General features: G+C 45.7%; 4 protein-coding genes across 7 annotated transcripts; all 4 read left to right on the top strand.

Annotated features, from left to right (window-relative positions):
- Nucleotides 1–3,774: 3,774 nt before the first annotated feature.
- Nucleotides 3,775–7,922, top strand: LOC307093719 (putative olfactory receptor 2W6; the record flags this gene model as incomplete). The annotated part of the gene is made up of 2 exons (XM_079762012.1): nucleotides 3,775–3,880; nucleotides 6,964–7,922. The coding sequence occupies exon 2, from the start codon at nucleotides 6,969–6,971 to the stop codon at nucleotides 7,920–7,922; it is 954 nt and encodes a 317-aa protein (XP_079618138.1). The 5' UTR covers nucleotides 3,775–3,880; nucleotides 6,964–6,968.
- A 9,028-nt stretch (nucleotides 7,923–16,950) lies between these two features.
- On the top strand, nucleotides 16,951–25,078 carry ZNF165 (zinc finger protein 165). The gene is made up of 4 exons (XM_079761891.1): nucleotides 16,951–19,123; nucleotides 19,738–20,217; nucleotides 20,474–20,612; nucleotides 21,189–25,078. Exons 2-4 carry the CDS (start codon nucleotides 19,810–19,812, stop codon nucleotides 22,094–22,096), a joined length of 1,455 nt encoding a protein of 484 aa, XP_079618017.1. The 5' UTR covers nucleotides 16,951–19,123; nucleotides 19,738–19,809; the 3' UTR covers nucleotides 22,097–25,078.
- Nucleotides 25,079–26,559: 1,481 nt separating this feature from the next.
- Nucleotides 26,560–39,483, top strand: ZSCAN16 (zinc finger and SCAN domain containing 16). 2 transcript variants are annotated; one of them, XM_079761568.1, is made up of 6 exons: nucleotides 26,560–26,682; nucleotides 27,889–28,096; nucleotides 29,176–30,068; nucleotides 32,168–33,241; nucleotides 34,079–34,202; nucleotides 38,821–39,483. In XM_079761568.1, the coding sequence occupies exons 4-6, from the start codon at nucleotides 32,831–32,833 to the stop codon at nucleotides 39,336–39,338; spliced, it is 1,053 nt and encodes a 350-aa protein (XP_079617694.1). In that variant the 5' UTR covers nucleotides 26,560–26,682; nucleotides 27,889–28,096; nucleotides 29,176–30,068; nucleotides 32,168–32,830; the 3' UTR covers nucleotides 39,339–39,483. The 2 variants fall into 2 exon arrangements, with proteins under 2 accessions (XP_079617694.1, XP_079617695.1); XM_079761569.1 differs by having other exon boundaries at nucleotides 26,592–26,682; nucleotides 27,872–28,096.
- A 4,801-nt stretch (nucleotides 39,484–44,284) lies between these two features.
- Nucleotides 44,285–58,763, top strand: ZKSCAN8 (zinc finger with KRAB and SCAN domains 8). 3 transcript variants are annotated; one of them, XM_079761376.1, is made up of 7 exons: nucleotides 44,285–44,454; nucleotides 48,433–48,942; nucleotides 49,531–49,672; nucleotides 51,176–51,264; nucleotides 51,545–51,668; nucleotides 52,311–52,354; nucleotides 53,874–58,763. In XM_079761376.1, exons 2-7 carry the CDS (start codon nucleotides 48,526–48,528, stop codon nucleotides 53,925–53,927), a joined length of 870 nt encoding a protein of 289 aa, XP_079617502.1. In that variant the 5' UTR covers nucleotides 44,285–44,454; nucleotides 48,433–48,525; the 3' UTR covers nucleotides 53,928–58,763. The 3 variants fall into 3 exon arrangements, with proteins under 3 accessions (XP_079617502.1, XP_079617501.1, XP_079617500.1); XM_079761375.1 differs by having other exon boundaries at nucleotides 48,436–48,942; nucleotides 52,311–58,763; XM_079761374.1 differs by having other exon boundaries at nucleotides 52,311–58,763.
- Nucleotides 58,764–62,610: the final 3,847 nt, after the last annotated feature.

Below are 62,610 nucleotides of genomic sequence, written 5' to 3'. Positions count from 1 at the left end.
TGCGGCCTAACTTCCACTTACCTGTCTCCCCTGAACTTTCTTAACCCGCCCTGGACCCCGGACCCTGGATGGCGTTTGGGCTGTTGAGCAATAACTTTCCAGCACTCCTGGCTTAGTCTCTGAACATAAAGCGACTCTAATTTCTCCACTGTAATTCTCAGTGTGCAGTGTTAGGCTCTGCCAGCGCCGGGTGGATGAACTCTTGGTTTGATAACATAATTCCCCCCCCCCGCCCCCCTTTATTTGATTTTTTAAATCTTTTTTGTTGAAAGTATTACATAGGTCCTCCTTTCCCTCATTAACCTCTTCCAGGCCATTCCCATCCTCCCCCACAGGCTCTCACCACCCCATTGTCCCCGGGTTATGCATATATGCACAAAAGTTCACTAGTGGGTCTCTTCGCATCCACCATCCCCTGCCTTCCCTCTGAGGTTTAACAGTCTGTTCCATGCTTCTATGGCTCTGGGTCTATTTTTGGTCATCAGCTTATTTGGTTCATTAGATTCCACATATGAGTGGGATCATGTGATACTTATCTTTCTCTGACTGGCTTATTTCGCTCAGCATAATACTCTCCAGGTCCCTCCAGGCTGTTGCAAATGGTAAGAGTTCTTTCTTTTTTATTGCTGGTAACATAATTCTTCATGTGGGCCTTACCACAACCTTGAAACACAAGTATTACCTCCATTTGTTTTTCAGATTTTAAAAAAAAGTCACTAATGTTAAGTAACTTGACTCGGATCATTGGGTTCTAAGTAGTGAGCCCTGGTGCTTCTCTTTGGAATAACTAACTTTGTTTCTCTTTTAGACTCTGGTTTCCCATTCAAACTATTCCTTTTTCCAGGGTTAACTTCTGGGTTTGTGTGTGTGTGTGTGTGTGTGTGTGTGTGTGTGTGGTTTTCCCCCCAGTGTTAACTTCTGTATGCCTTTCCCCCAAAGGTTTGGCTATAGCTACCTTGGTCACTGTTGCTTGATAATTATGCAAAACTATAATGAGAACTATTTGCAAACCCTACTTGGAAAATTTAAATAGTAGTCAAATAATACACACAGGTTTTCCACTTCAAATTCACCCTTTTGCAAAGCAAATTCACTTTGGGGTGAAAATAGAGTGAAGTAACACAATAGAGCCATTTTTATGTGATTGTATTCACAGTTAACGCATGCGTTCAGGCCAGTCGTATTGACTAGCAAGCATTCGCTAGGTGATCAATTGATACATAGGCATATAGTGATTTGATCTCACATTGTAAACAGTTTTCTTTCAATTGGCGAGCCCCCGTTACTTCAAATCCCAAAGTACTTACAAAAATTACACTTTCCTATACTGGTGCTGACGTTAAATGTTGATACGCACATGTAATAACTGATCCAGTCTAGAGAGTACGCATCTGGGAAAGAACGACCTGTTTAATTCTGTGTGGTTTGTTACATTGCTGCAGATAACCTGCCAAGCGGTGCCTTTACTGCAGACAGTGCCACGAGTCAGGGGAGTCAGTCTCCAAACCCTGAGTGATGAAGATGGAGGAAGCTTTCCCTTTATACCCTTTGGTTTCTTTGTTTCCCAAATGTGGCAGGCTTCCGGACCTTTCTCGGGCTTTGCAAAAAGCCCCATATATTGGGGTGGGGGACATGAGATTACACCCAAAGGCCTGGCCTGGCATCAGCACTGATAACCCCCTCTGGAGTTTGTGTATGGTTCATGGTGTATGGCCTCTGTAAAATGGGAGTGTTCTTGGAAACAGGTTCTGCAAGGCAGGACAGGCATCAATGGAGTTAATTATCGGCCGCAAGAGTGTGCGCTAGAAGGCAGGTTACTGGCACAGATTCAGATTGCTAGCTGCGCCCCCCCCCCCGCCCCCAAATGTCTTACATTCCCCTTCATTATACCATACACAAGGAAAAACATACATCACATCAACATGTTCTCTTTTTTCTCTGAACCTAACATTGTGATACTGTTAATAGGCTTTTTACATAGTTTGATTCCATGAAGGTATTTTTACATAAATCCTGAATATTTTTTCTCAGACCCCGAAAATGGATACATCAAACACTGAATCAAGCTCTGGAAGCTCATTGCCAACACGCGTACACTGAGGAATTCATTGGAAATTGAGGGATCCAGATCAAAAAGCCCTGTTGTCCGATGTAATAATCCACCGACATACGATCGTACCAGCCATAATTTAAAAAAAAATGGTTTTAATAAATTGATATGGTGATAGTAGAACGGTAAATGAATCAGCTGCAATCACCAGTATTAAAAACAATATGGCAAAGTCAATTATTTACCAGTATAAGAAGAATGGTTGCGTGTTGATAGAAAAAACAAAACAAAACATGGAGGTGAGAGTAGTAGCAAGTTAAACACCTTGATATTAAATGAAATCGAGCAAATAATTGAAGAAAATCCGTGCGTAACTTTAAGAGGAATTTGTGACAAGATTCTCGAATCTGAACATGCAAAACCATTATAAAGGAAATTATAAGTAAATACGTATTTCTGACGTTAAAAAAGTTTTTGTGTTTATTACTATATACATGCAATAAAATATTTAATTTTAACAACAACTTTGCATAAAATTTATTTTTGTTACAAAGCTTTTGAAATTATTTTAGTGGAAAATTTTGCTTTGCAAAGGGTGAATTTGCTTTGCAAAAGGTGAATTTGCTTTCCAAATACTGAATTGAATTTCATCTGCAAAAGGTAAATTTGCTTTGCAAAGGGTGAATTTGAAGTGGAAAACCTGTAGAAAACATACTTTTGAGATGCACCTCTTTCTACCTTGTTCACCCAGGACTGTAACAGACAGTAAAGTAATCTGAAGGAGCACAGGCATCCTATTTTTTTTTTTTTGTCTTTCTTAAAAATCAAAACCTGCTCATTTATTTTAGTGACAGCTAAAGTCATTTGTCAGTCAAATACATAGTAACTTTCTTAAGATAATCGTAATAATTTTACACCAAACTTGGCAAATTGAAATAAGGTTATTCTAATATGTTGGACTCTTTTGTTTTTGTACTAATTTTAAAAGTCAATCTCTCCATTTTATCCACCCTCCTCTTGACACATCTGTCTTAAATAGAAAATATCCAAGTTAAACTTTATTATTATGGGACTTAAAATTGCAGAGGAAACTCATCTGAGTAAATAAAATGGTGAAGGACTCTGACCAGCCCTTGTCTGCCCTGTTGGCCCCAAGCAGGGGGCAGAGGACACGGGTCACGGGAGACCACACAGCAGGTCCTCTTACATCTTTCATTGGTTCCGGGCTCTTCTGAAGGAAAAGAGTGAGACGGCCACTTTCTGAGCCTTAAGGTTCAGTACTGACTCCTTGTCTTAACGAGACCCAGTGAGAAGGGCTTCTCTCTCTCTCTCTCTCTCTCTCTCTCGTATACGCGTGCTTTGGGAAGAGTAATCTTTCCTCTGAGACCTCACACTCTCCCAACCCTTGTTAGAGATAATTAGTTCAGGGAATTTTTTAAAAAGAAAGTTTTACTCCACAGGGAGAGGCAGAAAAGGAAGTGTCCAATCCTATATCAACACTGAAACCCATAAGAAGTTCTTTCTTTTCCAGCTTGAACCCTGGGAACCGGCTGTGTTCCCTGGTGCTGAGGGAACCTCAGAGCCCATCTCCCTTCCGAGAGTGGAAGGGGAGGTGGGTGTTCAGGGCCCCCAGATGGTGTAACTGCTGTTTGCTCATCAACGTTCTCTCTCCATCCAGGTCCAGCGGCTCTTTATTTCCTTCCCATCCTCGCAGATTTCCTGAATGTCACCTTTGCTTTCTCCTTCTTTCCCCTCTGGTCATCCCAAGTGAAGTCCCAGGAAAGAGAAAGAACGGTGGACATGGCGTGTCTCAGGTTGTCCTCAAATTTGGTAAGTTAACGATCCCTTTGGAAGAAATGGGACTCAGGCCTCTCCCCAGTCATCCGCTTTTGGCTTTTTTTTTTTTTAAACCATAGACTAGAGCTGAATTGTGGGCCGTTAGACATATCATTCACTTTAACGTAGGCTTGATCTAGTAGTAAAGATGGTGATTAAATATCATCACTCATTCTATGAGAAAGCTGGAGAGAGATTTTGAACTCACTTAATAGAGTTTTTATCAAAAACATTAATTAAAAGAGGAATGGAATCTACTGAACTGGAAAAACCTTAAGAATAAAACACTGAGCCCTAACCAGTTTGGCTCAGTGCATAGAGCAGGGGTCCTCAGACTTTTTAAACAGGAGGCCAGTTCACTGTCCCTTAGACCATTGGAGGGCCGGAGTATAGTTAAAAAAAAAAAAAAACTATGAACAAATTCCTATGCACACTGCACATATCTTATTTTGAAGTATAAAAACAAAATGGCAAAAACACCTGCATGTGGCCCACGGGCCGTAGTTTGAGGACGCCTGGGATAGAGAGAGCATCAGCCTGCACACTCAAGGGTCCCAGGTTCGATTCCGGTCAAGGGCATGTACCTTGGTTGTAGGCACATACTCAGTAGGGAGTGTGCAGGAGGCAGCTGATCGATGTTTCTAGCTCTCTATCCCTCTCCCTTCCTTCCTGTAAAATATCAATAAAATATATTTTTAAAAATATACTGATTCTGGTCTGTGTCGCCAGAGAGGATGTTGAATAACGGGCTCTCAGTAACTGGGCTGTTCATGTTAACACTGGACTTTGAGCTCCAACAAGGAGGGTCTGGGTTACTCTGGCCTCAGTGGCTTATTGAGGGATGTTCCATAATGACCCTCTGACCCCCTGGGGCTGCTTTGAGCATGAAATGAGGTGAACTATGTCAAATGGTTAACATTCCTGCCTACTTCACGAGATCCATAAGCATTAGTTATGTTAATATTGAAATGATTTGTACTTTATATTGTTATTTTTTCTTTCCTATTTTGAGATATTTTAAACATATGCAAACTTACAAAGGCTAGTAGGAAATGTATACATATACTCCACTCTTCAGAATTAATAGTTATTCATTATGATCATACTTCCAGCTGTTTTTAAATAAATAAAATGTTGTAGATATAAAGTCTCCATCTCTGACTCAGTTTCCCACCCCAGAGACATTCACTGTCATTGGTGTGGTGTCTACCCTCCCAGGTTGCTTGTATATACATATTTGTTTTTTCTTAATCATTATATGTATAATTTCCACTTTGCAAGAGGTGGAGAGAAAGCCCGCAATGCTGGCGTGCTGGCTTCGCTGCGAGTGTTGGCCATCAGTTACCTAATCACTGGATGGTCCTTCCCCAAGATAATGTCATGTACGTCCATTGCACTGGGGGCGCTGCTGCAGCCTCTGGAGTGAGGACTTGGACAATCCTGTAATTTCCAACAAGTGTCTGTTCTGAGGTGCAAAGCCTTAGTTAGAACTCTTGTTGGGAACACATGTCACAACCTGACTTAATTACTGAAGCATTCCTAGAGCAGCGGAACCCTATTTGTGCCCCAATCACCTGAGAGATGGAATACATTCTCTTTTACTAAGCGTCACAACTCTATTACTTCTTAGTAACTGCTTAGGTAAATATGCAAAACGATCAGAATGATACTTTGCCCCTGGATAACTTACATTATACGATAAATTCCCCCAAGACATAAAAACACTGCCCAGTAATTAAAAGTGTAAAGTGTCACAAAGAGCCTTGCCAGAGTGTCTCAGTGGTTAGATTCCTCAGAGATCGAAGTTAGATTCCCAGTCAGGCCACATACCCAGGTTGCGGCTCAATCCCCAGTGTTGGGTATGCAATTCCCAGTAGAGGGGGTGCAATCCTCAGTTGGGGGTGTGCAGAAGGCAGCTGATCAATGAATGATTCTCTCTCATCACTGATGTTTCTCTCTTCTTCTCTGAAATCAATACATATATATGTATTTTTTAAATGAAGTGTCAAAGACCAAAAAAATCTTTCATTTCTGTGGGTTCATAAGAGATACATGCATAAAGAATCCATGTTGCTTTCCTGGAAGCCGACTTCTTTGTGAGGAAAAATGTAAACAAGAGGAGAGAGAGACTCTTAACACAACACTGATATTAGTTCCATTGAGATTGAGTTCTGGCAATAGCTTTACTTCTATCTTTTTTGTCTTTATAGGAAAGCATTCTCCACTTCAGAAAAGTCACCCAAGCCCAGGGTTAAAATACTCCATGAGGATTTAAAACATCATTTTATAGAGGTTTAGGATAGGGCTGGGCAGTGGACATGGTGGGGTCATGGTGGGAGGGGGGTGCTGAATAAAGAGAATGGATGGAATTGAATGCTGCTCTCACAGTAATGAGGTCATCGTCTAAGATTCCCTGGGTCACTTTTGCCCTGGAGTTGGATATGACTCTGGTTTCTCCAGTGTTGATGAGACGTTGTTTAGAATGAGATTTCAGCCAACAGCAAGCTGAGTTCTCTGGTGCAGAGACACAAGCCATCCGTCCTATCTGTGGGTTACATGTGACTAGAAGATTTGGTGCTTCCTCATTGAAAACCAAAAAGGAAAAGGTAGACAATTTGGAGTGTTCATTCCTGCCCATCTGAAAAGAATTATGCAGCCCTAGCTGGTTTGGATCAGTGGATAGAGAGAGCATCAGTCTGTAGACTGAAGAGTCCTGGGTTCAGTCCCAGTCACATGCACATGCCTGAGTTGTGTGCTTGATTGCATGAGGCAGCCAATTAATGATTCTCTCTCATCACTGATGTTTCTCTCTCTCTCTCTCTCTCTCTCTCTCTCTCCCCCCCCCTCTCTGAATTTTTTAAAAGAATGATGCAAAAGGTTGGTGAATAATCACAGCCAGGAGCCTGAAAATCTCCCAAATACTGGACTCCTCAGACCAAACAAAACAGTAGCGCTGCTGATTGAAACTCTGGGTGGGGCACCCAGCACTCCACCTTTCCATGGTTCTATTTCACCAACCATCCATGTGGAGGGAGCATAGCCACACTTGTCACCAGTGCTCATCTCTCTCCTAACAGGTAGTATGTGGTCCCAGGTGATGGAGAAGGACAACGCGAGTTCTCCTGAAGGCTTCGTCCTGCTGGGCTTCTCCGACCGTCCCCGCCTGGAGCTGGTCCTCTTTGTGGTCGTCCTCGCGTTTTACCTGCTGACGCTTCTCGGGAACGTGACCATCATTCTGCTGTCGGCGCTGGACTCCCGGCTGCACACACCCATGTATTTCTTCTTGGCCAACCTCTCCTTCCTGGACCTGTGCTTCACCACAGGCTCCATCCCTCAGATGCTCTACAACCTGCGGGGCCCGGACAAGACCATCAGCTACCTGGGCTGCGCCACGCAGCTCTTCTTCGTCCTGGCGCTGGGCGGGGTGGAGTGCGTCCTGCTGGCGGTCATGGCCTACGACCGCCGCGCTGCCGTCTGCCAGCCCCTGCGCTACGCCGTCCTCCTGCGCCCGCGCCGCTGCGGGCAGCTGGCGTCCCTGGCCTGGCTGAGCGGCTTTGGCAATTCTCTCATCATGACGCCCCAGACGTTGATGCTGCCCCGCTGCGGGCACCGGCGGGTGGACCACTTTCTCTGCGAGATGCCGGCCCTGATCGGCATGGCCTGCGTGGACACCATGGCCCTGGAGGCGCTGGCGTTCGCGTTGGCCGTCGTCATCATCCTGGCCCCGCTCACCCTCATCCTCATCTCCTACGGGCACATCGCGCGCGCTGTGCGCAGGATCAAGTCTGCGGCCGGGAGGCAGAAAGCCTTGCACACCTGCAGCGCCCACCTGACCGTGGTCTCGCTCTTCTACGGCACCATCATCTACATGTACCTCCAGCCGGCCAACCCGCAGTCCCAGGACCAGGGAAAGTTCCTGACTCTTCTGTACACCATCGTCACTCCCAGTGTGAACCCCCTCATATACACCCTGAGAAACAAAGACGTCAAGGAGGCCATGAAGAAGGTGCTAGGGAAGAGGGGTGCAGAGATGTAGTCGGAAGTGGTCCCAGGGTGGGATTCTCCTTTGACGAGTCTCCCGTGCCTGTTGTGGGACCGAGCACGTACAGGGGTGCTCTGACATCACGGGCTGAAGAGACACTTGATGAGACGTGGAAGGCCGTGGGTTCGCTGGGTTGAGACAATGCAATGTTCCTAAGTTGACAATCACTTGTATTCCTCTCAGGTCCCTAAGTCAAGCCTTCCTCACTGGGGACGCTCCAACCTGGGACCCGGCCATGAGCTCTGCTTGCAAAAATGTCTGGTGCCCTGAACGTAGAACCGGGCATTTTGTGCCTATGCCAGCTTCCATGACAACAATTTATACTGAGCAGTCCTCAAGGTATCTGAAAAGAACGCACTTAGAAATAGGGAAGTACTTATTCTCTCTAGAAAGTTCAATTGTACTTTTATAGTAAGTGCCAAATGCCTGAAGACGAAGCAAAACAAATTGTTCAATTATCCAGCGCTGGGTGCCTCCAGCACGGCAACCCAGGTCCCTAATGTGGGTCCTGCATACTTGGAATAATGTATGTAATTGAGTTTCATGATATTTATGTTTGACTTTCTGAGGCTATATATATATATATATATATATATATAGAGAGAGAGAGAGAGAGAGAGAGAGAGAGAGAATATGCAAATTAGGCCAGGACACCATAAGGGTCACGACCGGACAGGAGGAGGTTGCCCATGCAGGAGGTGAGGCCAGGAGCTGAGACAGAGACAGGGGGGCCTGCTCGAGCCGGCACGGGCTCAGGCGGCCACGGAGGGAACACAGGCAGGGCGGCCGGCCGTTGTGCGCGTCAGGCGCGGGTCCCGGCCCCCGCGGGGCGCCTCCTTGCACGGCGGGAGGCGGGGCACCTCCTCGTGCGATTTCAATAAAGTAGAGAATAAAGAAGAAAGGATGCAAAGAAAGACCATAAGGTATTTGCTTCCAATAAAAGGAAGAATTTCTTGCTTATAGTCAATATTTCATACTTCATTTATGACAGAAGAAAAGTAAGGGGTTGTCTTAAAGTTTTTGAAGATTGTTCATCTCTGCTGTCCCCATACACGATCAGGATGATCTTGGACAGAGGCTGAGGAGAAGATGGACTCTGGGGAGCTGTTGGCATCTTTATGATTGGGTGATGTTGGCTTCTTCATGTTCACATGAGTGACTGCGGCCCCTTACCAGTCGTAACAGAAATTTAGGAGTATTGCCACCGTTATCGTTAGGAACTGGATAAAAGATGAACTTAGCAATTTCTCAGTTAAACTCCCTCAAAAATTTTAAGACAGTTCCGGTCAATCTAGAGTCCTCAGGAAAAAAAAAAAAAGCAAATACCTAATAAATTGTTCTCCAAATATATCATTTTCAGATATCATGTACATATTTTCCTATTCTGAGCAGTAATTGTTACACTTTGTTCAGATAGAATAGACTGTATTGTAGATTAGTTAGGGCTTGTGAGAATGGCTTTGTGGTTTAGTTCTGATTATAGAAAATATTTTGTTATTTCCCCCCAAATGCAGTTGACTCTTCCTACTTCATAAACTCAGTAAGAGGTAGCCCAGCCCTAACTGGTTTGGCTCAGTGGATAGAGCGTCGACCTGCTACTGAAGGGTCCCAGGTTCGATTCTGCTCAAGGGCATGTACTTTGGTTTCGGGCACATCCCCAGTAGGGTGTGTGCAGGAGGCAGCTGATCTATGTTTCTTTCTCATCGATATTTCTAACTCTGTCCCTCTCTCTTCCTCTCTGTAAAAAAATCAATAAAATATATATTAAAAAAAAAAAAAGAGGTAGCCCTGAGCCGTGGTGATGTTTACTAAGGGCCAGTCTCCAGAATGTGGAGCCTTGTTGCTTAGCATGTCCTTCTCTTTACTGAAAAACAAGGCACAGCATGTATCCTACTGGCATAGAAAGATACAGCACATCTTTAATAATAAAGGTGCAATATGCTAATTAGACCAAATGTCCTCTGGACATCCTTCCGGACAAAGCAGCAGCTGGTGGGGGCCGAGGCAGATACCTTTTGAAATGCTAAGTGCTTGGTCTTGAAATGTGTGCGTGCTAACAAAGGCTGAAACAGAAAATGGAAGTTCTGGGTTTCTCTGATGAGGCCTCACCTGGAGCTAGTCCTCTTTGTGCTTCTTTAATCTCCTATATCTTCACTCTGCTGGGAAACACATCACCACATTGTCCTTCCTGGGCCCACATCTTCACACCCGAATGTACCTTTTCCTCTCCAGCCCGTTTTCCAGATCCCTGCTACCCTGCCAGCATCGCTCCCCTGCTCCTGGGTAACCTCAGTGAACAGGCAAATCTATCTCCTGTGGTGGCTGTGTAGTCCAGCTGTAATCTCTCTAAGGGTGGGACCTATGAACACATTGTCTCAGGAGCTGTGGCATGACCACGACACCGCTGTTTGAAGGCCTCTGATCACACGCCCCCACCCCGTCCCTGTGCCCTCTTGGCTTCTGCTTCACGGCTCATGGGTTTTGCCAACTCTTTATTGCAAAGAGCACTCATCTTTCTGTCTTTCACTTTATTACAGCAGTGATTTTCATCTCACAAAGATGACATATCTTTGCATCTTGTTCCTCCAGCATGAAAATCACAGTGGTCAGTTACTGATTTCCAGAGCCCATGAGTCTGCGTTTGCGACGTGGGACCCCATTGCTCCAGGGCTCCCCAGTTGCCTGGTTTTCTGACCCACATTCATGTAACCACACAATTACATTGATTACTCCATTATTTCCTCAAACACCCTGGACTTTATTTGGTAGAAAATAAATAACTTTGCCTCTTTCACAGAGTGACATTTAGTTAAAGAAAACACATGTTTGTTTTTTTAAAATCAAAGCAGAAAATCAATTTGTAGAACTGACCCAAATCACAATTTGATTGATAAAATCTAGCACAGAGAGACAACCAAGATGGCGGCGTAGGTAAACACCACATAAAAACTACAACTAAAAGACAAAACAAATATCATCCAGAACCATGGGAAAGCTGGCTGAGTGGAAGTTCCACAACTAGAAGGAAAGAAAAAGTGCATTGAGACTGGTAGGAGGTGTGGAGGTGTGGAGGTGGGCACAAAATGGGCTGGCAACTGGGTACGCTGTTGTTGTTTTTCAATCGGGAGGGAGATACAAGCTCCCAATTGCTCTGAACTCCAGGTCCTGGCAAGACTCTGGGGACCCAGACTCATACGTGGAGAAACTGGACTGTCTCGTATTGAGCTCGAACACAAGGGCAGCTTTCTCTCAGAGGTGCTCGCACCGATCATTATTCCTGCATGGGCCGAGGGACACAGAGACCCAGGGACCTCTCTGGTGCAGGGCTGACTGGCAGCCATTGCTGTTTGCTCTGCCCTGGTGATTCCCTGAGACTCCACCCCACCCAATTTACAACCCCACACAAGCTGTGCACAGTGGCTTTTGCATATGAATGGCCTGTCCTTTTGCAGACTAAAACCTAACAAACTGCAGCTGGGTCAGAGAGCTCCAAAGTTTCCAAAAGAAGGCCCAAGGCCCGGCAGCAGCAGCTTGCCTTGTTTCACAGATGGGCCTCATCTGGGCACTTCCAAACCCCAAACAAAGAGGAGGAATCTGCAGATCTCTCTGAAGCTCCTGCTGGGTGGTCTCAGGCAGTGGCTGACTTTGCACCTCCTTGGAGATCCAAGAGCCAGTGTACCCAGTGGTCAGTGTGAGACCATCCAGATTACAACTCTTCACATCCATAAGCAACACACTCAAGGGGCAGACTCAGTTAGAACCAAAGCAAGTCATGCCCCATAAGGGTGTCTCCAGCACAGCAGTTCTCCCATCATAGACACAGCTGATCCTCACAGCCAATTGGCCTGGAGGTCAATTCTTCCCAGTGATACCAACAGCAATCAAGGCTTAATTACAACAACACTGTGCACACATCCCACAAAGGGGTACACCAAGTGTGTCCACCTCAGGTGACTGGGGAGGCCGACCCACTGGGCCCTATAGGACATCTAGCACACAAGGCCACTCTATCAACACAGGGAAGCAGCCAAAATGCGGAGACAAAGAAACATGTCACAAATGAAAGAAATAGAGGAAAGCAAACAACTGGATATAGAGTTCAAAACCACGGTTATAAGGTTACTCAAGAATATTCTAGAAACCTCTGAGAAATTTAGTGAGACCCTCAAGGATATGAAAAAGGACCAACTAGAAATTAAGCATACACTGACTGAAATAAAGAATAATATACAGAGATCCAACAGCAGACTAGAGGATCCCAAGAATAAAGTCAAAGTTTTGAAATATGAAGAAGCAACAAACACCCAACTGGAAAAGCAAAAAGCAAAAATAATCCAAAAATATGAAATGTAAGTAGCCTCTGGGCAACTTCCAGCGTACCAACATAAGAATTATGGGGGTGCCAGAAGAAGAGAGAGAGCAAGATACTGAAAACCTATTTGAAGAAATAATGAAAGAAAACTTCCCCCACCTGGTGAAAGAAATAGATTTACAAGTCCAGGAAGCACAGAGAACCCCAAACAAGAGGAATCCAAAGAGGACCATACCAAGACACATCATAATTAAAATGCCAAGGGCAAAAGATAAAGAGAGAATTTTAAAAGCAGCAAGAGAAAAGCAGTTAGTTACCTACAAGGGAGTACCCATACGACTGTCAGCTGATTTCTCAACAGAAACATGCAGGCCAGAAGGGAGTGGCAAGAAATATTCAAAGTGATGAATAGCAAGAACCTACAACCAAGATTACTCTACCCAGAAAAGCTATCATTTAGAATTGAAGGTCAGAAAAAGAGCTTCACAAATAAGAAAAAGCTAAAGGAGTTCATCACCACCAAACCAGTATTATATGAAATGCTGAAGGGTATTCTTAAAGAAGAGGAATAAGAAGAAAAAGGTAAAGATAAAAACTATGAACAACAAAGTGACAACAAATACTTATCTATCAACAAGTGAATCTAAAAAATGAAGTGAATAAAAAATCTGATGAACAGAATAAGCTGGTGAATATAATAGAATCAGGGGCATAGAAAGGGAGTGGACTGACAATTCTCAGGGGAAGGGGGTGGAGGGTTGCGGGAAGAGATTGGACAAAAATCTTACACCTATGGATGAGGACAGTGGTGGGGGTAAGGGCATGGGGTGGGGGGTGGGGGGGAACCGGGTTGAGGGGAGCTATGGGGGGGGGGGGAGAGGAACAACTGTAATAATCTGAACAATAAAGATTTATTTTTTTAAAAATCTAGCAGTTTTACTGGGCATTTGTATGTCCCCTGTGAAGTAAACTTCATGTTAATTCTGTGGGCTTGAGGAGGAACATAGGGAGCAAACAGGAGGCTGAGGGTGGAGCGGGGGGGGGGGGGGGGGGAGGGCAGCAATCTGAGTCTGTGCCAGTGACCAGTGTCCTAGTGCACATTCTTGTCAGCCTATAACCAAGTCACTGCCCTTCCTTAGGCAATAGTCTGTTTGCAGGGGCCACGGGCCAGGAGTTTGGCAGCTTGGCCAGAGGGGGTCCCTGGCACCACCCAGGCCAAGCATTTAGATACAATCTCACTTCCCCATTCTAACCCACTCAGGAGGGCCTGTGAAAGCCCGCCACAAAAGCTTGGTAGTTAGGAAACAGATAAAGAAAATTAGGAATATATACAAGGAGTAATCTCGGGTTCAGGCTTTGGATCTTCGAATCCCCTGAGCCAGCAGTGCTGCTTTAAATAAAGGGTTTTTCCTGAATCTCTGAGTACTCATTGTATATTTTCCAGTCGCCTGGTAAATTCTGCAACAGGCTCAAATGGAATATGTAAACACAGTACTACCAAAAGCATGTTTACACAAACTACTAGGGTTTTAAAAATTAAACTAATTAGCTTAACTTCCTTTTTGCCTTTTTGCAATGTAATGGTGTACATAAGTTTGGAAGGAAGACCAAAGACAGTACTTTGTTTTTTACTTTTAAATACTTTGCAGTTCTTTATATTTACATAAAATTAATTAATGTAAATAACTAAGAAGAACATGCAGGATATCGATTCCTCCCCCCCCCTCTCGTTTTCTAAGTGAAAAGAAAACAGTCTGTCTATCAGTTCATTGAACAATTGACCTATCTACCCTGACAGTTAGGTTCTAAGGATGAGAAGGATGGATGGAATTATAGGTCGGATAAACTAAGGAATGAGAAATGCTTGGATCCATTGACAAAAGCAGTTTTTCTTAGGGCCATTACTGCTTTCTGGTAAAATTGAACTATGGCCACATTGACTCGTTGATTCCCTCTGGGTGATTGTGGGGAGTCTTAAGAGATTGTGGATGATGTAGTCAGTGAGTAATATTTACAACTAATGTGGCAGAAGAGCAATTTCCAACTTCTGCAGTTCTTTAGGGAAGTTGGAAGAACAAAACCGTAGAGATCTCATTAGAATAATGATTAGCAAGGAGCTCAGGATAACAACTGGCTTGTCTTCTCCATGTCCACAGGGGAACTCGCTGAGAAGAGTGGAGCCCATTAACCTGTTCTCTGCAGGTGTTCAGTGATTAAAAGTTCCTGACGGGTTTCATTATAATTCACAAAATGGAGCAATCTCTGGGGTTATCTGTCTCAGAGGAAGACCCTTGATTAAGGGCTGATTGCCATGGGAGCGAATGGTGTGGGCACCAGTCACTCAGCCTCAGAGCCGCTCAACAGCCCTGGAGTTCACCCAGCAATATCTTCTGCACCATCAAATCCCAACTTTCCAAAATCCCTGGACGTCATCCCTCCCTTCAGGATGGCATTTTACCCAGCAGGGACTTAGCTGGAGCATGGAGAAGAGCTGGTCTCTCCCAGGGACACTATTTTTTATTCTCTTGTGGCTCCTTGCTTCCACTCCACGGTGTTTTCACTTCCCATCAATATTGTGTTCACTGCCCTGCTGCTTGCAAAGTGTTCACACATAGTTCATCAATATTTGTTGGTGATATCAGTTAATGTATAGAGTACAGTAAATAGGGTCTGGAAAGACTCACTACATTTTTCAAAGGACATTTTGAAACAAAAATAGGGATAAGTAATTTTTGATGGAGTTAATACTTCATATGGACAATAAAATGGTGACTATGCCATATTTCTTCTTTATGTATCTTTACCATTAGTACACATTTCTTAGTTTTTGACCACTGTGTATATGTAATTTTTAAAAAAATGGAGAAATATAAATCTGTCAAAACAGGTGATATCTAATAAACTTGAAGACTCACATATACTGTTGTTGCAGAATTTATCAGGTGACTGAAAAAATACACAGGAGTGCTCGGAGATACAGAACAAACCCATTCATTTTCAGATGTACTAGGACCGTGACTCAGGGGAGCCTATTTCCAAATCCTGAGCGAGCCAATAGGGAGGAAGCTTTCCCTTTATACCCTTTGGTTTCTTTGTCCCCCAAATATGGATCAGACTTCCAGACCTTTTGCGAGCTTTGCAAAAAAGCCCCTTGTGCTGGGATGGGGCTGTGAGACCACACCTAAAGGCCTGGCCTGGCACCAGCGCTGATAACCCCTCCGGGGGTTGGGGATGGTTCATGTTTTAGACCTCTGTAAAATGTGAGTATTTAGGTAAATATGTCTTGCAAGACCAGATAATTAAGGAAGGGGCAGTGACTTGATTCTAGACTAACAAGAATGTGCATTAGGAATACTGATTAACTAGGTACAGAGTCAGGCTGCTAAGCGCCCCCCCCCCACCCCAATGTCTTATTTTCCTCATCACTGTGTCTGATAAATTTCATACATATAGAAATCCTCTCCCACATATGCTCAAGAGATAACTAGAATGTTATGTTTGCTTTACTTGTAATAGCAGAGAATTGGAAGGTACCTAAATGGATATCAGTAAGAGACCTGATTAGTGCTCTGTGGTCTGTTCATGCAAAGGTATATATTACAGTACAGAAAATGCCTAAATAGATAAATCTCAAATGACATAAAATGTGAATAAAGTTTTTCATTGGTTGGGGTGACTTTGCAGGGAGTTGTGAGCCCTGTTAACAGTTTAAGCTTTACAATGATTGGGCAGAAGTGAGTCCTTGCTCTGGTTTAAACTGGGATGTGCCATTAACAGATTTATACTTTTGTACCAGCATTCTCACTGGCATGTGGGAATAAATTTGAGGGGAACAGGATTGAGGCTAAGAGAGAAATTAGGAAATCATTGTAGTAACATGGGTGAGCCATGGCAATGGAAAGCAAAAACAAATTTAAAAAATATTGAGATACCGAGGAGGATAAACCCATGGAGTATTTATCCCATGCAAACAATGAAGAAAAGGACTGACTCATGGGTGATGCTTAAACTTCTGACTTGACTAACTGAATCCTCTTCATAATCCCAATTTCTAACATCCCTGTCAAGCAACAACTTTTATTTTTCCGGCTGACTTACTCTTTACCATCCAACCTCTCCCACCCATTGAGTTTACCACTTTTTCTTACTCACCTCAATCCTATCCTTCTTTTCCTTCCTTAGCCAACATTTGCAATATCACAACTTGTCAACCCTGTGATGCTCCTAATGCAGCTGGATAAGACTGGAGAAAACTCAGTTTCATTTTAAATATACACCCACATACCTCCAGTAAACTCTTAATGTTGTCAGGCAATTGTATTATACTTCCTTAACCCTTCCCCTTCCACTCTCACGAATAACTATTTCACCTCTTCTTCTAGTTCCTTAGATCACCAATACCTCCTTGCTCACTCTCACGCTCAGCTGATAAACTTTATGCCCGAATTTACTGAGAAAACCGAGGCAATCAGAAAACACTTAGGGAGTACTTGTGATGTGCATGAACTCCTGCTGTGCATTTTCACAAATTCCATATTATTTAATGTTTAGAAAGAAAATGATAGTAAGAGAGAATTAGGAAAAGCAGGATAAAATATTCCAGCTAACACGATAAACAAATGCTAAGATACATAGGCAGTGAATAGTTATCTTAATTAAATTAAATAGCAACATGGAATTAAATAAATCCTTTAGAGAATTTTAGTAGTTTGCATATTCCATTGCTTTAATATACTTGAAGTGCTAATAATAAGATTGTGATTCCTGGGGTCGGGGAGAGATTGTGATCCCTTCTTCTTATTTCACAGTGAAAAGAAGCATCAGGTTGAGAACCGCTAGCAGGGTCGCCTAAGACATTCGGAAAACACAGATATTTACATTACGATTAATAACAGTAGCAAAATTAGTTATAAAGTAGCAACAAAAATAATTTTATGGTTGGTGGTCACCACAACATAAGGAACTGTATTGAAGGATGGCGACATTAGAAAGGTTGAGAACCACTGATCTACAGGCTTTCCACTTCAAATTCAGCCTTTTGCAAATCAAATTCATCCTTTTGCAAAGTTAATTCACGCTTTTGCAAAGCAAAATTTTCTACTAAAATAATTTCAAAAGCTTTGTAATAAAAATAAATCTTAAGCAAAGTTGTTAAATTTTTTATTGCATGCATACTGGTATAGTAATAAACATAAAATACTTTTTAACGTCACAAATATTTACTTATAATGTCCTTATAATGGTTCTCCCGCCGCCACTTGTAGCAATTTCATATTCATAAAGTAATTGTGTCAATCTTCTGGAGTAATAGTCGCTACAGAATGATTAATAACATCTGTTAAACGTTCATAGTTTGAAGGATCTGCCAAATATTTTTCGCGCAGAATTTAACCTTTGAAAAAACTTCTTCAATGGGATTCACCATTGGAGAATACTGTGGCAGAAATAATAAGGTATGCCTCGTCTGACCAACAAGATCACGTACTTCCTGGGTTGGTGGAGGCTTAGATTGTCCAAAACCAACCACACATCCTCCAAAGGATCTTCCTCCAATTTCCGCAGTAACCTGCGGAGAAATTCGCAAAAAAAAAAAAAAAAAAATTGAAGTAACTGAGGATTTTGCAAAAGGGTGAATTTACTTTGCATAATGGTGGAAAACCTGTAAACGCTTAGACACATTATCAAAGCAATGACAGATCAAAAAGATACAAAGTAAAACTAAAAGTAATACAAGGAAAAGCAGGGGTTGTGACTAATCCCATTGTTCCCGGGGTTGGGGATTAATCGAGGGTTCGGGAAAGTCCAGGAAGGCTTTGCAAAGGTGAAGTGTGCGCCGTGCCCGTTACGTGGGGTTGGACTTCCCCGCCCCAGACTGAGGCGGAGGCCCTGCGCCTGCGCAAGGAGCGCCCGGCCAAGACCGCCGCAAAGCCGAGACGAGACTCCGCCTCTTTCAAGCTCCACGGATCTCAGGACCGGGGCCAAGATGCCTGGGAAATGGAGTCCGAACGCCGAGGAGACCCGGAGGCTTCTGGGAGTCGCAGTCCAAAGCTGGCATGTCTTCCGCGCAGACTCAGACGGAAACGTGAACAGGTGACGCGACGCTGTCCTTCCAGCGGAAGTGTCCGATCGGAACCAGTCCCGTGGGAAAGGTAAGTCCGGGCTTGGGGGTCCGGGTGACCGGCCCTTTGTCTTCAGCAAATACCCATTCCCCGCCATGTTCCCTTTGGGCTGCAGCAGCCCTGCGGCGCCCTGCCCCCCGAACTCAGAGGGATCCCGAGGGAAGGTGGAACTGAGTTCGGCGTCCGGAGGGCATTCGCACCCGCCCCTTTGGAGTGGAGCAGGTGGTTTCCATAGTTAAGCGCGCGTTATGGTCTCCTGATGGACGGGGGCGTGGCCAGGAGAGGCGGGCCGTCCTGCAGTCGCGGGTTCCGGGGGCTCCCGGGCGCGGGGTGGCCTGGCCGTGGGGAGACCGCGGGGGTGATGCCTGCTTCGGGCCCGCCGCTTTCGCCCGCAGCCCGCCCCGAGCGCCTGCTTCTCGCAGGAGGAGTCGCCGCCCTTGCGTCGAAAATTGTTCTCGCGATTATTGCGAGTGAGCGAGTCCCGAGGGCGGGGCTGCGGCGACGCCACGCCGACTCCGCCCCCTCCGTCCGGGCGGTCCGTCCCGCTGTCTCCCGACGTCGCTCTGCACGTCGGCTTTGCGGTTCCTCCCGGACGCGGGCTTCGCGAGGTGCGCGTGGAATGTTTATTAGCTCGGAGCTAGTGAGACTTTTAAACACCAGCCGACCCCGAGGACCGGGTAATTCTCCCTGAGTTGTGGATTGTTTCCAATGGGTGCGAAGTGAGGAAACACCTACCGGCAGGACTTTCCCGAAGGCGATGCCAGGTGTGTGCAGCAGCCACTCAGCAAACTCCCGTGCGCTTCCACACCTCCAGACACCCCCCCCCCCCCCTACCCCGTCACTGGAGGGCAGGGACAGGGACTCTTCTCAGATTGTCCCAATGGCTGCAGGTGGTCCTTTGTCACCCAGTGAGAAGAACAGAACATTTTCCTATGTGGTGGTGGCCATTTAAAAGCAATTTTCCGAAGTTGTTCTATCATTTTTCTCTGGTCCTTATTGTCTGTATAACTTAGAAATAATTTAACTGCATGTGGCATGTTAACATTCAGTATTGTGTTGTATTTATATTATATTTAAATGTTTCTCATTTAAATTACCTTGGTGGTGTTTTTTTTTTTTTTATGAGTTTACTTGAGTCAAACTTATGGCATATGCTAGGAGCAGGATTTCAAATACTTCCTAAATTATCTTGCTTTTAAGTTTGAATGTTAAACTGCTGTGAGGTAAGAATTATGTAACAGTTGGATTCCCAAAGCAGGCATTTCAGCATTTTTACACATAGTAAATGCCCAGCACCTGTTTGTGTAATAGAAAATGACTAGTTCCATAATGTGGTCTTTTATTTTCTAGACAATAATAGTAATTTTTTCTTTTCCAGGAGAGCTATTGAAACTAAAAAGACCCTTCTCAAGGCAGAAGTGGGTTTTGTGATCATTCATTCTATCCCAAGATGATGACAGAGTCCAAGAGAGCTGCAGCTCAGAATCCTCAGGAGGATGAAGGGCTTCTGAGAGTGAAGGTCGAGGAGGAAGATTTTGTCTGGGGGCAGGACGCTTGCTCAGAGAGAAGTGATTTTCTCAAGCAGGAGCTGTGCCGGCAGCTGTTCAGGCATTTCAGCTACCACGAAGCACCTGGGCCCCGCCAGGCACTGTGCCGGCTCCGTGAGCTCTGTGGGCTGTGGCTGCAGCCCGAGACGCACAGCAAGGAGCAGATGCTGGAGCTGCTGGTGCTGGAGCAACTCCTGAGCATCCTGCCCGCGGAGCTGCAGGCCCTGGTGCGAGAGCAGTGCCCACGGAGCGGGGAGGAGGTGGTGACAGCGCTGGAAGACGAGAGAAGCAGCGGTGAAGCCGTGCTCCAGGTACAAAGATGATGGGCGAGCTAAGGCCTCCAGGGCGGATGGCGTCCCACAGTGGGAGGTCTGAGCTCCTAGTTCAGGATGCATTTATGCCTCCTTTGCTCTCTGTTTGCTTCTATGTCATATCTTACCGCTGAGTCAGGCTTGATTCTTCCTTCCCCGATTTTGTATTCCTACAGGAGGCTCTCTTTGTTTGGGGGAGATGTTTAGTTCCAACAGGGACGCTCTCATAAATCCATATGTACTTTATTTCTCTCAGGTACCAGTCCCTGGGCACGGGCAGGAAATATTCAGGAGAAAGGTTGCACCTCCTGAACCAGCATTTACTGACCGGCTCCAGCCAGCAGACACCAAGGACCTTCAGGGTTATTCAGAACCCCCTCTCCCACGGGACTTCGGTAAAGTCGTGTCCTCAGAGGGAGGGACAGGGGCTCTCCCTGCTTAGACTGAAGTCCCAATAGCTGTAGTCGGTCCTTTTCTTGGCCAACCAGAAGTGGGTGGGTGGATGGATGCTTTCAGCTCCGAGTACGCACACTCCAGAGTCATTTATAACTTCACTCTTCTCACTCATCTGCTTCCTCTTCTGCCTTCTCTGAAGATGGTGCTGCCCTTTCTTTCTCTAAGCCCAACCATAGACGTGCATCCTCGATCCAGAGTCCCCCTCGGTCCCTCAGTCACACTCGGAGTTCTTTGTTCCTACTTTGTCTTCCTCTCCAGTTCTTGCTGGTGAGGATCCTCTTCCCAGGCTTTTCTGTTTCGTCTGCTCATCCTGGTGTGTGCCTCCTCTCTGCCGACCACTGCACACAGGACTGGCTTGTTCTGATTTGTTCTTCTGTGGTTCATGCCTCTCATTTGAAAGGCCACGTTTTTGGAATGGCCAAATGAAGTACCAATTTGTAACTATTTTGGGTGTATCTGAACAATTTGTTTTCTTCCAGCTCAGCAAACCTCTTCTATCATTATTGTCATTTTAGATAATGAGAGTGAAAACAACGTGTCTTTGTCAAGTCTGGACGTTCATGAAAACACAGGCTCACAGAGAATTGTATCAGGACGACCTTCGACATTTGCATCAGAGGAGTCTGCTGAGCCTTGGGACATCTCCAAGTCTGCAGGCCAGAGAAAGCAGCAACAGGAAAACGAACCTGGGGAGTCCCGGAGACCATTGTCTGATCAGGATGGAGGTTTTAGCAAAGTCCTCACCCACAAAAATATACTTTCAGGTGAAATAATAAGTCACAATGGATGTGACAGAAGCGTAAACCTGAACCCAAATGAATTTACACACCACAAATCTTGTAGACACAGAACCTATGACCAAAGTCTCAAGTGGAATTCGGGTTTTATTATGCATCAAAGAATTTATGTTGGAGGAAAAACTCCCCAATGTGGAAAATCTCTCAAGCACTCAAACCTTATTAAACAGACAGCAGTTTTCAGTGGAGAGAAAACCCATCAATGTAGTGAGTGTGGGAAAGCTTTCAGGCACAGCTCAAAGCTTACTAGACACCAGAAAATCCACACTGGGGAGAGACCCTATGAGTGTAACGAGTGTGGAAAAGGCTTTGCAGGGAGATCAGATCTCATTAGACACCAGAGAATCCACTCTGGGGAGAGACCCTTTGAATGCAAAGAATGTGGAAGAGCCTTCAGCCTGAACTCACACCTCATCCTGCATCAGAGAATTCATACCAGAGAGAAACCCTATACGTGCAGTGAATGTGGGAAAACATTCAGGGTGAGCTCACACCTCATTCGACACCTGAGAGTCCACACTGGAGAGAAACCCTATGCGTGCAGTGAGTGCGGGAGAGCCTTCAGTCAGAGCTCGCACCTCAGCCAACATCGGAGAATTCACAAGAGGGAAAGCCTATTAATGTGAGGGACTTAAATTCATAGGGAATGCTAAGGAAATAGCAAAATGTGGGAAACATTGAATGAAAAGTAAGTCCTGGGTGGGATGCGTGACTGAACAGCCAGTGTCTCTTTCCTCCCTCTGGTCCTGCCTGTGGTCTGACCTCTCTTTACTTTCTGAGAGGCTGGGCAGCCAAACCAGAAGAGCAGAGTTGGGGGAGGCAAGTGAATAGGTTAGTCCCAGCAGTGGAGAGGACGAAAAAGGACCTTAGAAAATAACCCTGATCACTGTGGGGGGGTCTTGGAGAGGGTGATCCTCAGCCCCACGTAGTGGTTCTGCACAACAAGGCTGCTCTGCAACAGGACAGACCGGAGGGTTGTGTGAAAGGGACTCGGCAGGTGGCCTTCTGACAAGTAGGGTGTAATCTGCATCCAGGTCGTGCCAGGAAGTACACCCCAGGCAAGAGGCGGGAGTCAGAGATTCCAACAGAAAGGGGGAGTGGAAGGAAATGAGGCAAGAGGTGGGGGCAGAGGTGAGCAATGTGTTCAAGTGGGAGGGAACCTAGATCTGGAGGAGACAGATGCAGTCCTGTGACTGGAACCTTTCTGCCGCGTGTGCTGGGGGTTTGTGGACACCTTCCTGGGCTGGATGGACAGACTGCAGTGCCGGGGCCTCTCAACTGGCCACTGACAAGTGAGGGCAGAGGGAGCTGGTACCAAAAACAAAGGTTCTGAGACTTTAAACCAGCACAGAAATGCATCGGTTTTAGATTCCTTGCCCGTGTTCCCATTTTCCTGTGATGTCCTGGTGAATGGTAGAGTGGTTGTTATCCTCATTTCGTTGAAGAAAATTTTGAGTTAAAAGGAGTTCAGTAACTTGTCAACAGTCACAAGATTATGAGGTGAAAAGATGGATTCAGCTGCTCATCTGGAGACACTAAGCCAGTACCCCAAGGCGCCTGGCCCGCTGCAGAGAAGTCTTATGACCGTTTGTCTAAAGGATCATCTCCATTCCAGGGTTTGGCTTTGGAAAAATTGCCATGTCCAGAGGACAAGACCTTCAAGCTGCTCTTGCTCATGCCCATGGCATCTTATTACTGAATTCTTAATGAAACTGCCACAGTGTGCAGCCATGCGGGCAGTCTGGTGCCTTCTCAGAGTTGAGCCATCTGGAACCTCTCCCACTCTCATCACATGTGAGGAGTTTCTCTCTGTGGATTCTCAGATGCTGGGCGTGGCCAGTGCTTTCGATAGAAGCTTTCCTGCATTCTTCACTCTGGTGGAGAGTTTCAGGGGAGCAACAAAAGTAGGTTTTCTCACACTTACTACAGTGACACAGTTCTCCTAACTTGAGTTCTCTCGTGTCCTGAAAGGTAGGAATGCTGAATATAGGCTTTCCCACAATATAGTTTCCCCTGTGTTTGATAAGATTTGAATTCCAGGTGAGATTTTCCCAACATTAATCACCGGTTTGAGGCATCTCCACAGTTGCCTTCCTCGTATATCCCCAATGACTCATGTGCAGCTCTCGCCTCAAAGGTGGTGACTGCTGTCACCACATCCCTGAGTGCCCAGAAGGCCCTGAGCTTGGCTTGATGCTGTTGTCCCAGCCTTGAAACTCATTCTGTCTTTTTGTTGTTTTTATTAATGGTCACCCAAGGATATCTTTCCCCATAGGTTTTTAGAGAGTGGAAGGGAAGGTGTGGTGGGGGAGGGGAAGGAAAGAGAGAGAGGCATTGAGAAGCATCCATGTGAGAGAGAAACATCAATTGGTTGCTTCCCGCACATGCCCTGACTGGGCTGGGGATTAAACCTGCAACCCAGGTATATGCCCTTGACTGGGACTCAAACCTGAGACCAATGCTCCAGCTGACGCTGTGACCACTGAGAAGCACCAGCCAGGACTCCCAATTTTATCTTTAAACTTGTGCTTTTTAAGTGAATTAAATAGGAAAATGGGGCATGTACCTGAGCAGAGGACATATCTGTGTTTCTTTGCCCCCCTGTTGATGTCGAGCATTTGTGTTCCCCATGAGCACAAATTTCAGTGGGCCCATGAGTCTTGGGAGTTCACAGGCTCCGAATATGAAGGGGAGCAGAGTGGGCCACCCCACAGTGGGCCACTTTGGTATGTGAATTATTTTGAGCTGAAGGAAATTGAAACCCAGCAGACTCAGGAAAAATTTTACCTCTCTCTTAACTATGCAAAATTTTTATTGGGGGCCTGTCCTAGAAAGAGAGCTATGAAGAAAGTTAACTTTTACCTGAGTGACCTTTATGTAGGACAGGGCAACCCTCTGAAAACCAAATATCTGCCCTTATCTTCCTACAAATCACTTCCTCTGGAGCACCAGTCCCCATCCGCCCTCCCATTCCTCAGCTCAGGATGACAGACAAGCCTCAACTGCCTTTGAGTCTTATTTATTTTTTTGGTGCTTTTGTATGTACAAAATTAAAATTGTTTTTCTCCTGTTAATCTGCCTTCAGTGAATTTGATTATTAGGCTAAAGCACCCAGAAGGGAAGAAGGAAATTTTCCCACTTCTACACATACATGGTAAGCATGTTATGTCTACACCTGAGTCACCTTGGTGCCGATAGCCAGGTGAGATCGTACTTTCTGCTGCAACCAGGACTTGCTTCTAAGAAGGTGGCAAATGGAAGCATCTAAGAAATAGGAACAACCAAGGAACCCTACAATATTCTTTCTTATTTGTGTTACTTCCCTGTATTAGGCAACCACTTACTGAAAATAACAACACAAAAGGAAAGGGAAGGAGAGCAGCCCTCTCCACTTTCCTGTCAGTCTGCCCATCAGGTAGAATGTGTGTCTGTTCAGAATGATGGTTCTCCCTAGCCAGTTTGCCTCAGTGGATAGAGCATCATTCTGCAGACTGATGAGTCCTGGGTTCGATTCTGGTCAAGGGCACATGCCCTGGTTACGGGCTTGGTCCCCAGTGGGTAGCGTGCAGGAGGCAGCCAATCAATGATTCTGGTCATTGAAGTTTCTATCCTCCCTCTCTGAAATAAAAAATAAATAAATAAATAAAAAGAGCGAGTGTGAGTTCAATTGCTACAGCATGTCCACTGAGCTTATGGGGCAAGCAAAAGTAGGTTTATAGTTATAATACAAATAATACAATAATAAATAATACAAGAATAAACTTGGAAACTCACAACTGTAAACCTACTTTTGCCTGTCCCATTTTGGGAGTCTCAAATTATGAATTGTCCATAATTTTGGTGTTTCTACATACAAGTTAAATGTGTTTATATTTGCATTTAAATTGGCATTGCACAATATAAAGGTGAATAGAAAAACTCAGTGATCTTTTAAATTTTTCTTCAAATAACATTAAATAAAAACATGAGAAATCAAGAGAGTATGTGGGGTGGGGGGATAAAAAAGGTTTTATAGCTTAATACCTTTAACGTGATGTTTTAGCATGAAGCTTGCAAATTATGTCACTTGCACTTGTCTATGTAGGTGAAGTTCCTTAAATATTTGCTTCTTTGGAACAAATTTTTTATTTTCCGTACTATTTTTGTCTCCTGAAATAAACTGCAACGATATACACGAAAGAGGCCGCCTGACAGCTGAGGCGCGAGACAGCGCTCAGGCGCGCAAATCACTCAGCGCCTGTCCGACCCGCCGCCCTTCCTACGATTAGCAGCGTGGCAGCAGGAAGCTCGAGGAGCAGGCGGGAACCGGGGCCTATACGGAGGTGAGGGGCAGAGCCAAGCGTGTTCGCGGGTCCACTTCTGCCAGGCCGAGTCCGGTCCCAATTTCCTTGAACACTTCCTGGGGACAGGTTTCATGAGTGCATTTTCTCCGGGCCCAATATACATGAGCACTTCCGCCGGGCCGGATTCTTGGGTGCACTTCCGCTGGATCGGATTTTTGGATACGCTTCCGCCGGACCCAGTTTACGTGAGCGCTTCCTCCCTTGGATGCGCTTCCGCCAGACCCCGTTTACGTGAGCACTTCCGCCGGACCCAATGTACATGAGCACTTCCTCCGGACCGGATTCTTGGAAGCGCTTCCGCCGGACCCAGTTTACGTGAGCACTAACTCCGGACCGAATTCTTGGGTGCACTTCCGCCGGACTCCATTTACATGAACACTTCCTCCGGACTGTATTTTTCAATGCACTTCCGCCGGACCCTGTTTACGTGAGCATTTCCGCCGGGCTCTATTTACGTGAACACTTCCGCCGGACCAGATTCTTGGATGCGCTTCCGCCTGACCCAGTTTACGTGAGCACTTCCTCCGGACCCAGTTTACGTGAGCATTTCCGCCGGGCTCTATTTACGTGAACACTTCCGCCGGACCCAGTTTACGTGAGCATTTCCGCCGGGCTCTATTTACGTGAACACTTCCGCCGGACTCTATTTACATGAACACTTCCTCCGGACTGTATTCTTCAATGCACTTCCGCCGGACCCAGTTTACGTGAGCATTTCCGCCAGACTCTATTTACGTGAACACTTCCGCCGGACCAGATTCTTGGATGCGCTTCCGCCGGACCCAGTTTACGTGACCGGATTCTTGAATGTCAGACGGGGCTTATATGAGCACTTCCTCGGGATTGGGATAATCGGTGCACTTTTTCAGGTTAGGTTTAGGTTATATTTTTGGGGGGCGGGTTTGAGGGGTTGCACTTCAGCTGGGCTGGTTGGCATTCGTACTTCCTTCTCATTGGGTTCGCTGACGCACTTTCTCGCGGGGCTGGCGTGGGGAGGGGCTGCTTAGGGTCTCATGGAAGAGCGGGTCGCGGTGGCCCGGGACTCCAGTTCGGCGAATGTGTGAGCCCCCTCCTTGTTCAGTCCGCACTGGATGCGCCGCGCCATCCCGCACACTTGGTGGTCTGTCAGGCCCGTGTGGCTTACAGGACGCAGACGGCCAAATCTTCCTGAATCCGGGACTACTGGTGGTTCTGTTCGATGATGTGCCAGTTCGGTTTGCATTCCGGGTAAATGGGGAAGGTGTTATAGTCTGACTGGTTAACTCATTATGTTTTATTACTTGGAAGATAGAAACTAGTGGAAGGCAACATTTAGAAGCGGCTTCGTGTTCTTTATCTTGACTTACTCCTCTAGGATCACACGTGGAGCACTTGGTCCCCCGCTGTCCTCTTTTGCCAAGTGGCCACGGTTGCGCAGTTTGTCCTTTGGTCTGCAGAGATAAGCTTTTAGATTAACTTTTGTTTTTATCTATCACTCTTTGTATTTGCAGCTGAGCATGAACTCACTCCATCCGACTAGAAGGACACTATTTTCCCAATCTTTTTTTAGTAGGTTAGAAATGGAGTTTATGTTCTGTGCTTTTTTGTAATCCATAAATCTGCTTCTCATGCTGATGGTGGTTTAGTTCTGTTAGCGATGCTCTTTGGATCCCATCTACAGGAGTCATTTGTTATTTGCTCATGGCTCTAAAAGACTAGCTCTTGCATACATGTGTATCTTTGTATAATTTGCCTTAATCTGCACTCGGACATATGTAAGGTAGCTAAAACATAAATTGAAGTTTAAAGTGCCCTGAAGCCTTATACAACCAGTAAACATGAGGAATTTTAACTAGTGTGGCAAGCTGGTTTGGTGAGGAAATTATTGCAGGGCCTGTCCCTAAAGGAGCCCCAAGGAAAGCTCATCTCCTCTTGTTTGTTTGTTTTGTTTTGTTAATCCCCACCCGAGGATATTTTTCCATTGATTTTTGAGAGAGTAGAAGGGGGATATATATAGAGAGAAACATCGATGTGAGAGACACACTGATTGATTGCCTTCCGAATGTACCTGCAACCCAGATATGTGCCTTTGACAGGAAGTGAACCCAGGATCCTTTGGTGAGTGGCCCAGTGCTCTAACCACTGAGTACACGGACAGAGCAAGCTCATCTCCTTTTGACAACGTTCCTTCCTGGCCTGGTCTCCGGTCTCTGCCCTTTACGGATAGCAGCCCAAGACCCAGGTGGCCTGTGATTGTGCCTTTCATGACACTCTCCAGTTTGAGTCTCTGGCTCCTATGCCCAGGTAAGTTCTGACTCTGCTGTGCCCTCCTCATTCTTCAGTCATGTCTCTGGTTGTCTTTTCCTTTTTCCTTTTCTTTTAATGTCTCTAATTGACAGAAAGCATACCACGTTTCCCTGTATTATTCCTACATGGTTACAAATTCTGCCCTTTACTCTTGGTCCTAAAATGAGATTCCTTCAGGAGAAATATCCTTGAGTGGAACAATTTCACTTTTTTTTCACAAACTACTGACCATTGAGGAAGTGACTACATGTCCTACCCTAGGGTGTTGGGACTCTGCCCAGAGGACCCTGTAGAAAACACAGGCATAGGAATTCTGGGGTCAGGACAGATGGGAGTGTCAGGTCTGGTGAAGGGCTGCTCTGGGAAGTCGTCAGTGAACCACAGTGTAGCTTCAGGCTTGACAGGTTCCCGTTGTCACCTTTGTAAGAATAGTGATGTCTGTCTGTCCCCATGAGGCAGCAGCTGTTTTATGGTCCAAGCTTGGTCCTTACACTGTCACTTCCCTCTTCCCACAGTTCTGTTTTTCATTCCTCTCCACTCAATGTCTGGCCTTCCTGACGAGCCCATTCTCGGGTCTTTGTTCGTTGCTATGCTTGTTCTTCAGGTCACTCTTGTTCCTGACTTTTCTCCACCTTTCTCTGGAATCACACCACCCAGTCCTGTCATTTTCCATCTTCTAATTTTCTCTTCAAACATTGTCAAACCATTTTGTTGGTATATGTAAGCCGTGTATTTCTAGTGTATGTATTCTATATATGTAAAAGGCTAATATGTAAAGCGTCCCCTTGGAAGTTCAATTGGGAGAACCGGAATTGGATTGCTGGCTATGACGTGCACTCACCTCCAGGGGGTGGCACGGAACATGGCAGGCGGCCAGCTGCAGCTTCGGGGTGCTGAGGGAGCTAGGGAAGAAGGAGGAGTGGGAACCTGATGGGCCCTGATCACCGGCCAGGCCTAGGGACTCTACCCGTGCACGGGCCTCTAGTTATACTATAATATAGTATAATATGACATAATAGTATAATAATGTTCCTGTATATTCCAGTTACATTTGAGTGCTCCGCTTTTTATTTCAGATGATGGGCTCAGAAATAAGAAAGGAGAATTGATTCAAAAGCAAGATCTTACTGTTGATATGGAATCCCAAGAAAAGTTACCTGGCCCAGCCAACGGGGAGGGTCCTGAATGTGGAGACACCCGAGAACCAGAAGGATGGACAGAAAGACATCAGAGAAATGCTTCAAGTGAGAGAAGGTATAAGTGTGATGGACATGAGAAAAGATTCACTCGGAACTCAAGCCTCATTAGACAAAAGAGAATTCGCACTGGAGAGAGACACTGTTCATGTAATGTCTGTGGCAACTTTAATTCAGAAGTTCACAATGTATTGACCGTCAGAGAATACATAGCCTGTTTTATAGGTTAAAACTGTATCAGTGTGAGGAGTGCAGAAAGCCTTTATCGCAATTCACACCTTGTTCAGCATCCATGGACCTGCGCTGGTGAAATGCCTCTCCAGAATGATGAGTGTGAAATGCCTGTCCAGAATGAAAGCTTTTCATGACAGCTCAGCCTCGTCTGACACCAGAGGACCTGCACAGCGAACAGGGCACACCAGAGCATCGCCTGGGGGAAATGCTTCAGCCTGAGCTCAGGCCCTATGGGTGTGAGGAGGGTGGGAAGACCTTCAGTGACAGCTCACCTCTGGGACCCAGAGGAATCCACACAGGAGAGGAGCCCTGGTGACCCGTGTGTGGAGCTCCTCCTGCCACTCGTTCCCGAGGACACCAAGATGCACGCTGGAGAGGGTGTTGCCCTAACGGTGCTGGGCTCTGCACTCCCTGCCACTCATTCCAGAGTCACGTGAACAGAGTTTCCCAGCAGCATAGGCTGCTCTGCCCACGGAGCACATCACCGGCTGAGCTGGGGCGCTGGATGGGCCCGTTTTGTTGTCAGACTCTCCTCAGAAGTAAGTTGCTCAGGAAATCTTGGTGTTTACATTCTTCTTCCCCTCTCTCCTCCCTATTTTCTGAACTACTTTGGAAAAAAAGAAAAAAAAGCCAACCCCTGAATATTTGGTTAACTTGATCAAATACATTAACCTATCAATCATCTGCACTAACAACATGTTGAAACACAAAAACTATTTTGTGATACAAATAGTATGGATTATGCTCTGCAGGGCCGGAACGGGTCAAGGCTGGATGATCAATTAACCTGCTGATCCACAGGGACCTTTCACATCTTTAACCAGAGGGGGCAGACAAGGCCCACATAGTTCTTGTTCTTAGTTTTTTTGTAATATAAAATTATAGCAACTCTTTAAGAGTCGTCATATTTCACATAGAATCTGACTTTCCAGATTTTCTTATAAAAATATTGTGCACCGTTTTTGTATGTTAACATTTGTATTCTATAAATGCCTACTTAAATCCTTTGCCGATTTTTCTATTGGCTCGTTCATATTTTTCTTTTTTGTAAGAGTTCTTTGCATATTAGAAAAATTAGCCCTGTGTCGTTTAGATGTGGCATATTTTACTCTGAGTTTATATTCTAACTTTTATTCTCTTCATTCAAAAATTCTAAATTTTTCAGTTACCAGTTCTATTTATCTTTTCCTTTATTGCTTTTCAGTTATGTTTTTAGGGTTTTATGCCATGCTTAGAAAGGTCCTCCCATGCCCCATGCCTGGCCGGTGTGGCTCAGTGGTTGAGCATCGACCTATGAACCAGGAGGTCCCAGGTTCGATTCCCGGTCAGGGCACATGCGCAGGTGACAGACTCGATCCCCAGTGGGGGTCCTGCAGGAGGCAGCCGATCCATGATCCTCTCCCATAAAAAAGAAAGAAAGAAAGAAAGAAAGGTCCTCCCCCCTGCAAGGTAGCAATGGCCTCCTAGCCTGTCTCTCCACTTCTGCCGTCACTCACAAGTTTATTTTAACACTGCAACCAGAAAAACCTTTCAGTACCTAGGTCTGATCATGTTCTCCTCTGCTTAGAAATTCCAGATGGCTTCTCATCTTGGAGTAAAAAACAATTACCTTTGCACTCACCCACAGCCCTCATATCTCTCCTCCTTGTATCCCAGCACCCTGTGCTACTGCATCCTTCACTTTCCTACAATATTTCAAACACTCCTCTCCGGGCCTTTGCATTTGCTGTTTTTCTCCCTGAAACATCTTCACCCCAAATGCCTCATTGCCCTCAGTCTCAGCTCAAGTGTCAGTGCTAATGAGGTCCTCAGTGTCCACCCTGTTAAAATGGCAAACTCCCTATTTCCTTTATTTTCTCCTTGGCACTGACACCCACCATCTAATAAACTGTTTTCCTTCTTTATTGCCTGCCTCCCCATCTGTCTATTACATATGCGCGCGCGCACACACACACACACACACACACACACACATTCCATGAAGGCGGGGCATTGTTTTGCTTTAACCTATACTTCCAGCTTCCAGAACAGTGCCTTGCCTCGTAGGTGAGTAATCAATGTTTGTATAAGAAAGGTAAAGAGGGAGGGAAAAACACCTAAGTATTACTTAACCCATCAGATTGGCAAAGATCAAAATATTTATAACGTGTTGACAAGTGTATAGGTAGCCTTGTAGTGTGTTCTACGATTGGTAATTTGGTACCAAAAGTACAGATGCTGGTACTCTGCTCTGTAAATCTATTTCTAGGGATGTATGCAATGGGTCTGCCCTTACACATGAGAAACATGTTCACAGTAATTTACTGGAGCTGCATCTGAAAAAAAAAAAAAAAAAGAAAAGATTGGAACAACCTACATGAACATTAATGGAGTAATTATCAATAACTTGTGGCAATTGAATATTATGTAGTAGTTTGTGGGTGTTTTTTTTTTAAGAGCAAGACCTAGGAGGTAATCTCCCAAATCAATTGGTAGGAGGTAAAAAGGTTAATAGAAATGCTGTCATTTGTGTAGAAGAAAGTGAGGGTGATACATGTTATGAAAAACATGAGTAAAAACGACATGCTGGAGGACACTAATCCTTTTTAAATATTGAACCATGTGAATGCATTTCTTATTTATATTGCTTTTTAAATAGCTAAGCTGGAAAAATCTTGAGGGAGGAAAATCTTTTTTTAAAGCTGTGCTCACGGGACCCAGCTCCCTCCCATCCGTCAAAGGACTTGCAGCCGGGTCCTCCACGGGCGGGGCTGCCACCGAGACGGGCTTTCTAGAGAGGCCGGAAGCGCCGGGCGCTGATTGGTCGTTAAAGGACGCCTTTGCTCCCGCCCGGAGGACGCTCTGTCGGCCCGGTTCCACCCGAGCGAGCTGTGCGGCGGCGGTGAGTCCCGCTCTGGGGACGAGAGGCCGGCGCAGCTGTCAGCGGCCACCCCTCCACCTTCCCCTCGGCCTGGGCAGGGGCCGCAGCTACGAGCCGGCCTGGGTCCTGCACGAGCCGCACCGCTGCGGAGCCCGGGGTCGGGTTCCCCGCTGTTCCTGCCCCGCTCAGCGCCGACTGTGCGCTTCCGGCCGCGACCCCGCACGCGTCTCCCCCATGAGCATCGGGAGAATCAACCGGAGGAGGGATTCGCACTGAGTTAGCCCCGGAGGCGCGTCAGCCCCTGGAGGCCTCTGCCTCCGTTAGTGCATTTGTGTTCCCAGCAGCTCGTTGTTTCTCTGTGGCAGCAACTTCTGCGAGACGAGACTCTGAGGTTCTCCCTGAATCAGTTCCAAAGAGGGTCAACCTGAAAACCGGCCCGGAATGGCCACAGTCCCGGCCCCCGAGGGACCGCAAGGACCTGCACCCGTGAAGGCGGAAGGGCGCGGCTGGGGCTGGCGCTCCGCGGCTCGGATGCCCGCGCTGCACCGGCGGGAGCTCTGCAGGCACCTCTTCCGGAAGCTCTGCTACCGGGACGCGCCGGGGCCCCGGGAAGCCCTGACCCGGCTCCGCGAGCTCTGCCGGCTGTGGCTGCGGCCGGAACACCACACGAAGGAGCAGATTTTGGACTTGCTGGTGCTGGAGCAGTTCCTGAGCATCCTGCCCGGGGACCTGCGAGTGTGGGTGCAGGGGCACCATCCCGAGACTGGGGAGCAGGCGGTGACGGTGCTGGAGGATCTGGAGAGGGAGCTCGATGAACCCCCGGAGCCGGTGGCAAGGGAGTGGCCGTCAGAGGTCAGAGCAGCCCAGCAAAGGGCGTTTGAAAGAACACCCCGGGTTATTTATGTGCGATTCAGGGAAGAACAGACTTAGAGAGGGCGCAGTCAAAGAGACACCAGATTGAATGTGTGGGTGTGGAAGGCTGGGGTCAGTTAGAAGCTCCAGAAAGGCAAATGGGTATCAGAAGAAAACAACTTTCTAAAGTCCAGAGCCACATATAGGATTGGCTATCTTGTAATGAAAAAATACCACCTTCCTTTTCATTGGCGTACTCAAATTGGGGTTAGTAGATATAAGGGGCGTTACAGACCAGCGTCATCAAAACGACATTCAAATAAAAAGTGAAATTAAGTGGTACATTTTATTCATCACAGAATATATAGTCAAGATAACAGTGATCTGTTTTACTTTTTTTTTTGGTATTGTGTTCAAAATTTGGTGTTTCTTACACACTTTGCAGATTTCAGTTCTTATTAGCCCTGATTCAAGTGTTCTGTAAATGCATTTTGCTCGTGGCTGTAACACTGGACAAGTGATAGGAGAAACGCCCCATTGGTTGGGAGTTGGGCTTGATGGCTTTCAAGGTGCCTTCCATGTTGCAGGACTGAAACCCTTCAGCCCGTCGCTGTGAGAAGAGACACTGGATGTCACTGTGCCCAGAACAGTAGAGGTTCACCCCGATAGTTCTCTTATTTTTTAGTCATTATTGCCATTTGCAGCTTAACAAGAATTTGTCCCTTTTCCTATATCCCTGGTCCTTGGCAGATGCTACTTTTGATCTTTTCTCTGAAGTTCTTGCAGTTCTCTCACAAAATTTACCTTACAAGTTCAATCATTCTTCATTGTTTCTAGGTCCCAGACAAGTCAGAAAGACAGGACACACTTCTGGACAAGTTGGCCCCCTGGGAACAGCCACATGAGCCTCTGGCTGTCCAGCTCTACCCCGAGAAGATCCAGCAGGAACCCCAAAGGAAAGGTAAGGAGCAAGTTTTCTTTGTGAGGAAGGAGGTGCCTCCGTAGAGGCGCTTTCTCACTGTCACGTCCTTTCCAGCTGTTCCTCTTGTGGGAGATTTCATCCACCTTCCTACCCTAACCCTATCCTGGGAAGAATTATACTTTAGCTTTTCATTAGACTTAAAAGCTGTTATTTGCCCTAACAGATTGAGGATGAGACTTAAATATTCAACTTAATACCTAATACTTTTATCTGTTACTAGAAGCCTGGTGCACGAAATTCGTGCACTGGTGGGGGGGGGGTCCCTCAGCCAAGCCTGCCCCCTCTCACAGACTGGGAGCCCTCAGGAGATGTCCTACTGAAGGGGAGCAGGCCTAAGCCGCAGTCTGGCCTTCCTCTGTGGGAGGTGACTGGGCTGATCAGGGGAAGGCGCCAGCCCCATCACCCTGCTGCTGCTGCCACTGTCGCAGCCACCAAGGTGCTTTCATCAACACGGACTCCAGTACCTGCGTCATGAAAAAATGACACCTTTCTTTAGGCATTTTCAAGATGTGTCTTGCATAGGATATGACATTTCTTTTTCTTTTTAATCCTCATCTGAGGATATGTTTCCATTGACTTTTAGAGAGCTTGGAAGAGAGAGGGAAAGACAGAGAGAAACATCAATGTGAGAGGGACACTTGGATTGGTTGCCTCCTGCTTGAGCCCTGACCCGGGCCCCGGCCAGGGAGGAGCCTGCAACCTAGGTACATGCCCTTGATTAGAATTGAACCTGGACCCTGTCATTGGCAGGCCGAGGCTCTATCCACTGAGCCAAACTGGCTAGGGTAGGATATGACATTTCTTAGCCCCTCCAGCAGCAGACCTTAGTTTTTTCCTCCAGGAGTGTGGTGGAAAAACCCTAGATCAGGGGTCCTCAAACTTTTTAAACGGGGCCAGTTCACTGTCCCTCAGACCGTTGGAGGGCTGGACTATAATTTAAAAAAAGCTATGAACAAATTCCTATGCACACTGCACATATCTTATTTTGAAGTAAAAAAACAAAATGGCAAAAACACCCGAAGTGGCCTGCGGGCCGTAGTTTGAGGACGCCTGCCCTAGATCACCTTCTTGGATTCTTATTACCCAAGTTACCAAGAACACTGTGAGAGGCAGCTTACAGGGAGCTTAGCCAATGAGCCTTCAGAAAAGGTGTTTCCTCTACAGCTCATGCGGAGGACCCCCTGCATTGTGTCTGCAGGGCTTCTGTCCACTTGGCTGCGGGCGTGTCCCGAGCCATTGGCGGCGTCCACCGGGGCACACCCCCAGTTCAGCGGCCCCGCATTCTGTCTGCTGGTCTTCTGTCCACTGGGCTTCTGTCCACTGGGCTGGGGGCATGCCCCAAGCCACACTGCGGGGGCCACCAAGGGCACGCCCCCAGCCCAACGGCCCCGCGTTCTGTCACCTGGACTTCTGTCTGCTGGGCCGGGGACGTGCCCCCGGTGGTCCCTACAGTGTGGCTTGGGGCATGCCACCAGCCCAGCGGCCTGCGTTCTGTCTGCTGGGCGTCTGTCCGCTTGGCATGTTCCAAGCCACGCGGCAGCGGCTCAGAGCTTGCCCCTCAGAGCTCGCCCCCGGCCCAGCGCCTGCGTTCTGTCAGCTGGGCTTCTGTCCCCTGGGCCAGGGGCCCAGCGTTCAGTCGGCAGCCCTTCCTCCCTCTGCGGCCTGGGCTTGGGATGCTAGCGTCATCACCAGTGCGATGACAGCGTCCCACCCTGGCCCTGTGGGCATCGCCATCTTTGTTGTGGAGTGATGGTTAATTTGCATATTAATCTTTTATTATATAGGATCTCAGGATTCTAGCTTTAAATTACCTTAAATTTCCATTTGAGCAGGGGATTTTGTATGACACCCTGTAGTAGTCTGCTAGGGCTGCCAGAATAGAATTCCGCAGACTGTGGGCTTAAGCAACAGAAATGGGTTTTCTCAGTTCTAGAAGCTGGACAGTCCAAGACTGCCACCAGGGCTGTTTTTGGGTGAGGCCTCTCCTGTGTCCTCACACTGCTGGTGTCGCTCCCTCTTCTTGTAATTTTGGGTCAGGGCCCCTTCCTTATGACCTCTTTTATCCTTAATTGCCGGTTTAAAGGCCCTTTTTCTAAATACATCCAAGTGGGGATTAGAGCTACAGCATAAGAATTGGGGCAGGACAGTTTAATCTGTGATACACCCCCATGCTGGAAAGAGTGGGGAAGAAGCAGTCATCACAGCAGGTTTTGTGCTTGTGTCTCTGCATGTGAGGTTGACAGGACTGTGGTTGTGATTTGCTCCCATCCCACTAATCATGACCAATTAAAGCCAGGTGCGTAGTGTACCCTCAGGTTACACTGAAAAGCAGACAGATTTTACCTACTTTCTCCAGACTCTGCTTCCAGTGCCCTGTCCCTCCTGTGCAGGTGCTGAAGCTCATGATGCCTTCCTGCGTCCATCCTTACTACCTCACATTTCACCAGTGTGGTTCTCTCATTGTCTAGGGTCCCTGCCAGGTGGTTTGTCAAATCTGAAAAGTTATTTTAAGTAAGATATTTTTGCCTGGTATCTGGAAGGCACAGCATTCACCTAAATGTAATTTAAAGGAGTCTATTGGTGCTTTGAAGTGGAGTGTTGGTTATTGGTTTGCTTTAGAGGTGAGATTGAGACCCCTGTTCTCTTCACTCCTTGGTCATTGAACATTTGTTGAGTAGCAGCTCTATGCCAGGTACCATGAGGTAAGGAATAAAAGTTAAGACACTTGAATTCTTCCGGAAGCTCTCTACATGGCAGGCCTGCGAGGCACCAGTTTGTTTACATTAGCGGAGATGGGGAACATTCTAGGCTGAGAGAACAGTGCGGGGTGGGGGGGGCGAGAAGGGGGAGAAGCATAAGAGCATCACATATCCTAAGAGCAGCTGCTCTGAGTCTGACTGTGACAGGGAGAATTTTGTGGGAGGAACATCAAGGCCAGTGGTGAAGATTCCTGAACACCATACTAGGGAAACCCGAACTTCACCCCATCAGTTGGGGGCTCAGAGAATTATAAGGAGAGAAGTGGGTGACACAGAAATCACTGTCCATGATTTCATTTTTTTAAAAATCACATAGAAAAAGATTGGAAGGATTACCTGTAAATGTAGACAAAGGTTATTTCTAGATAATGAAATCATAGGTGACGTGTTTTATAAAATCTGTGAAATAACAGCTATAGCAGAGAGAAAAGATGTTTATACCAGGGTTTGGGGGAGACCACTCTCAAATATAGAGGATGGTCAACTAGAGCAGGAATGAGGCTGGAGAGAGAAAAGGAGAAAATCAAAGAGATATTGACTTACTGTAGAATGAACAGATCTGATTGGTTGTGGGGGGAGGGTATCAGATAATGGTGTCAATGACAGGAAAATCAGAAGGGGTGTACAGGCAGACCTTGTTTATTGCGCTTAGCTTTATTGCGTTTCACAGATGTTTCCTGTGAATGGAAGGCACGACCCTCCACCATCAAAAAGGTTACAACTTGCTTTATTGCAATCATCACTCTATGGTGGTAGTCTGGAACCTAAACTCAGTAATTCTGATGTCTGCCTGTATCTGTGTGAAGAGGAGCTGGCTTGAGTTCAGTTTTTATACTTGTGAGTTTTCATTGCTTGTAAAACATCCAAGTGGCTAAAACCCAGCAGGCAGTGCAGTTTAACATGTTCTCTATCTGGGAGAAAGGTGTGGGAGGAGGTGGAGATGTGGAAGTCTTCCTGTGTAGATGACAGAAGACATGGGTGTAGGCAAGGTTGACCAGGAATAGCATATAAAGAGAGTCCCATGCCCCACCGGTGTGGCTTAGTGGTTGAGCATTGACCTAGGAACCAGGAGGTCACGGTTCGCTTGCCATTCAGGGCACATGCCAGGTTGTGGGCTCGATTCCCAGTGAGGGGTGTGCATGAGAGAGCTGGTCAATGATTCTCTCTCATCATTGATGTTTCTCTCTCTCTCTGTCTTCCTCTCTGAAATCAATAAGAAAACACACACACACACACACACGTAATTTTTTAATTAAAGCAAAAAGAAACCCAGTTAAGTTTCGGTGGAGGAGGAGGATTCTGTAAAGGACTATAGGAAACGTAAGAGAAGCAGAAAGGGGGTGTCGCTGAAACCAAGGGAAGAGTCCACCAGACGTAGTTAGTTCTCCTAACAGGACACAAGGTAAGGACTGATAGATTCGACCCAGCACATGAACCAGGCCACCACTGTTCCCTCCTGCCTTTCCTCTCCCTTTGGTGGTTTCCACTCACCACCTTCCTCTCAGATCCCTTTTAGATTGTCCTCAGAATGTTTATAGTCCTCATTTACATTCACCATTTACCCCTCTGCCTTTGCACACGTTTGCCAGGTAACCCCTTGATCCACATCTTTTCCTTTCTTCTCTTCCTAATCTGTTCCCAGGCATCCTGTCTTGTTGCCGTCTTCCTCCCAGGCCTCTTACTGTCTTCCCTATCAGCATGTGTTTGGATGGTGCTAAATATCTAATTTGTACATTGTGTGGCTTTCCATTTTTTTATAATGCATTTGTAACATTTGCATGTTCTGTCTTCCATAGGCTTTTGCTTCTCAAACCTAAAATAGGCCCTGTTTGTTACAGGTGATAAAACCAGGACTGAGAATGAAGAGTTGTCCCAAAAGGAGGATATGGCAAAGGACATGGAATTCCTTGGGAAGGTAAATAACAGACTGAACAAAGTCCTTCCTCAACATCCTGAATCCAAAAATGCGACTGAAAGAGAGGGCAGGTTAGAGAGGTGGCCGAGGGAAAGAAGACCCTATAAGTGTGATGACTGTGGGAAGAGTTTTAGTCACAGCTCAGCCCTTAGCAAGCACAGGAGAACTCACACTGGAGAGAAACCCTATAAATGTAACGAATGTGGAAAAGCCTTCAATCAACGCTCACATCTCATCGGACATCACAGAGTGCATACTGGAGTGAAACCCTATAAATGTGAAGAATGTGGGAAAGATTTTAGTGGACGCTCAGGTCTTATTCAGCATCAGAGAATCCACACAGGTGAAAAGCCCTATGAATGTTATGAGTGCGGGAGGCCTTTTCGGGTAAGTTCAGCCCTTATTCGACATCAAAGAATTCATGCAGCAAAACTCTACTAATAAGGGGTCAGTAACAACAGTTCCTTAGCTGTTCAGGCCTAATTAGGGACCTTATAAATATCCTGAATGTAGGCAAAGCTTCCATCATTGTTAAAACTTCTCTGGTACCACAGAATTTTGAATAAAATTTGCTTTTATTTCTAAAGTAGTTCAGTTTCTTACTTCAGAGCCCTGGCTGGTGTGGCTCCGTTGGGCGTTGACCCATGCACCAAAAGGTTGCTGGTTTAATTCCCTGTCAGAGCAAATGCCCAGGTTGCGGGCTTGATCCCTAGTAGGGGGTATGCAAGAGGTAGCTGATCAATGTTTCACTCTCACATCAATATTTCCCTCCCTTTCTCACTCTCCCTTCTTCTCTCTAAAAAAAATTAATAAAAGTGTATTTTTTTTAAAGTTACTTCAGAAAGCCTTGACCATAAACAGCAGTGCTTATTCCAGTCCAAGATAACTGTTTTCTGGTTGAAAGACAGTGAATTCCAACTCTCAACCCCTTTTTATTGACCATTCAGTGTATGACTTTAGGCAAAGGCATTCCAGTTCTCTGCCTTCATTTCCGTTCTGTAAATTGCCGATGATGGGACAGGCCCACCAGATGTGTATTAAGTTGAAATAGATGAAAATTGCTTTTGAAATTAAGAACTAAGCCCTGGTTGTTGTGACTCGGTTGGTTGAGCGTCTTGTATTGAAAGGTCACAGATTTGATCCCTGGTCTGGGTGCATGCAAGGCAGCAATGTTTCTCTGCCTCTTCCTCTCTCTCTAGAGTCAATGAAAACTTTTTATTTTTAAATCCTCACCGGAGGATATTTTTTGTATTGATTTCTAGAGAGAGTGGAAGGGAAGCAGGAGGGGAAAAGAAAGAAAGAAACATGGACGTGAGAGACATGTCAGTTGGTGCCTCCTGCACATGCCTCTATGTGGGCTGGGGAACCTGCAACCAAGGTTTGAACCTTTGACCTGGAGTCCAACCGGCAACACTAGCCACTGAGAAAAACCAGCCAGGGTAATGAGAACTTTTAAAAATATATTTTAATTTCAGGGAGAGAGAGAAACATCATGATGACACATAACCATGTGGTTGCCTCGTGCACACGCACCCCTACCCCCACTGGGAATGGAGCCCACAACCCAGGCATGTGCCATGACTGGGGATCAAATTGGGTCCTCCTGGTTCATAGGCCGATGCTCAACCACCAAGCCACGCCAGCCAGGCGAAAACATTTTTTTTTTTTTTAAGAAGTAAGACTATTTTTTCCCATCATTATTGATATAATGACCTAAATATTTATTGCTTTTTTTATCTTCAACTAGGGGATATATTCATTTTGTGCAATTTTTTTCTTTAGCACTGATAGAAAGGAGGCAACTGAAAAGTCAGCAGACTAAAGAAGGAAAGAGAGAAAGGAAGGAAAGCAGAGTTAGGAATAGGAGCTGCCAGTACAGAGGGGTAATGAGTGTATTAGGGATCCTTAACTTCAGATAAGTCACTTCTCGTCTGAGTCCCCATTCCCTGTAAACCAGCAATTTTCAACCAGTGTGCTACAGGAGTTTTTAAAACATGCAATACATGACTATATAGTCAGGGGCACTGACCTCTTTTCCCTTGAATGTCAAATAAAAAAATGATAGCAGCCAACACAATAGCCATTTAGTATGAATTAACCAATGTTATACCCCTTTTTATTGTCAGATCGGCAAAAAATACAGATACATTGGGGTGCCACAGAGTTTTAGTACTTAGTTTATGTGTGCCATGAGATGAAAAAGGTTGAAAATTGCTGCTGTAAACTGAGGCAGAGGTTGGTCTGATGTAGCCAGTATCTACAAGTGGCCATATACATCTAAACAACACACATAGGATGGGAAGTTCAGTTCCTGGCGACATGACCACATGTCCATGTTCTTAGTCACATGTGGCGAGCAGCTACTGTATTGGACAACACAGGTGTGGACTATTTTTATTGCTGCAAAAAGTTGTAAAGGCATTGCTGCCCCAATCAAGCACAGGTAAGGTACCGTTTGGCTTTGATATTGTGTGATTCTGAGTTCAGTGAAGTAGCAAAAGAGACACCTGAGGAGGCTGCAATAGCAGCAGGAAATAAAATGGAAACACTCCAGAAGAAAACAATTTAGTAATAATGTTACCTTTTCAGCCTTAAAAAAATGGGTGTATTCTAATTGAAGGAAAATGATTATTAAAGTAAATATAACCTAACTAGAGTCCTGGTGCACCAATTCACACACCAGTGGGGTCCCTTGGCCTGGCCTGTGGAATCAGGCTGAAACCGGCTCTCCAACATCCCCCGAGGGGACCCAGATTGCGAGAGGGTGCAGGCCAGGCCAAGGGACCCCACTGGTGCACAATTGGGGCCAGGGAGGGACCACGGGAGGGCTCCAGGGCGGGTCTGGCCCACCTCGCCCAGTCCCGATGGGCCGGTGGTCAGTGCACGTCCTAGCAAGCTATTGAGCAGCCTTAGCATATCATTAGCGTATTACGCTTTGATTGGTTGAATAGATGACTGGACACTTAGCATATTAGGCTTTTATTATATAGGATAAATTAAATTAAAAGCTTAGGTTACTATCACATCTCTATAAAAGTGTGGCTGTCCCTAACTGGTTTGGCTTAGTGGATATAGCGTCGGCCCAAGTTCAATTCTGGACAAGGGCTTGTAATCCTCACCTGAGGATATTTCCCTTTCCCTTCCTCTCTGTAAAATAAATAAAATATATGAACTAATAAAAAGAGTGTGGCTGTTGTTGTTGGACCCTACAACTCTAGGAAGTTTAAAATGTGTCCTCTGAGCCCTGGTGTGGCTAATTCCAGCAGTGGTTAGAAGAGTTAAATGCTTATTTTCCATAGAAGGAAGTCAATAGGTAATATAATCTGTACATAGAAAATCAAGAAATGGCAGTGTTGCCGAAACCGGTTTGGCTCAGTGGATAGAGCGTCGGCCTGCGGACTCAAGGGTCCCAGGTTCGATTCCGGTCAAGGGCATGTACCTTGGTTGCGGGCACATCCCCAGTGGGGGGTGTGCAAGAGGCAGCTGATCGATGTTTCTCTCTCATCGATGTTTCTAGCTCTCTATCCCTCTCTCTTCCTCTCTGTAAAAAATCAATAAAAAAAAAAAAGAAATGGCAGTGTTGGCATGTTATTTGCAAATAAACATGAAGTTGAGTTAAAGGGAAGCAGTTAGTGGTCATCTGGGGAGGAGTGCAGCCTGGTGTTACATCATAATTTTTAAAGTACTCTTACTTTTTGAAATTTATTTTTATTAGCTTTGGCTGGTGTGGCTCAGTTGGTTGAGCATTGTCCTGTGTACCAGAAGGTCACCAGTTTGATTCCTGGTCAGGACATATGCCCAGGTTGTGGGTTCCATTCCCAGTTGGGGTGTGTGCAGGAGGCAGCCAATCGAAATTTCTCTCACACATCAATGTCTTTCCCTCTCTCCCTCCAAAAAAAAAAAATAATAATAATAATATTTTTTTAAATGTGCATATTTTTTAAAAACTCATTTTCATTAGTAAAATGCACAAATCAGGTGTGCTATTTTACTTCCGAACTACAACTTTGTGTTGTAAAATTATATTTTTAATGTAAAAAAAAAGTGAGAGCAGAGTTCTAGTCTGTTGCCAGGTACTTCCAGCTGTGAGTCAATAGCTATGAAATAACGAGCAAAGATGAGTGTTTTGAAAGAGTTTAGAAGCACTGAAACTTCTCCACGTGTAGTATTTGTTTTGTTGTGATTATATGTTAGAACCCTTAAGAACAAACGAAAACTAGTGTTTGGGCAGGATATTTCTGGGTTAGGACTGGGCATTGAACGGAAACATTGGCTGTGCCCATCTGCAGGATCAGAAAGGGGAAATGAAGGTGAAGATTGGAGGGGCACCTGAAAACAGATTTAATGGGTGGTTAGGAAAGGTGCTGATGTAATAAAAATGTGGGGCCAAAACAGCAAAAGCAAAAGACATTTTCTACAACCTCCACGCTGAGATCCTTTTTGGTCTGTAAAGCTAAGACTGATACCACGGGTGTGTGAAGAATGAATATAGATTTGCTTCTGGAACTCTGGAGTAATGTAACCCAGGTCGGCTACTGAAACTTACCCATAATTAAAAAGGCGAAGCTGCCAATGCAGGTTTTATAAGCGAGTGCAATTTATGGAGATAGAAAAGGGGTGGAAGATGGGTTAAAGATTCTAAAAAATTTTATATTCAATGAATTGTGATTTTTGTTCGTTAGTCCTCACCTGAGGATATTTCCATTGATTTTTAGGGAGAGCGGAAGGGAGAGACATCCATGTGAGAAAGACACATCAATTGGTTGCTGGTTGCCTTCCCACAGGATCTAGCCTGCAACCGAGGTGACATGCCCTTGACCTGAACCGAACCCAGGACCCTTGAGTCCGCAGGCCGGATGTTCTTCTCATTGAGCCATTTTTCTTTTGTTAATTCTCACCGAAAAGTCAGAGAGAAACATCCATGTGAGAAACGCATTGATTGATTGCCTCCCGAGGGGCCCTTACCAGGACCGGGGCCGGGGAGGAGTCGGCAACCTAGGTACATGGTCCTGACTTGAGTCCAACCCAGGACCCTCAGTCCGCGTGCCGATGCTCTACCCACTGAGCAGAACCGGCTAGGGCTGAATTATTTTTGAAGAAAGATAGCATAACGTGTATATTTTGGATTTTTAAAACTATGAACGATGATTAACAGGAATTCCTCAGAGAATGGATATGTATTTGAAGAGAATACCCAACTACAGGGGCATCTAAACGGCACCACCAGCCTACAGCAGACCAGCCTACAGCGCCCTGGGTACCTTCCCTCCAGGTGCGGCCTCCCAGCTACGCGCCCGGAGACCCTACGACGCGCAGGCGCGGGAGGAGCCCAGGGCGCCGACCATAGAGCTTTCAGTCCTCCCGATTCCTAGAGATGCCGGAAGTGTCTGGGTAATGTGCGCGTTGACTGCTGGTGTCCCCCAGCTGGTGTGGAAGTTGGGGGCCGGAGGGCCTGGTCGGGTACGGCTCTCGTCCCTTTTTCTACCCGTTCTTCCCCCTGGTCCGTCCGCCATCCGCAGTCTCCCTTCCCCGCCTTGGGCCGCGCCCAGTACTCGCGGTAAGTACCGTTCGCCCCGGGCCCGAAGGGCGCTTTGTGGCCAGACCGCCCGCTGTGGGGACGCCTGAGGCTTCGAGCGGGGCCGGACCCGGTGTCGCCCGGACCACGGGGATCGGCACCGGCCGTGTACGCGTCCCCAAACTTCTTGTGGGGGAACCTTTCATGAGGGTTCGTTTCTTTATCGCTCATGGATTAGTCCAGTTTATTTGTCCTAAAATAGGAAAAGGCTCCCACATTATTTTTTACAGCTGTTTCCACCAAGTGAATTACTTTTACACAGCAATGTTGCATTCCGTCACAATAAAATTCTAATTTTTCTCATTTTTTAAAAAGACATATTTTCCTTTGGGAAGCCCCGATTATCTATGGAAACCTATTTTTGCTATTATGTTACTCAGCTCTTCATAGAGAATTCAGAAAATGGTGGTGGTGTCTGGGTAATTGTACAGTAAAAAACTTCTGACACCGTCGGGGCAGTGCAGAGTTCAGCCTTATTCGGAATTATCTCATTTAGTAGAAAAACTCACGGAAGCAGGTGCCCCTTTTCAACTCGGGTATCTCCTGAGCAACTGCCGCCACCGCCTCCAAACACGGCCCAGATTTCTGTCGTTTGGTTAATTATGCACATTTGTGCAATAATCACAGCTTTAACAAAGCAAACATACTGTGAATTTCTGATGTGGCTAAGTGTAAAATGTGGACGCCAAAGCGTTTAGCCTCTGCAGTCTGAGATACGACAAAGTAGCACGGTGTTTGCTTTGCCCACCTTTTCTTAGTCATATAAACCTAGAAAATATTTTTCTTGTTGTTTTGTTTATCAGTTCCCAAACATCCCAAATTAGACTTAATTAGTCTGAGAAAAGAAAATGATTCTTCCTTACCTATTGAAAAATTAATGCTCTTACAGACTGAGTTGTTCCTTCAGGGCAGGCGTCCTCAAACTACGGCCCACGGGCCACATGCAGGTGTTTTTGCCGTTTTGTTTTTTTACTTCAAAATAAGATATGTGCAGTGTGCATAGGAATTTGTTCATAGTTTTTTTAGACTATAGTCCAGCCCTCCAACGGTCTGAGGGACAGTGAACTGGCCCCCTGTTTAAAAAGTTTGAGGACCCCTGCTTCAGGGGTTCTCAGGGTTATAGCGTTTAAAGCAGAAGAAGCCTTACAGATGGACTCTTCTAACTTCTAAATCAATAAAGTGACTGGGTATTGTTAAAAGGAGATGTAAGAAGCAGTCTTTATCCACAGGGTGCTTACCAGCTTAATAAATACAGATGTGCATACACTGAGATGTCTTAACTGTGAAGTAGATAAACGAACATCCTGTATAATAAAGAGCTGATATGCAAATGGTCATCACACCCTCACGCTGTCACACCAAAACAGCTCAGACACTCAACACTGGGGAGAGAGGAATGGGGACCAGCCAGGCTGCAGCCCGGGAGAGGGACAAGCCGCCTGCCCCACAGTCCTGGGTGCCAGTGCCTGCGGCTGTGGCCCAGGAGAGGGACAAGCCACCTGCCCCGCGGTCCTGGGCACCTACGGCTTCAGCCCGGTTGAAGCCGCCTGCCCATGGTTCTCTGCGGCTGCAGCAGGCCCAGGCGAAGCCGGCCCAGGTCCTGGGTGCCTGCGGCTGGCCAGAGGGAGGGAAGCCTGGGTCCTGAGTGCCTGCGACTGGCCGGAGAAAGGAATCCTGGTTCCCGAATACAGGGTGGGGCAGAGGTGGTTAGGGGCGATCAGGCCAGCAAGGGAGCAGTTAGGGGTGATCAGGCAAGCAGGCAGAGGTGTTTAAGGGCGATCAGGCAGGCAGGCAGGCAGGTAAGTGGTTAGGAGCCAGTGGTCCCAGATTTCGAGAGACAGTGGGACATCCCCCGAGGGGTCCCGGATTGGAGAGGGTGCAGGCCGGCTGAGGAGACCCCCCCCACACACACACACACATGAATTTCGTGCACCGGGCCTCTAGTATATTAGAATAAACTACTGATAACATACAACAACATTGATTATCTCAAATGTATTATGCTAACTGAAAGATGCCAGACTCCAAAGGCTTCCTGCTATATGACTTTGTTTATAAAACATTCTGGTAGGTCAATAGTGTTGGGGACCTGACTTTGGGGTTGCAGGTGGTGATGGGGCATCCAGGTTCCTTGGAGATGCAGGACCAGTGTTCTAAAGAGACAAAGGTCTAGCCGAGGCCGGTTTGGCCCAATGGATAGAACGTCGGCCTGCGGACTGAAGGGTCCCACGTTCCATTCCGGTCAAGGGCATGTACCTTGGTTGCGGGCACATCCCCAGTAGGGGGTGTGCAGGAGGCAGCTAATCGACGTTTCTCTCTCATCGATGTTTCTGGCTTTCTATCCCTCTCCCTTCCTCTCTGTAAAAAATCAATAAAAAAATTTTTTTTTTTAAAAAAGAGAGAGAGAAAGGTCGAAAGAGGGTCCACACTAGAAGTTAGCCCTGAGATTGGAGCGAAGGTGGGAGCCTAGGAAGGGTAATGAATGTCAGGAGGAGAAGGGTAGTCCTTGTCAGTACCTTGAGCTAAATTATTTGGAAACTAGTGGCCTGGTGCACGGATTCATGCACATTGAAAGGAAATCGGGAGCCCACACCTGAGTACCTGGGGAGTTTTCGTGTTCCCTTGAGCTGCTGTGAAGTCACGTGGGGAGTCTGTTGTCCTCCCTGCAGCTTCCTGAAAAAAATATTTGCAAATGTCCCTTCTGCAGCCAGGGTTGCTCCTTGCCAGCTTGGAGGTCCCCAGTGGACTCCTTGGGCCATGCTGGATGCCTTCCACCACTCGGAGCCAGATAAGAGATGCTCCAAGGTGAACAATACAAAGTTGGGGATCTTAGGGGGTGGGGTGCTCTGTTGCCCACACCCCCACCCTTCAGATCCATCTCTCTTTCACTTTTACCCTGATTGCCATTTGCCGCTTGTGGACACTGTTATATTGCTGCCTTCCTCTGTAGCTCCGGGGCAATCGGTAAGGGATGAGATTTGATCTCGATGCCCAAGGCAGAGTTCCAGGAGCCCAGTGCTGATATCAGGCTCACCCCAAGTGTTGCACTTCAACTGTTCTCCGGAGATTGTAACTGCAGGCTTATGGTGTACAAGGGATATAGCAGTGCAGGTGGCCGGGGAGGAGCCTGAGCCAGGGCTGGGTGCCACGCTGCTGCTCCCACTCACCCCAGCCCCACTGCGCCTGCTCCATGAGCCCAGCTTCTGGCTGAGCAGCTTCTGGCTGAGCGGCACTCCCACTGTGGGAGCACACTGACCACCAGGGGGCAGCTCCTGTGTTGAGCGTCTGGCCCCTGGTGGTCAGTGTGTGTCGTAATGACTGGTCAACCAGTCATTCTGGTCATTGGGTTGTAATGGTCACTTAGGCTTTTATATAACTAGAATTAGTCTCATCTGTTGAGAGTGAGGGACAGGTTGAGAGCTGAAGTGTGTAGGAACAGTACAGCTGATGTGCAAATGCTGAATTTGTCAGCCGCTCTGAGGGCCAGAACTTTTATTAGATGCAGTCTATCCAGTTTCCTGACTTTGTTTACCCATGTTCCACATCCCCAATGAGAGAAAACAGAAAGAAGGGGTTATTCCCTAGATGGGTGGACATGACAGAGGCTATGGAGGTAAGGCACTCCTTCTGCAAGAGTGTAGAGCAGGGGTCCTCAAACTTTTTAAACAAGGGGGCCAGTTCACTGTCCCTCAGACCGTTGGAGGGCCGGACTATAGTTTAAAAAAATTATGAGCAAATTCCTATGCACACTGCACATATCTTATTTTGAAGTAAAAAAACAAAATGGGAAAAACACCCGCATGTGGCCCACGGGCCGTCGTTTGAGGACGCCTGGTGTAGAGGGTCACTTAAACAACTGAGCTGTGACGTCCATGGCATTGTAGGGAGCTTGTTAAGATGTCTTAGTAAATCAATGTGACCTTTGACTTCCCCTAACACTAGCATTTTCTATTTGTAAAGAAGTCCTTTAAAGAAGAGGCCCTCAGAAGGTCCTTCTCTTAAGAAAATAAAGAAGGTGGTGGAAGCAAGTCTCCTCATCTTTCCCGGCCCTACATGGCTGCAAAATCAAGAAAGTCTTTAGCCCCATCTCCATCCAACCAGGCTCCTGAAGAGGACCTTGTAATTGTCAAGGTCGAGGAAGATCATGGTTGGGACCAGGAATCCAGTCCACATGAACATAACCCTCCTGGCCAAGAGCTGTTCCGCTTGCAATTCAGGAAGCTGTGCTACCAGGAGACACAAGGACCCCGAGAAGCTCTGATCCAACTCCGGGCACTTTGCCATCAGTGGCTAAGGCCAGATTTGAACAGCAAGGAGCAGATCCTGGAGTTGCTGGTGCTGGAGCAGTTCCTGAGCATCCTGCCCACGGAGCTGCAGGCCCTGGTGAAGGAACATCAGCTGGAGAGTGGGGAGGAGGTAGTGACCCTATTGGAGGATCTGGAGAGGCAGATTGACATCCTAGGACGGCCAGTAAGTGGCAGGCAGTGTGTGTGCTGTGCTTGGGCATCCCGGAGACTGGGCGGAGGGGCAGTGGCACCACAGTGCGAACATAAATGCTAGGCATGCGTTCCTGCTGTTGGAGGATGAGAGCAGTCATAGTGTGACATGGCTTATATTTACAGAATTATTTTTTTAAGGTATAAATCCAATTTTTGTCCTTATCACACTGTGTTATTGCTCCTATTTGCAAGGTGCATAGAGAGCTTAAATTAATTTTCAGGGACACACAAACATTAAAGGTAGATCTGAGACCAGAACTCAGGTTTTGTAATTCCTCATCAGAAGTTTTTTCCCACTGAATAGCTGTGCTTTGTTCCTTATGATCATTCTTCCCTGGCCTTGGGAGTGCAAAGTACGTGTTGGACACAGGGAGGGTGTTAACAGATATTTTCCTTTGGTTTCTGTGCAAATCAATGTGTTTGTGCTCCTTGCTGCTGAAGGAAATCAGTGAGGTCTGCTGCTTCCTTGCTGAGCACGTGTCCTTGAAATGTGCTTTGGGCCCTCTTCACCTCGTTTCTCAGAGGGGTTCCTCATAACGCAACTGTTCGTTGTGTCCAGGTCCCGGCTCGTGCACATGGTCACAGGGTCCTCTGGAAGGAGGTCGTGCACTCAGAACCCGCACCAGAGCCTCCAGATGCTCCGCTCCAGCCTCTGGCAACCGGGCACATTGTTCCCGAGCTCCACGGGCCCCGAGACAGAGGTGAGGAGCCGGGTTTCACTGACGAGGGAGGAGGAAGAAGCCCCATTTCACTCCTGGGGAACCACTCCTTACAGACCATTCTTAGTTGTGTTGTCAGTGTGTATCTAAGCTTCACATACAGACTGTCAATCCCAAGGCTAAACTCAGGAGCAAATTAAAGAATTTGGCAGCTTCTAGGTATTCATACATTTCTGTTACTCCATTGTATTGCCAAAAAAACCTACGTTTTTGAGGTTTGTTGGTATCATCATGCCACTTTATTTGTAAATATTTCAGTACTTATTTCCTCAATCAGATGTATCACTGATATAATACTCATCTCGTTCACAGTTCACATTCATATTTTGCCTGTGTTTCCAATAGTGTTCATCCAGAGTCCAGTCCAAGACAACACTTTAGTTACCCAGCTTTCTGTCTATCTGGCAGGAACATTCCAGAAGTGAGGTTGTATCCTCAGGGACACAGCAGGAATTTGTCCTATTATTGCTGATGGTAATTTTGATGACTTGGTTGAGGTTATTTTTGCTGGGTTACTATTTTTCTTTTTGTAATTAATAAGTAACTTGTGGGGAGATACTCTTGATTCAGTGTAAATAGCCTGGTCCTTGGTACAGTATTTTTGCTAAAATACTACTTTGAATATTAATTGATGCTTCTTGACTGAATCAGTGATTACTAAGCAAGTAAAAAAATGATAACTTTCTGTTATTCCTTCTACATTTACTTGTTTCTTGTAATGGAGAGTGTCCCCTTCTCCTATTTTAATTTTATTTATCAGTATGAACTCAAAAATTTTTTTTTCCATGAATATTTTGTTACTACCATTATTTTGATGCTTAAATGGTCTCAGTTTTGTCAGAGGAGGCCCCTTCAGTCTGGCTCCAATATCCTTTTGGCATTTTCTATCGTTGTTTGAGAACTTACTTCCTTACAGAACAGCACTTCCCAGTCTCAGCTCAGACCTGCCCTGCATTTTTTTATGGTTTTACTTGTGTGGCTTATAGAAGTTTGTTCTATAAAATTGTGTTTTTAGTATTTCTGGAAAAGGAACATAGAAGCAAGTTTCATTTGTTAATGTAATTCTTGTCTGATGTGCTGAGGCCTGTTGCTGGTTTTGTGCTGCGCTGTCTGGTATCTGGCAGCAGATACTGACAATATCGCAGTAAATAGAGGTTGCCAAGAGACTGGGACCTAAAGGGATCCTGTGACCAGCACAAGGATAGAATGTAGCTTTGGTCAGAGGAGAAATTATGCAGCAGTTCCTGTTAGGAAGCTATGCAATTTGTGTTTTATGTGCAACGTCAGGCTGAGAGGGACATCAAAGTGTGGATGTTTTATGGACAACCATAGGTGTAGAGCCAGAGTCAAGCTATCACCATTTCATAGTGATATCTGTGGCATGCATTTCGGCTGAAATACAGATAATTTTAGAATGGGTGACTGCTGACTCCAGCAAGCACAACCCGAGGCTGGCCTCATTCACAGCTTCTTTCTCCTCCTCAGCTGTATCTGCTTCTCACAGTCCCACCTCTTCCCAGAAAGGAAGTCCTGGAAACCAGGTGGCTGCGTCACTTCTAACTGCAGGGCTCCAGGTGAGTTGTGCTCTGTTTACTGAAGCCCCATTGCTGCCCTTGGTCATGAGCGTGGCCTGTAGCCTGTGTGTGGACTGCCTGTAGCAGAGCTCACCCAGGAACTTGCCCAACATCCTTTCGAATAGAGGCAGATTGGTATTTGACTTGTTACGTTTTCCTCTTCCCAGCTGATCAGTACATCCCCAGCTCTTGACCCTGTGTAACCCTGGTGGGTTGCTGGCACCCTGGGTTTGAGTTGTGGAACAATCCAGTCCTCAAATGGGAGTTTATTTTGTTTCAGACTCTGGAGAAGATTGAAGACATGGCTGTATCCCTGATTCGAGAGGAGTGGCTTCTTGATCCATCACAGAAGGATCTGAAGAAAGATGACAGGCCAGAGAGTTACAGAAGCATGTTCTCCCTGGGTGAGTGGCACTCTGGTTATTAATCATAGTTAAGGTTTTTTGTTTTGCCACTTGTCTGTTTGCTTGTTTTTTAAGTATACTTACATTGTTAGCTTTCTGAAAGACATAGTTGAGTGTAAATTCAGGATTCAACATAAAAATACAATATTGAGACTTCTTGAGGTCTAAAATGGAACCAGGACTCAAATCTAGGACTGACTCAGCTTACTCTTTTAGTGCTGTCTGAGTTCACTCGTTTCTTCTGTCCCCAGTTCCCATAGGATATTACATAGATGCTCCTTCCTTTATATGACTGTTTGGGGATTTTTTCTATTTCTGTCCCACTCATTAGATCTTCTAGTTGTTCCATATTCCTTTCCACTTCCTGATTTCCACTTCTCCTCAGCTGATCCCTTCCCTGCTTTAGTCCCCTTTCCAATACCTTCTCTTTTTCACGGCACTTCTTCCTCTTAGCCAGTGGTACTTGGGTTTGACTTGCTCCTATGTCTTCATGTTTGAAGGCATCTTGGAGACAAATGTAAGCTTTGCAATTGGTATAGCTGTTCCATATTTATTTTCCTTTTCTCCTATCTTTGATTCCTTTCTCCTAACCAAGAATAGGAAATGACATTTGCTTGATGACTTATTACATTTTTGTTTCAGGTGGTGAAACCAGGAATGAGAACAAGGAATTAGCTTCAAAACAGGTAATACCTACCGGAGCCCAACTACATGGAGAGACAGCTGCCAAATGCAACGGGGATGTTATCGGGGATCTTGAGCGTGGAGAAGCCCAAGACCTTCTGGGCAGATTAGAGAGGCAGCGGGGGAATCCCACCCAGGAGAGACGACATAAATGTGATGAATGTGGAAAGAGCTTTGCTCAGAGCTCAGGCCTTGTTCGCCACTGGAGAATTCACACTGGGGAGAAACCTTATCAGTGTAATGTGTGTGGGAAAGCCTTCAGTTACAGGTCAGCCCTTCTTTCCCATCAGGATATCCACAACAAAGTAAAACGCTATCACTGTAAGGAGTGTGGCAAAGCCTTCAGTCAAAATACAGGCCTGATCCTTCACCAGAGAATCCACACTGGGGAGAAGCCATATCATTGCAACCAGTGTGGGAAGGCATTCAGTCAGAGTGCGGGCCTCATTCTGCACCAGAGAATCCACAGTGGGGAGAGACCCTATGAATGTAATGAGTGTGGGAAAGCCTTCAGTCATAGCTCACACCTCATTGGACATCAGAGAATCCACACTGGGGAGAAGCCCTATGAGTGTGATGAGTGTGGGAAAACCTTCAGGCGGAGCTCACATCTTATTGGCCATCAGAGAAGCCACACTGGGGAAAAACCCTACAAATGCAATGAGTGTGGGAGGGCCTTCAGTCAGAAGTCAGGCCTTATTGAGCATCAGAGAATCCACACTGGAGAAAGACCCTATAAATGCAAAGAATGTGGGAAAGCTTTCAATGGGAACACTGGCCTCATTCAGCATCTGAGAATTCATACAGGGGAGAAGCCCTATCAATGTAATGAGTGTGGAAAAGCCTTTATTCAGAGGTCCAGTCTCATTCGACATCAGAGAATCCACACTGGAGAAAAATCTGAGTCTATAGGAGTTTAGGGGAAACTTGAGTCATAGTTTGGGCATTATTCAACAGTGAAGGAACCACATGCTGTGAGAGGTCTTTCAGTGCAGTACAAAGGCAGAAAGTTTGTCATCGTGACCTGATGCAGGGTCAGAATCTATAGTGGGGGCAGTTAGAATAGCTCTTGAGTAGTTTGGGCCCAGTGCCTCATGCAGGTGGGTTAGCTTGACTGTCCTGGGAGGTGTCTGATGGCCCAGCATACCCCTTAGAAGCTTAAAGAGTGAGTTGCTTGTGGCTTGAGGCACCTAACACCAAACTTTGTCTTCTGTGTGAGTAGCTGTAGATTTAAGTCAGTCTGCTCCTGGCTCCTCTGCTTCCTCCCATCTCTGTGGCCCCCTCCCCGGTTAGTCACCTGGAGGGGCATGTGTGTGCTCCTCCTCTACCAAGGAAGCTTGCTTTAGAGTTCAAAGCAGCCTCTGTGAGACTTAGATGTATATTTAGCTTTCTAAGATTCTAGTTCTAGGGAAAATTTTACAGACAGGTATTCAAGCTTAGGTGTGCATTTTCTTCTAATGTTCCTGGTAATCAGTGAAATTCATATTCCCACTCATACTCAGAATGCTATATTTTTAACAGCACTCCAGCATTTTTCTTCATATGTCACCTTCACTGACTCCACTGAGTCACTGAACACCACAAGTGTCCTCCACCCCAAGCCCCAGGCCCTGAGTCAGCCAAGGAAGTGCTGCGTTAGTGATGGTTGTGGGACTGCAAAGGAAGGTGAGTGCAGACAGTCCACCTGCTCTTGAGCTTGGATGGTTGCCCCTTGTGGTGACATCTGGCTCTCCTTTCCACCTCCCCACTGCATGCTGTGGTATAGACGGGTGCTTTACACCATTCTAGTTATGGTGTCACATGGGAGCTGGTGGGCTTGAGGAAGGCATACAAATCCTTACACAGAATGTGCACTCATCCCTCTGGCCCATCTCAGTGCTGCTTTCACAGGTTCCTGACTAGGTGGTTGGTCACCCTTGTTATCACCCTGGACCCGCTTCCTCAGGTGGCAGCACCTCACACACCTCTTGCCATTAGATTATATGTCACAGTGGTGATCTCTCAAGTACCTCGATTCACTGTTGCTCGATTTTCTTAATTTGGGTGCACACTCCATCTGTAATCCAGCAAAGACCGGTAAACTCATTGTCACCAGGACAACATTTCATCTTGGAGGCTAATTTAAAGTAACATTAGAGTTCACACATCCACACGGGCTGTCTTTCAGCTGTGTGGTTGTAACTGTTTTAGTGGCGTTATCACTGCAATAAGCATTCCTTCAGGTATTCCTGTTTGATAAACCACATGGGAAAACTTTATTATTCTTGAGTCACATCTCGTTTTTTACTTTGATTACCCACTTATTCACCAAGTTTTGAATCAAATAACTTCTGGCTACTTTCAAAGTCATCTTTCATAATGGGAATTTATTCCGTTAATCCTACTCAGAAGAATAGGATATACGTTCTGCTGAAAACTCCAAGAGAAGTTATATCACTTCACACTGACTATTCTGAACAGGGACAACACTTATTAATTGTGATATTTTGATTGATGGATGTTTTTTAAAATCAGTCATAAAACCTTACTTTACAGAGGTCCATCTTTGAGATCATAAATTCCTTCCCTGTAATATATCCTTCCTCTACTGCCATTTGGTCCACCTTCACCACGAACATCATGGTTACCTACACCTATTTCATTGAGTTGTTGGTACCCACAATCATTTGTCATCCTGGTTTCCTTGGTGAATTTTTCAAGACAGTGCTTTTGGTTGTCCTTCATGTTGTTATTCATATTAATTTTCTCCCTCCCTCCCTTTCTCCCCCTCTCTCTCCTATGGATTACCATTCATAATTCCCTTGTACTTAAAATTGCAAGAAGCCAGAAATTAATAAATCTGGAAGTCTCTAGGACCTTGCTCTCTGCTTCAATTGTGCCTTACGCTCTGTAAGATACTAATTCTGCCTGAGGCCAGTGCCACCTGTGTGCCAATGTTCCATAAGATGGAAATGGGAGACTTTCTGTGTGTGCATGTGCACCCCCCTCCCCTGTAACTTAGAGTACTATTGTCTTCTATTCCAGTAAGTAATGACTGCAGATGTGCCAGCTAAAATCTCTTTACTCAGAGTAATGTGTAGCCAGATTATTTCAATCTCAGAATAGTAAGCATCCAGAAGAAATTCAAAGAAAAGAAAATATGACCAGAAAGATCAGTGTTATACCGATGAATGTGAAAAAGAGTGACTTGAAGGAAGTATCAAGGCTGAGTGCATCCATAGAAAATGGCAAGTAGTAAAAGACAGTGACATACACCAAGTTCATTTATCCTGCATGTTCTGTTTATATTATAATCTGAAGTACTTTCTCTGCTTCTTCAGCTCTCGTTTTAAACGGACTTAGAGTGACAAAATGGTTCTTCCGGATTTCTGCCACCACCCTTCATAGTCCTGGGAGATTTCCTCTCTTGAGCAAGGTGGCAGTGCTAGAATGTGGTGCTTGACTCCCCTGTGGAGCCATGCGCTTTGCTCTTGCTTTTGAGGCTCTAGATAATAATGAGTGATGTTTATGGAGCATTTACTGTGTACCAGACCCTATGTTAAGCATTTCTCATTCTGTGACAGTTATAATTATAGTCCCCATTTCATAGATGAGAAGACAGACTTAGAGAGTGAAATGGGTTGACCAAGATCACATAACTGGTAAGTGACATAGCAGAGATTGGAACCTACACATTCTGGCTCTTGTGTCTGTGCTCCTGACTATTGGTCTCTACTGAGCACTCTAGCCTGGCCAGCTGATCAAGAATCATGTGTCCCTCATACAGGAGAAATGGGACAGAAATGTGCAGGACAGGGCAAATCCATTACAATTCCCGGAAGATGGATTGAAAATGCCATTTTGCTTAATTACATCACCTTTAAATATTGATACTTTTGATGCGTTGTAGTACTAGAAAACTAAAGTGCATAAGTAAAAATGTTTAAAAGAGTAACTGCGCCGAAGCCGGTTTGGCTCAGTGGATAGAGCGTCGGCCTGCGGACTGAAGGGTCCCAGGTTCGATTCCGGTCAAGGGCATGTACCTTGGTTGCGGGCACATCCCCAGTGGAGGGTGTGCAGGAGGCAGCTGATCGATGTTTCTCTCTCATCGATGTTTCTAACTTTCTATCCCTCTCCCTTCCTCTCTGTAAAAAATCAATAAAATAAAAAATATATATAAAAAAAGAGTAACTGGGAAGATAAAGCACACCCAAATTCATTTCCCTGTAAACTGTCCCAGGGAAAGTAGAAATGTGGAGGGAAATGAAATATCCATGCAACCAGCCAGACAGATGGACAATTATAGTGACAGTAGTAAGTTCATCTACAGCATAAAATGTGTAAAACCTTCCATTTACTGAACATTTCCAAGGACCACTCTGTTTTGCTTCTAGCATTTATGGTTTTTCGAAACTGTCATCCATTGTTCAATCCATTTCCTCAATAATTTATTCTCAAAACTTCTTAAATGAACTTTGTACTCAGCACTCTACTGAACTGTCCTCCAAATCACCATTGGATGATATCATGCCTTTTTTAGTTCTTATCCTTGATCTGTATTTCATACCATACTTTGAACTTACCTTGTATCTCGGGAATTCTCTTCTCCTTTGGCTTGTGGGACACTTTTTGGTCATTTTTCTCCAATTTCTAGCTTTTCTCTATTGGTCTTTTTTCTCTTCCCCACTGAGCATATTCACTAGCTTTTCTGTCCTCACTCTAGTTTATCCATTTTGATTGTCAGTAACTTAATATTTCCCACTGTTTCCCTACACAACTTGATCTTTGAAAACAGAATTCATCACTCCTTGTCTCCCAAGCACCATTTTCCTTTTATATAGGCTTCATTACTTAATTTCTTTATCCTGATCAGACCCACTATCCTTTATGTTTGCTTTTTTTTTCTTCTTCTTCTATTAATCCTCATCCAAGGATATTTTTCCATTGATTTTTATAGAGAGTGGCAGGCAGGAGGAGACACACACACACACACACACACACACACACACACACAGAGAGAGAGAGAGAGAGAGAGAGAGAGAGAGAGAGAGAGAGAGAGAAACATCAATGTGAAAGAGACAGATCAATTGATCGCCTCCCACATGAACCCCGAGGATTGGGCCTGCAACCAAAGCAGGTGCCCTTGACCGGAATCAAAGCCAGCAGCACTCAATCTGGGCTGACACTCTATCCACTGATCCAAACTGACTAGGGCTATGTTTCTTACCACAATCTGGAGGTGTCTTGTTCTGGTCTCCACCCTACCTGCCCAAAATCTTGCTAAGTTGTTCCAATTCTAACTTTTCTCCTGAGGCTGGACATTTACAGATGGACAATTATGGTGACAGTAGTAAGTTCATCTACGGCACAAAATATGTAAAACCTTCCATTTCTGACATTTTCTCATAGGAGTTTTTTCAGATCTGTATTTATTTGGGGCCCAGTTGATTGCAATTCTTTCTTTCTAGTGTCCTTGCTCTTCAAGATCCGCATCTTGTGTGCATCCAAGATGATCTTTCTCAAACTCCGTTTTCATTGTCTTATTTTCACTCAAGAAAACCCAGCACATAATTCCCATCAAAGCAATGATGTTCCACGTTCTCCATTACCTGCCTTCCATGCTCTATCTGTAGCAACCTCCTTCTCCAACATGTCCACTTACATCATCACAGTCACACTTCCTGTGACCTTCACTGTTGTCTTACAGGCCCTTGACCTTGCCTTTGTGCCTTTCTCATGCTGTTCTTTTTCCTTAGATTGCTCTTTGGCCCCAACTCATGTTTATCACCCACTTCAAAGTCTGGTTTCCTTTATGTCTTCTGAGTGAGCCCTCCCTGACTGACTTCACCCACACTAAGACCCTGTTCTGTGCTGCCTCAGCACTGATCTTTTTAGTTTACACTGTGGTCGCGCACTTACTAATAATATGTAGCTTTGGAATCATTTCCCAGCATTCTATATTGTAGTTTCACATTTGTATTTATTTCCAAAATTAAATTGTAAGCTCCTTGAGGGCAGAAATAGTAATGTTACATTTGTATCTCTGCACCCCTATTGCTTAATATGGTGCTGAGCACACAGTAGGCATTTAATAAATGCTTGTCCAATTATTGTGTGGGTTATTTATGGTATTACCTACAGAAAATTTTACACTGTTTTCATGACTGTATATCCCTTGTTAGTACTTTGTGCACAGACCTATTTTCATAGTCCTTTATTAACTACCTATACCTAAGACTAAAGCCAAAAATTCCAATTTCAGGAGAGCATATGTGAAAAGTTGAAATATGAACTCCCCATTTGTTTGGCCAGACTTATTTATTAAGAAAGAAAATAGCAAACACTAAATATTACTGTGTTGCAGAAGTGCTTGATAACAGGTTTTCGGTCATGTCAGTCATTGGTTCTCAACTGGAGAAATTGGGCATTTTCGGAGACGGTGGTGGACGGCTGGAATGCATCTGGTCTCTAGTGGGTAGACGATGGAGATGCAGCTAAACATCTTGTGTGCACAGCACACAAAAAATCCCATTGAACTCTAGCCAGTTTTGCTCAGTGGGTAGAGCATCAGCCTGCAGACTGAAGGGTCCCGGGTTTGATTCCGGTCAAGGTCACATGCCTGAGTTGCGGCTCGGTCAGACGTGCAGGAAGCAGCCAATCAATGATGAGAGGGAATTATTGATGTTTCTATCTCTCTCTCCCTCTCTGAAATTAACAACAAAAAAAATTTTTTTTTAAATTCTATGGAGAAACTGTGGCCTAGATCTATTCAATGTATATGAATTATAAAATATTAGCATTGTAAGTAGAAAAATTAGCTATGCCAAGCTTTTATACCAATTCTAAGTGTGTATATATTTTGTAATTTGTAAGAGTATAAAAGTAAAAGGCCCTAATGTTTGGCATTCATAGCAACGTACATGCCAGGGTGATGAGGAACTTTAAATTGTCGGTGTTCTAAGGTTGCTGTTAATATCAGACACATTTCCGTCATCACAGCAAGTGCAGTTGCAGGAGTACAAGTCTGGTTCTAGCATCTGCTCCTTGCTGTGCATCTCGGACCGCAGCCGCAGCTGGCAGAGCTCTGGAGCTGGCTCAGCGCCCGTCCTGGCCCCGGTTTCATGTTAGCGGAAGCCGCAGAAGCGCTGACGGAACTGCTCGGAGCCAGGGCCTCCTCGTCCTCCACCGTCACCGCCAGAATCCCCAAGGCCTAAATGGCACTCCAGAGCCGCGCTCTCCCCATCACCACCCCACCACCCGCCACTCTTTCGGGCTGCACGGGGACCTCCCTGCAGCTGGAGTTGTTTCACAGAAGAAGGAGGAGGTTGCTGTCAGCCCGTCCAACAGTAAGGACACCCCTGGGCGCAGTTGCAGGGGTTTCTCCAGGCAGCCTTGTGGAATCCCAAGGATGCACTGCTGAAGATGGTGGGAAACAGGCCTGGGTGGGAATCACCTCCCGGTGGCTTTTCCCTTAGCAACCATGTCCTTAACCTCCACTCTGGGGAGGAAGTAGGGGAAAAGAAAGAATGACAGGCTCTGTGTCATGAGAAATACTCTGTACAGATTCTGCAGGGATGTAAGTGCTCAGACAAGGTTGACTGAAGAGCTGGACACCAATTCAGAAGTAGGAAGCAGAACGTCCTTGGACCTGGGGCAGCAGGACCTGTGAGAAACTTCAGCAGGCACCGGCTTGTGGACAATAGAGGCAGCCCCTCCTTCCTGTCCCCTCAGCTGCCTTTCTCCTTCCTCCCCTTCAAGGCCAAACTACTGGAAAAGAAGCACTCACCTCTGACCCTAGTCCTCACCCTCACCTTCCACTCATCATTAACACATTGTAGGCAGCAAAGCCATTGAGATTGCTCCCGCCAAAGTAACTAGACATACACACACACACACACACACACACACACGACCACTTTCCATGACTCCTCACAGGCAACAAACTTACAAGGCTTTCTTTCCACTTCCAGAAACTACTCCCTGACCTCAAGGACCTATTCTCTTCTGCTTCCTTCTGGTTTCTTCCCAGAGCTCATTTACAGTCCAACATTGTGGTTATTTCCAAAGACTCTCCAGCCAAGTTACCTCTGCTCATACACCTGCTTTTAATACATTCTGGCTGGGTGATCTTGGTAAATATCTTTTTGTCTGACTTTCTCAATCTATAGTAAATGGGAATAGTAACCCTATATAATAAAGAGCTAATATGCTAATTAGACTGAACAACAGAACAACTGTCTGGACGAACTTCTGGGTGAATCCGGGGCTGTGAGGGCCGAGCCCCTTGCACGAATTTTGTGCATTGGGCCTCTAGTTCTATATAATAAAAGCCTAATATGCAAATCAACCAAACAGTGGAACAACCAGTCGCTCTGACATGCACTGACCACCAGGGGGAAGACGCTCAATGCAGGAGCTGCTCCCTGATGGTCAGTGTGCTCCCACAGGGGGAGCACCACTCAGGCAGAAGCTGAGCTCACGGATGGTAAGTGCAGTGTCCGTGGTGGCAGAAGACTCTCCTGCCTCTGCTGCAGGTGGGCGGTAAGGAGCGAGGGGTCCTGGACTGCGATAGCCCTGGACTGCAAGAGGTGCAGGCCAGCTGAGGGACCTCCTCCCCGCCCCCAGTGCATGAATGTCATGCACCAGGCCTCTAGTGTATATTTATAAAAGCCTAATATGCAAATTATCCTCTTGGGAGGGAGACCAGGAGTTCGATTGTTTGCTATGATGTGTGCTGACCAGGGGGTAGTATGGAATGAAGGGAGGCCCGGGCCGTCAGCTGGCAGCTGGGGAAGGGATGTCTAAGAGGCTGGCAGCCAGAAGGCTCCAATTGGCCCTGATCGCCGGCCTGGCCTAGAACCCTACCTGTGCACAAATTTCATGCACCAGTCCTCTAGTAGTATATAAGGATGTTGTGAGCATTAGGTGTTTTGTTTTGTTAATCCTCACCCAAGAGAGAGGGTGGAAAGGAGGGAGGGGGAAAAAGAGAGACACATTGTTTGGTTGCCTCCTGCATGAACCCCAGTTGGGGATCAAACCTGCAACCCAAGTACCTGCTCTTCTTTTTAAAATTTTTTTTATTTTTTAAAAAAATATACTTTATTTCAATATATAAAATAAATCTATTACCATATTGTAGATAAAAATAATTAGCCATTTACATGCAATGAACATTAATATTTAAAGAAAAAATTTTAAATATATTACCAAAACTATACTAACATAGTAAGTATATCAGAAACGTTGTAGGAAATATTAAAAATCTGCAAATAACTGGATTACTTCTATTATATTCTAAAATATTTTTTTGCCCTAGCCTGTTTGGCTTGGTTGATAGAACATCAGCCTGTGGACTGAAGGGTCCCTGGTTCAATTCCCATCAAGGGCACATGCCAAGGTTGCGGGCTCAATCCCTAATGGTGGGGGGGGGGGGCATGCAGAGGGTAGCCAATCAATGGTTCTCTCTCATCACTGATGTTTCTATCTCTCCCTCTCCCTTTCTGAAATCAATAAAAATACATTTTAAAAAATCTAGATCTCTTTAAAATACACACACACACACACACACACACACACACACACACATACATACACACACACCCCTGCTCTATTTTTGTTCATCATTTTATGTTGTTCATTATATTCCGCAATTGAGTGAGGTCATGTGATATTTATCTTTCTCTGACTGGCTTACTTCGCTTAGCATAATGCTCTCCAGGCCCATTCATGCTGTTGCAAATGGTAAGAGCTCCTTCTTTTTTACAGCAGCATAGTATTCCATTGTGTAGATGTACCATAGGTTTTTAATGCACTCATCTGCTGATGGGCACTTAGGTTGTTTTCAAAATTTAGCTATTGTAAACTGTGCTGCTATGAACATAGGGGTGCATATCTCCTTTCTGATTGGTGTTTCTGATTTCTTGAGATATATTACTAGAAGTAGGATTACTGGGTCAAATGGGAGTTCCATTTTTAATTTTTTGAGGAAACTCCATACTGTCTTCCACAGTGGCTGCACCAGTTTGCATTCCCACTGGGAGTGTACCAGGGTTCCCTTTTCTCCACATCCTCACCAGCACTGTTGTTTGTTGATCTGATGATAGCCATCTGACAAGTGTGAGATGGTACCGCATTATCGTTTTGATTTGCATCTCTCGGATGATTAGTGACTTTGAGCATGTTTTCATAATTCTCTTGGCCTTCAGTATGTCCTCTTTTGAAAAGGACATGTCTAAATAGGTCCTTTGCCCATTTTTTTTTATTGGATTGTTTATCTTCC

The sequence above is a fragment of the Cnephaeus nilssonii genome (genome assembly GCF_951640355.1).
Source record: "Cnephaeus nilssonii genome assembly, chromosome: 21".
NCBI classification, from domain to species: domain Eukaryota; kingdom Metazoa; phylum Chordata; class Mammalia; order Chiroptera; family Vespertilionidae; genus Cnephaeus; species Cnephaeus nilssonii.
This window is presented reverse-complemented; position numbering and strand designations above follow the sequence as displayed.

Excerpts from the sequence above, each read along its gene's own strand:
- ZKSCAN8 (XM_079761375.1), top strand. The coding sequence starts at position 48,526 with ATGGCTGCAAAATCAAGAAAGTCTTTAGCCCCATCTCCATCCAACCAG. Across the intron at positions 49,673-51,175 it reads CCACGGGCCCCGAGACAGAG|CTGTATCTGCTTCTCACAGT; the intron begins GTGAGGAGCCGG and ends TCTCCTCCTCAG. Across the intron at positions 51,669-52,310 it reads CAGAAGCATGTTCTCCCTGG|GTGGTGAAACCAGGAATGAG; the intron begins GTGAGTGGCACT and ends TTTTTGTTTCAG.
- ZSCAN16 (XM_079761568.1), top strand. The coding sequence starts at position 32,831 with ATGGCCACAGTCCCGGCCCCCGAGGGACCGCAAGGACCTGCACCCGTG. Across the intron at positions 33,242-34,078 it reads CAAGGGAGTGGCCGTCAGAG|GTCCCAGACAAGTCAGAAAG; the intron begins GTCAGAGCAGCC and ends CATTGTTTCTAG. Across the intron at positions 34,203-38,820 it reads GCAGGAACCCCAAAGGAAAG|GTGATAAAACCAGGACTGAG; the intron begins GTAAGGAGCAAG and ends TGTTTGTTACAG.
- ZNF165 (XM_079761891.1), top strand. The coding sequence starts at position 19,810 with ATGATGACAGAGTCCAAGAGAGCTGCAGCTCAGAATCCTCAGGAGGAT. Across the intron at positions 20,218-20,473 it reads GCGGTGAAGCCGTGCTCCAG|GTACCAGTCCCTGGGCACGG; the intron begins GTACAAAGATGA and ends TATTTCTCTCAG. Across the intron at positions 20,613-21,188 it reads CCCTCTCCCACGGGACTTCG|ATAATGAGAGTGAAAACAAC; the intron begins GTAAAGTCGTGT and ends TTGTCATTTTAG.